The 70690-nt window shown below is 50.0% G+C and overlaps 2 protein-coding genes and 1 long non-coding RNA gene across 3 annotated transcripts; 2 read left to right on the top strand and 1 right to left on the bottom strand.

Annotated features, from left to right (window-relative positions):
• The first annotated feature begins 20868 nt into the window (after positions 1-20868).
• Positions 20869-22391, top strand: LOC135972583 (uncharacterized). Its single transcript, XR_010589071.1, has 2 exons — positions 20869-21240; positions 21302-22391. It is a non-coding gene; the product is annotated as an uncharacterized LOC135972583 (long non-coding RNA).
• Positions 22392-48943: 26552 nt separating this feature from the next.
• LOC101950098 (solute carrier family 22 member 6-A-like) lies at positions 48944-70515 on the bottom strand. The gene is made up of 10 exons (XM_065551118.1): positions 70114-70515; positions 68368-68471; positions 66956-67108; positions 64552-64761; positions 61839-61964; positions 61079-61192; positions 55239-55453; positions 54300-54408; positions 52879-53082; positions 48944-49679 (listed from the first exon to the last, which is right to left on the bottom strand). Exons 1-10 carry the CDS (start codon positions 70513-70515, stop codon positions 49595-49597), a joined length of 1722 nt encoding a protein of 573 aa, XP_065407190.1. The 3' UTR covers positions 48944-49594.
• LOC135972585 (SRRM2 protein homolog rsr-2-like) lies at positions 56931-59103 on the top strand. Its single transcript, XM_065551119.1, has 2 exons — positions 56931-57477; positions 58547-59103. The coding sequence occupies exons 1-2, from the start codon at positions 56931-56933 to the stop codon at positions 59101-59103; spliced, it is 1104 nt and encodes a 367-aa protein (XP_065407191.1).
• Positions 70516-70690: the final 175 nt, after the last annotated feature.

Here is a 70690-nt window from a genome sequence, read left to right as displayed (position 1 = left end):
CCCTCTTATGACAGGCAGGTGCAGAGCAGCCTCAGAGCAGCAGGGAGCATTTGCAGAAAACCCTGGTCTCTGGGCTGTAGTACCCCACTGGAGTCTGCATCTCCTGTTCTATGCCTCCTGCCTCTGCTATCTGCAGCCCCCCAGTAGTGGTCAGGTGTCCTGCACCATCAGGGCATGCCCCAGTGGCAGCAGGCAGTGCTGCTGTACATCAGCCACATAACACAGTAACAATACCCATGTTGGTGCTGAATTACATTGGCCCCTGGTCCCAGTCCCTGAGCAGCAGCTGTGTGGGTATTGGGCATCAAGAAGTGTATGATTCAGAGTTTGTCCCTGACTCCTTTCAAAGCGGGGGGAAAGGTTGCATTACAGAAAGCTGAGGCCACCTAGGAGGTAAGGGGCATCATTGTACTCCTTGGCATACTCAGAGCTTTGGTTAGCCCTGGGGGTGGCGGGTTCCTGCCTGTTCCTGAGAGCTTTGAATCAGCCCACACATTCCTTTCCCAGTAGGTTTCTCTCTTGCAACCCTTCCCCCAAGCTGCGGTGCAGATTTAACCCCCTTCCCCGTGAATGCTTGTGTGCAAAAACCCACCCTGTGTGTGGGTCTTAAAGGACAAGGTGTTAACTGTGAGAGTATGTGTATTTGGATGGAGGAATATTTGAAACGGAGCTGCTGCCACCCCCCTATTGGATCCAGAAGGCATCTGAGTCCGAGTGCCATCAGCAAGTCTCCTTGAGCAGAACTTTCTCCTGGTTCTGAAGGGGAATCTTCTCTTTGGTGTCTTCACCCCTCTTCATTCGGGACTTTTAATGAAATGGGGGTAGAGAGAGAAATACTAATGAAGCAGCGAGGCAGAACACGCATAAGTGATTTTCCAGCCAGCTTGAATACTAAAACGAGGCTCTGACATTATTCCCCAGGGCTGAACTTCCCTAGAGGAACAATACAAGGGTAGTGCACCACTGAAGAGCCCCATAGGCTAGTGGTTGATGCTCTGGGTGGGGACTCAAGAGACTGAGTTCTAATCCCAACTCAGCTGTTGACCCGCTGTGACACTGGGCAAGTCCTGTCTCGCCTCTGTTCCCCCCACTCATTGTCCATTTAGACCAGCGAGTCCCTGGGAGCTCGCCCAGGCCCCGCCGTGCCCTCTGAACATTCCCCCACATTTTGGGGACCTCTGATTTAGACGGTCAGATCTTCAGGATGAATCTGTCTTACTGTGCGTTTATGGGCACAACAGGGGCCCCAATCTTGGATGGAGACTGTGCAGCGCCTGGATAGCTACTTATCTTTCAACATACATGCCTAGTCTCTTTCCACTCACTGGAATCAGTCAGTGGATGGAGGATGATCAGGAAACTGTTTGTACAGCACCTAGCACAGCAGGGTACACGGCCATGACTGGACACCTGGGTGCTACAGTCGTACAAATAATAACAACTCTCTGCACAATTTGCCTTGTGGCTGGGTGGGGACAGGGCTGATCCCAAGCACCAGCTGAGTGTTTTGGCCTTTGGAGTCCAAGCCCTGTCTTGACCGCAGGTGTCAGACAGACAGGAAGAGAGGGGAGACCCCCCCACCAGACCAACCTCCTCCACAGTGTCTAGCAGTGTTTGGTTGTGAGTCTCCGGGAGGAAGGTGGCCACAATGCCTGAGATGATTGGGGCAGCACCGTAGACGACTGGCGATAGGAAGGAGAAGTATTCATCCAACATCTTGGCCAAGGGAGCCACAATACCTCCTACCCGGGCCATGGTGCTGCCAAAGCCCAGTCCGGTCTGCTTGGCGTTGCAGGGAAATAACCACCCAGAACAGGGAAGGATTAGCTCATTACTAGGTGGGAAGAGCTGCTGGGAATGCTAAATAGTGACCCAGCAGGATGTGCTGCTCACTCTTCACAGCCAGTGCTGACCCCAAAGCCCCAGCATGGCACTAGGGGGCATTGTGCTGCAGGGAGCAGGGTGGGGGCTCAGTAGGAGATGCTCTCTTCTCACAGTCAGTGCTGACTCCAATGCTGCAGTGCCATTCTAGGGGGCGCTGTGCTGCAAGGAATTGGGTGCAGGGTTCAGTAGGGGTCAGTTGGAAATGCTGCATCTTACCTGATCGGAGTGGAGTAGAGCTCCGTTGTGAATAGAAATTCGCAATTGAAGGCAGCTGAGAGACATCCCTTCCCAATCACAGCCAGCGATGTGCAGACTATCTGCAGCTGTGCAAAGAGGGGACAAGGAGAATCCAGGGCTAGAACCCTATTTCAAACTCTGAGCTCTCCCGTGCCTATCTTCCATTCTGCATCCCAGCACTGTAACCTTGGCAGCCTCTCTCCTCTGCCCTGCTTCGCCTGGCATATCCCCAACCCTGCTCTTTCTTCCTACGTCACTTCTCCAAGACCTGGCCTTTCCCCTCTCTCCAATGGGTAAGAATCTCCTCCATCTCTCATCTTGATTGTTTTATCCTCTTCCCATCTGACCTCACCCATGCCTAACTCAGGTCTATTCAGATAGATGGCTGTGTATGGAGATGGATAGGTGGTTATGTATATGGATGGATGGATAAATAGGCAGTTACGTATGTAGATGGATAGATAGAGAAAGAGAGAGAGAGAGAAAGAGAGAGATGCATACTGAGGGAGTCAATTACTCTTTGAGTTACTTTAGACTCATTGACATGTCTTTGGAGGTTATGCGCTAAGCACTGCCGTATGTGGATTGGACCAAACCCACCTCTAGGCACAAAGATTTTTGTGATGATGACAAGCCCAGCCAGGAGGAGGAAGGCTGAGAGCGTGACCCTGCACCCAATGTAGGACATGGAGATGGTGACCACCACTTTGGCTGGGAAGTCGACCGCTCCAAAAATCAACTGGAGCAGGTAGATACTGACGCCAAAGTTCTGCAGGTCCATGGCCCACCTGTAATAGGAGAAATTGGTAGAGAATCTGCCATTCACCATAGAGAGAGAGAGGCAAAGGGATGAGTGAGCGTCCTGTTGTGTGTGCAGCCTGGTGAGATTTAGCTCCAGGCCTAGTCAAAACTTAAACCCAATCTAGATGGGACTTGAGCGCTATCTAGGCCCTTGTGCCAGCTCTGTGAACAGGGTAGAGTTGGCCAGGGGAACTTTTAGTGTAATTCTTGTGGGTGCTCTGGTTGGTGTGTGCAGTGATGTAACAGAGTGCGGGGGCATTATTCAAAGCAGAGATGCCCAGGACTGAACGGACACACAAAGGGACCTAATGTGCACCAACTTTAGAGAGAAAACCCACAGACCTGAGAAGAACCTGACAGACAAGAGCCACATAGACACATAAGATAGACAGACAGATCTGTGTATGTCTAGGGATGGATTAAAGCATGGATGAATAACCCTTAGGGAGACAGATGTCCAAAATCTGTGGATTATCTATGCTCAGAAATGGACTAAGGTTATCGATACTGGATCTGCCAATCCTAATTTGAACCCAGATTTAGGATCAGTGCCGAAGGGAAGAAGTGCTCTTACCACACAATTGAGAGGCAGCAGAATATCCGGCGTATGGCGGGCATTCGTACCAGGTCCGATATCGTGTAGGAGGACTTCACCGTTGACAGTTCCTTCTGCATTTGGGATTTTAGAATCTAGTAGGAAACAAAAGGGTCAGTCGGGAAGCACATGACAGCCCCATGGATTCATCTATGACAACACAAGACCTGCCAATGGCTCCTTGCTCTGGCAAACGGTAGCTAGTCATTCCTTACTGAGGCAAACTTCCATGGACCTCAGGTTTCAGTTCAACAAGACCTACTTGTGATGGGATATAGAGTCCACATGCATTGACCATACAGGCCTGGTATTATTGGTACTATTAATTAGTAGTATTACGATAGCACCAAGAGGACACAACTAAGATCAGAGCTCAGTCACACAGCTCTCCCCCTCCCCCCGTTATTTGAACCCCCCCCTCACTCTGCCAGTGCCCCTCAATCCTGAGCCACAGCCGCAGCTGCTATCCCAGCCCTGGGCCTCCTCTGAGCCCAGACTGGCAGTTGTGTGACAGGATGTGCTGGTTTTATACCATGGACAAATATCCACAGGGGACTAAGTTAATGTCACTTTGGAGCAAGGGAGGAAGCCAGGGCTGTGCCAGCTCTCTGTTGATATCAGGGTTTCTTCAATCGCCTTTGCCCTGTGCTAGAAATCTGGTGGGACAGGCCCTAGTTCTATGTCCTCTGATAGATTAAAAAGTTAAATGGCCTGATCCTCAGCTGGTGTAAATGAATGACTCCAGTGGAGTTGTGTCTGTTTAGACCACCTGAGGATCAAGCCCTTCATTAAAGACTCCATTGGGTCTCTTTACCTCTGTGGTAATCTTCTCCCCTTCTTCCCGTTTCCCATTCACTCTGGGGACCCTTTGGAGCACCTTCACTGCTCTGTCAGCTTTACCTGCCAGAACCAGCCAGCGGGCAGATTCTGCGAACCACCTGTTGAAAAAGGATAGTCAAATGTTTCTCCTGCAGAGCCAAGATCAGTGATGTGACCCACAACTTCGATGGGGTCATGAGGCTGGTTGGCCGGGCTCGTCCCCCCTCCGGGGCGGCGGAGAGCCGGATTGCCTCGCTACTTTCGTCAGGTGTGCTGGGGAATTAGCTTGGCTGTGCAGCAAACAATCACTAGCTCAGGCCCTCAGGCAGGGGCTGAGCAAACAGGTTCAGTATTGGCAAGCCCAGGCCCTGGGTCAGGGCGGGGCAAGAAACTGTCACTAGCTTAGGCCCTCAAGCAGGGGCTGAGCAAACAGGTTCAACAACAAACCCCAGGCTCCTGGCTCTTAGCAGCCAGGGAGAGGGGGAGACTGCCACCCACTCCACTGCATCCCAGTCCGGGGCCCCAGCAGCGGCAGAAGACTCACTGCTGTGTCAGTGGGGATCCTGACCGCAACACACTGACATTGGCTCTGGCAGTGTTGCAGCCAGACTCGGGTCGGCTGCCCCCGGGCTACTTCCTATCTCCCGCTCTAGAGGTACATGGGTCCGGACGGCATCCTCCACAGGGTCACACACCATGGGCTCCTCAGGATAGCTGGCGAGCGGTAGGCTTGGCAGCTCCTCAGGGTAACTGGCACGGTAGGCCTGGCAGTTCCTCAGGTTAATGGGCGAGCGGTAGGCTTGGCAGCGTCTCTGGGCTCGGGCTAGCATCAGGTGTTGCCTGGTCTGGCCAGTCCTCGGGTCGGCCACCGATCGCCGTGGTCTCCCCACCGGGAGCTATGCCACAAGCGTCTGGTCGCTCCAGTGCCTGAGACCCAAGTGAGCCTTGGGGTTGGACTTTTATACTTCCTGTCCTGCCTCTGACCTCTGAGGGGCGGGCGCAAGGATTGCTGGGTCCGCCCACTTTGGTGTCCAGAGAGGCTCGTCCCCCTCCGGGGCAGCGGGGAGCCAGACCGCCTCGCTACACACACACACCCTTAAGTCTGGCTCCCACTCGTCGGGGCCAGACTCTTCCATACCCCCCAGGCAGGACTGGAAGTCAGCATTAGCGTGGTCCTTGCCTGCCCTATGGGGAACCGTAAAGGCATAGGGCTGGAGCACCAGGTTCCAATGCTGTATTCTCATATTAATGTCTTTCATTTTGTTCATCCACCGAAACAGGGCGTGGTCGATGACTAAGGTGAACGGGGCTCCAAGAAGGTAGTAACGTAGGGCATCACAGGCCCATTACACTGCAAGGGCCTCCTTCTCCACCACCGCGTAGTTCTTCTCGCGCGGAAACAATTTCCGGCTGTTTTGAGACCGGATGGTCTTCCCCATCGATTTCTTGGGACAGGACGGCACCCAGACCTACATCCGAGGCATCCATTTGGAAGATGAAGACTCAGTTGAAATTTGGGCTGTAGAGGACCGGTTCCCGGCAGAGACTCTTTTTGAGTTCCTGAAAGGCGTCTTCACATTCCGGGGTCCAAACCACACGTCGAGGGCTGTCCTTGGTTAAAAGGCCGGTCAAAGAGGCGGCAATAGATGCAAAATGGGGAATGAAATGCTGATAATAGCCAGCGAGGCCCAAGAACTGTCGCACCCGATGCTTTGTGGTGGGAGGCGGGCAGGCCGCCAGGGCCTGGACTTTTCCCACGAGGGGCTTCACTTGTCCGTTCCCTATGGTGTAGCCCAGATAAGTAGTCTCTTGCCATCCAATGCGGCATTTTTTTGGGGTGGGCTGTCAGCCCGGCGGCCCACAGGGATCTCTGGACAGGAGCTACCCGTACCAAATCATGCTCCCAGTGGCGGCTGTAGATGACCACATCGTCCAGGTAGGCAGCTGCATAGTCTCGATGGGGTTGGAGGACACGGTCCATCAGCCACTGAAACGTGGCTGTGGCCCCATGGAGGCCGAAGGGCATCCGGGTGAATTGGTACAGACCTGTTGGGGTGGCAAATGCGGTCTCTTCCCTCGAAGTGGGGTCAAGGGGATCTGCCAGTAGCCCTTGCCAAGGTCAAGTGTGGTGAGGAAACGAGCCTCCCCTAACCGGCCAAGCAGCTCATCTACAAGCGGCATAGGATACGTGTCAAATTTGGATATGGTGTTGACACGTCAGAAGTCGATGCAGAAGTGCCGTGTGCCGTCAGACTTGGGTACTAGCACTATCGGACTACACCATTCACTCTGTCAGGGTTTAATTATGCCGAGTTCTAGCATGGCTTGTACCTCTTCCTCGACGATCTGCCGCATGCGGTGCGGCAAGGGCCTGGTCGTGTCTCGGATCACTACCCCAGGTTCTGTCTGAATGGTATGATAAACCAGGGTTGTGTAACCCAGCTGGCTGGTGAAGGTTTGCGGGAACGCCTGCAGGAGGCACCGGACTTGCTTGTGTTGTTCATCTGTGAGGGTCTCTGCGAGCTGGGGCCCCTCGGTGTCTTGGGTTAGGGCAGCATGGGGGCCCAGTTCTGGCTCCAGCGGGTAAGGGTTAATTAATAAGCCCTCGCGCTCCCGCCAGGGCTTCAGGAAGTGGACATGGTACCACTGGGTTTTCTTACGTCGGTCCAGTTGGTTGACCTCGTAGGGGCCCTGCCAGTGGGCCAGTAGCTTGGACTCACTTGAGGGCAGGAGAAGCAGGACCCGGTCCCCAGGTTTAAAGTCGCGGCTCTGCGTGTCTCGGTTATAGGTTCGTGCTTGAGCCACCTGGGCAGCCCTTAAGTTTTCCCGGGCGAGCGCCCCGGCCTGAGTGAGACATTCCTGGAGCTGAAGGACATACTTCAAGAGTCCCTGGGTTGGTGATGGAGCTTGTTCCCAGTTTTCGCACATCAGGTCGAGGAACACCTGTGGGCGGCAGCCACACAACAACTCAAAAGGGGAAAACTTTGTAGAGGTCTGGGGCACTTCCTGGATCGCCAGAAGCAAAAGCAGGAGTAGCTGGTCCCATTGGCGTAGTTCCTCTGGGGGGAATTTGCGCAACATGTCTTTTAGAGCACGGTTAAACCGTTCAACCAAACCGTCGGTTTGTGGATGGTAGATAGAGGTGTGCAACTGCTTGATTCCCAGGAGCCTACACATGTGCCGCAGAAGTTGGAAGGTAAAGTTGGTGCCCTGGTCCGTGAGAATCTCCTGGGGCAGGCCTACCCGAGCAAAGACTTTTACAAGCTCACCCGCAATGGTTTGGGCGGTAATGCTCTGCAGTGGTACCACCTCAGGGAAATGGGTAGCATAATCTACTAGGACCAACACATACTGAAATCCTGCGGTGCTTTTCGGGAGGGGCCCCACCAGCTCCATGGCCACGCATTCGAAGGGCGTTTCTACCATGGGCATGGGGACCAACGGGGCCTTGGGTGTCCACGGGGGCGCGGCTAGCTGGCACTCTGGGCAGGAGTTACAATAGTTCCTTACTTCCTGATGCATGCCGGGCCAGAAGAAGCGTGTCAGTGTCCGGGTGAGAGTCTTCTCGGCAGCAGGGATGTCATGAGCAAGTTTCATTACTGCCCACCGGTAACATCGAGGCACGAGTAGTTGGCTCTGCGGTTCTCCAGTGCGCGGGTCCCGTTCGACCCGATAGAGCCGATCCTGTCGTAGTTCCAAGTGTGGCCACTGCTTCACCCGGTGCAGGTCAATTACAGCCCCATCGACCATGGCTAGTTGCTTGTAAGCGTGACTGAAGGTGGGATCAGCCCTTTGGTCATGACAAAAGTCTCTGTGAAGCAGAGGTTCAGCAACAGCTTCTGGAGGGGAGTCCTCGGGCTCTTCTTCCAGTCAGTTGGGGTCTGGTGCCTGCTCCCAATCTGACTGGGTCTCAGGGACGCTCCCTTTCAGTACTGGGATAGTTGCGGGCCTCTCGTCGGCATTGGAGCGGAGGACTCCCGGGAAGTCTGGCCAGTCCCAACCCAGGATCATCGGGTAGGCGAGACGAGGAGCCAGGCCTATCACCATCGATCACATGACCCCATCCATGGTCAGTCAGACTGGCGTAGGGTTGTACGTCCCGATTTTTGGGTCTTTTTCTTATATAGGCTCCTATTACCCCCCACCCCCATCCCGATTTTTCACACTTGCTGTCTGGTCACCCTACCTGTATCAGTGAGTTCCACAGTCTAACACCATCATGTCAGAAAGGATATTTCCTTTGTTCAGTTTTGAAAACAGGGAAGGGAATCCAGAAGTCCTGATTCTCAGCTTCCCCTGCCCTAGCCCACTACATTTCACTTCCCTCAGAGTTAGGAGTGTGACTCCCAACCGCCCCCCGCAAACACAAACACACTCTATCCTGCCCTCCCAGTCCAGAGCTGGGAATGGAAGCCGGGAGTCCTGACTCCGAGACCCATTTTCTCTAACCATTGAACCCTATTCTCCAGCCAGAGCTGGGAACAGAACTCAGAAGTCCTGACCCTCATTCCTGCTGCTCTGGAAGGAATGGAGTCTAGTGTGTCAGAACTGGTAATCAAACCCAGGAGTCCTGATTCTCAGCCCCTACAGCTCTAACCACTAGACCCTACTCCCCTCACAGAACTGGGAATGGAACCCAAGAATCCTGATGCCTAGTTTGAACCACCAGACCACTCAATTACACCAGTATAAATCACGACTGAAGGGGTGACTACAGCTTGAGCAGTCATACCTGAGCTAGCTTTACTCTCACTAGCTCAGGTACCAGAGCAATACTTCAGCACAGGCCGTACAAGCCTGTCTGGACCCCTGGGTCATTAGTCACAGGACTAGCCCATGCTGAAGCATGGGCTGCTGCAGGGTCACTGTTCTGGAAGCCAAGCTAGCGAGATGAAAACGAGCTGGGGTATGTCTGCTCCAGTTGCAATTGCAGCCTCTGACTGCAGCATAGACAGACCCTAACTCAGCTGCCTTGGTTGGATTTGAGAATCTGTCTCCTTGTCCCCATGCTTTGTGTTAATAAAATGCACATTTTCAAGTTTAAAAAAAATCCAGTTAACAGGATCAAAATGTGGCTTATCCGGATCCATGTAGGGTTTAAACTCCACCTAGACCTGGGGCAAAAGCATCTATTTACTGTACAAAGAAAATTCCTAAGTGAAATGCTGATGCAAATAAACTGTTTCCGTTGCACTTGGCAGTGTTCTTCTTGAAGGCAGGTTCTGCATTCTTTGGAAGCTAGGCTCAGGGTTCAAGTACAGACCCTGGTTCTGGTTACATCCTCAGTCTCTGGGGTGCTGTGGGGGAACACAGCCATCCCATACAATCATACTCTGCTCTTCTCTGTGCTCTCAAAGGGCTTTTTGCATATTGCTTAACCAAGCCTCACACCCTCATGGTAGTTAGGTGAGTATTATTGTACCCATGTTACAGAATAACAAAGTAAGGAACAGAGCAACATGACCGAGGTTATGAATGGAAAGTCAGTGGCAGAGCTAAGGATAGATCCCAAGAGTCCTGACTCACAGCGTCCCCTCTCCCTCACCACTAGACCGCACTCCCCTCCCAGAGTTGGGAACAGAACCCAAGACTCCCAGCTATCTATACTCTACTACTACTCTAACCACAAGATAACACTCCATCTGGTGTTTGGAACAAAACCCAAGCATCTCAATTTCCAATCCCCTGCTCTGATCACTAGACCAGGGGTAGGCAACCTATGGCACGTGTGCCGAAGGTGGAACGCGAGCTGACTTTCAGTGGCACTCACATTGCCTGGGTCCTGGCCACTGGTCCGGGAGGCTCTGCATTTTAATTTAATTTTAAATGAAGCTTCTTAAACATTTTAAAAACCTTATTTACTTTACATACAACAATAATTTAGTATTATCTTAGAGACTTATAGAAAGAGACCTTCTAAAAACATTAGAATGTATTACTGGCACACGAAACCTTACATTAGAGTGAATAAATGAAGACTCGGCCCACCACTTCTGAAAGGTTGCTGACCCCTGCACTAGGCTATACTACTTCCTCCCCAAATAGGCAATAGAGCCCAGAAATCCAGACTCTCAGTCCCTCCCATTTCCACTGCTAGATTATAAACCCCTTGTAGAGATGGGAACAGAACCCAAGAGCCTTGTCGCCAAGTCCCTGCTGTGCGTCGCTAACCCCCCAGGCTCCATTTCACTCTATTCCCAGAGCTGGCAATAAAACCCAAGAATCCTGACTCCCAGTCGCCCCCGCTCTACCCATTAGACCCTCCTCCCCAGCCACATCTGGGAATAAAACCCAGTAGCCCTGACTCCCAGGCCCCGTGCTTTAGCCACTAGACCCCTACTCACCTCCTAGAGCCAGGAATAGAACCCAAGAATCCAGACTCCCAGCCCTACCTGCTCTCCCCACTAGACGCCACTTCCCTCCCAGAGCCAGGAATCCCAACTTGCACTCCCCCTTGCCCCACAGCCCAGTGGAGCACAGAAATGGATGGATGACTGCTCTCCCAGAAATGGAGTTGAGGGGTGTGTGACTGCTAATTAGGGTGACCACATCGCAAAAGTGAAATATCAGGACACATTCGGAAATGGGGCGGGGGGGCGGGGAGAGAGAAAGACGACGACGAAAGGCACAGGTGCACAGCTCTGACCAGAGCCATGACAGGGGGCCCTAGGAAGCTGCAAGAGGGGTTGTACGTCCCCTGCTGCAGCCCGCACCACAAGCCACAGGGCAAGGACTCATGGCCCAGCTCCAGCCGCCAGTAGAAGCCACAGGGCCAGGGGCACAGGATTCTGGTTTCAAAGTCAGATCCAGTTGCAGGGCAGGGGAGTGAAGGGTCCCAGTTCTAGCTCTGGCTCCAGCTGCAGTCACAGACGGGAGGCCCCCAGTCCTGCCTTCTGCCCCAGCCACTGACAGCTGAAGCAAACTACATCACAGAGGTCTGGAATCAGTGAGTCTAAATTATAGACTTAGTCGTAATGCATATTTAAACATACAGATTTATTTGTACACTAAACAAACAGGGGTAAAGGGCCGGGTTTTTTATTCAGTCAATAAATCAACTTCCCAATTTGCATCTCTCTCAGATATGCCAGGAGTCTAGCACTTTTTGGCTGACTTTGCCATAGCCATAACTTGCTTCTGGGCAATCACAAAGCTGTAGAAGTCCTTGCAACTCATCTGGAAATTCATTTTGACCAGGGTTTCACTCCGCACTAAGTCTATGCTGCTTCGATTCTGGACATCAGTCCATGCACCTTTCATGATTGAAAATACATGTTCTGAGTATGCATTGCTTACGGGTATACTGAGCACGTATGACACCAGCTTTGCCATGTTCAGGAATTCAGTGCTACTGTCCTTGTTTCTCAGCACTTGCGACCAGAGTTCCCCAAATTAATAGTTTCCAGGCTCCAACTTGGAGTTGATGTCTGATGATACAGTACTCATCATAGAGCTGATCAAGATCCACTGTTTTCTGAAGGTTTACAGCTGTCACAGCTGCAGACAGATCGTTGAATTCAAATACCCTATTAACTTTGATGTTCAAGCACTGGGTATTGAACAAGTAGCCAGCTGTTGGGAAAAAAAAATAAAAACCAAACCATTTCTCCAAATATAGGACTGACACGTCGTAAAATTTCATGAAGTCCTTCTGGAGACATGCAGCAGTGACAGGCAGCATCTCAGTTAATGCACTTTCAACTTTGGAGCCACAGAATATGTCATTTTTCTGTTGCTGAAGTTTAATTCTCAGATTATTCATTATGGCATACAGTTCACATGCTGTCATACTCTCATTTTCCAAACAGAGCACAGTATCATTGAAGATTTTCAGGACATTCTGGAGGAAAAACAGATGAACCTCAACTTTGCTAGGCCCCCTCACCTTGTTCACCATTTTCCCTGTCCGAGAACAGCATCCACAGAAATTTTGGACACTTCTCACTGCCCAGAGAAACAGAGTAGCACTTAACAGCCTGCCACATATTTACAAGCCTGTTTACAGCTGGGAAAAGACTCAACCAGCGCGTCGGAACATGGCGCAGTAAAGTGGCATACTCCATAGCCACGAAGTCAAACATATCCTTCAATGCTGCTACTCTCTTAGCAGAGCTGCTGAAATGATTGAACATCTTAATCACTAGAGTCTCAAGGTCAACTTGTAGGATATTGCTACCATGTTTCACGGCGTTGTGCACAACATGGGCAGGGCAGTTTGCTGGCAAGATATTTTCATTTTGTTTTTTTAAATTCTGGTACACTGATTGTCCCTTTCCATAATTCATGTTTGCATTATCAGCAGAGTAGGCAGACACTTTGTTTAGGTCTAGTTTGCGTGTCGCAAGTTTTTCAAGTAATGTATTGCTTATTGCCTCTGCAGTCTCTTAGCTTTGTTCATAGAAGTCTAACAGTTTATCTTAGACCCCATGTTCAGGTGTCCAGTATCTCAGTGATAAGGGGAAAATTTTCACATTGACCTTGTTAGATGCATCTGTGGCAACTGAGAGATAGGGACCACCTGGCTTGCTGAGGTCTTTTAAAAATTCTGTTGATAGTGGGGACAGCACATTTTTGACCAATGCCTCCGCTTTAGTCCGGCCACAGCTAACGTGCTTTGCAATCGTTGAATCTGGATACAAGGTAGGTACCAGTTTAAGTTCACAGTCACACAAGCGATAGGAGTGTTGATGGTCTACGGTATGGTAAACTTGAGTTAGCTCAGTAGCGATAACCTTGTTATCTTGAAGGATTCATTTGGCTTGCTGAAAAAATGTGAGACCAGGGTATTGCTCTTGTGAGTCTGGGTGTTTTGTCCATGATTTTTTGATTCAGCATGATGCTAAACATCAGACTCACCGCCATGGCAAATGGTAAATTCCTTCCTGCATGCTTTACAAAAGGCTTTTGACTTTTGACTTTATGACTCACACTCATAGGATTTCCGAATCCAGGTGTAAGTGGCTTCCCATTCTGTCCTTTATCTGCACTGTCTTTTGTGTTTTTTGGTAGTTGGCTCCTCCCTTGCCATTTCAGGTGGGGTTTTCGGCTGAAGACCGTTAGCTAGATAGCTAGCCACTGAAAAGAACTGCGCAGTCTCTGTGCTTCTTACGTGTTATTACGTGCCCACTTTAGTTTGTCCTACGGTATGCACTGTGGTTCAGAATGTAAACTACTGTGAATTTGCATTACACCAGAAAACAACCTGAAAAATCAAAAATGCCCGATCACTAACCCTAACCCTCTCTAACCATACAGTTTAATTGACATTCTCACTTTATTTTGCCTGTCAGTTTTGATCAAGCCCATCTAAAGAGGGGATGCATGTTTAAAATATCACAGCATAAATAATTTGAATCAAATACAGGTTTGCAGTAAAGCTTTGGTGTGTTATTTGTTGTGGCTAAAGTTATTTTAAACGTTCAAAATTTGCCATCATGAAGTGGGATGCCATATCCTGGTCAGAATAATCACTGACTCTGAATGCAAATCATCCTTTCCATACCAATGTTCGTCTCACCTGTGTGTGTGTGCGCGCGTTTGTGTGGATGGTTTTTCCAAGACTTTATGACCTGTATCATTTGTACATTTCAGTACATACAATACAGTTCATTGTATTCTCATCTGACCTAGTTTCAGCAAAATCTGGGCCAGACCGTGACCCTCTTACTCACTTTGGTAAGCAGTTACTCAGAGAGTAGTCCTAATGACAGGCAGCCCAGCGCCCCACACACACCTCCCAGACACTCACCATCACACCCTGCCTGCCCCCTTCCCTGGCCGCACTCACCAGCCCTGGCAGCACGCAGAGCGAGGCCCCCCAAGCCAGACTCTGAGTCTAGTCAGGAGAGGGACCCCCCCCCCCGTGCCTCCCGGTGTTTGGAACAAAACCCAAGCATCTCAGTTTCCAATCCCCTGCTGTGATCACTAGACCAGGTGTAGGCAACCTATGGCACGCGGCAAGCTGATTTTCAGTGGCACTCACACTGCCCAGGTCCTGGCCACCGGACCGAGGGGCTCTGCATTGTAATTTAATTTTAAATGAAGCTGCTTAAACGTTTTAAAAACCTTATTTACTTTACATACAACAATAATTTAGTATTACACTGGTCTACAATTTTTGAGAAGTCGTCTGCTTCAGAGATAAAATGTGCTATTTAGTATGTATTTTGATGTGCTGAATTCAAATATGACAATTAAAACAACTGATTGGCTACTGTTTCTAAGATATTTAAGTTTTTACATTTTATGTCTATGTATATTGTGTAGATAGTAGAGTTTTAATCATAAATTGTAAACCTAGTCTTTTCTTGTGTTTATGGTCGCTTTACATGATAATATTTCACCTGTCCCGTTTATGTAACACTTTAAAAATCAGCAAAAGGGTTATACAAATAAAATTTATTATGAAACAAAAGGCAAAAAACTATTATGTACATAGTTTAGTCCTATTCAGTGTCTACTCGGCGCTTCTTAACTTGTCTCTTGTATTCATTAAATCTCTTGTCACTGTCCAGCAATAGTCTGCAAGCATTGATGGGCTCCATTTGCCCTGATAGCGTTTCTCCATTGTTGCAATGTCCTGGTGAAATCGCTCGCCGTGCTCTTCGCTCACTGCTCCGCAGTTCGGTGGAAAAAAATCTAGATGAGACTGAAAAAATGTATCTTTAGTGACATCTTGCAACCAAGGCTTTTGTATGCCTTGAGGAGGTTTTCCACCAACAACCTGTAGTTGTCTGCCTTGTTGTTTCCGAGAAAATTTATTGCCACTAACTGGAAGGCTTTCCATGCTGTCTTTTCCTTGCCACGCAGTGCATGGTCAAATGCATCACCTCGAAGTTCACGAATCTGAGGACCAACAAAGACACCTTCCTTTATCTTAGCTTCACTTAACCTTGGAAATTTTCCACGGAGGTACTTGAAAGCTGCTTGTGTTTTGTCAATGGCCTTGACAAAGTTCTTCATCAGACCCAGCTTGATGTGTAAGGGTGGTAACAAAATCTTCCTTGATTCAACAAGTGGTGGATGCTGAACACTTTTCCTCCCAGGCTCCAATAACTGTTGGAGTGGCCAATCTTTCCTGATGTAGTGGGAATCTCTTGCACGTCTATCCCATTCGCAGAGAAAACAGCAGTACTTTGTGTATCCAGTCTGCAGACCAAGCAAGAGAGCAACAACCTTCAAATCACCACAAAGCTGCCACTGATGTTGGTCATAGTTTATTCACCTCAAAAGTTGTTTCATGTTGTCATAGGTTTCCTTCATATGGACTGCATGACCAACTGGAATTGATGGCAAAACATTGCCATTATGTAGAAAAACAGCTTTAAGACTTGTCTTCGATGAATCAATGAACAGTCTCCACTCATCTGGATCGTGAAAGATGTTGAGGGCTGCCATCACACCATCGATGTTGCAGGCTACAAGATCACCTTCCATGAAGAAGAATGGGACAAGATCCTTTTGACGGTCACGGAACATGGAAACCCTAACATCACCTGCCAGGAGATTCCACTGCTGTAGTCTGGAGCCCAACAGCTCTGCCTTACTCTTGGGTAGTTCCAAATCCCTGAGAAGGTCATTCAGTTCACCTTGTGTTATGAGGTGTGGTTCAGAGGAGGAGGATGGGAGAAAATGTGGGTCCTGTGACATTGATGGTTCAGGACCAGAAGTTTCATCCTCTTCCTCGTCTGACTCAAGTGAGAATGATTCTGGTGCATCAGGAACCGGCAGTCCTTCTCCGTGGGGTACTGGTCGTATAGCTGATGGAATGTTTGGATAATGCACAGTCCACTTTTTCTTCTTTGACACACCTTTCCCAACTGGAGGCACCATGCAGAAGTAACAATTGCTGGTATGATCTGTTGGCTCTCTCCAAATCATTGGCACTGCAAAAGGCATAGATTTCCTTTTCCTGTTCAACCACTGGCGAAGATTTGTTGCACAAGTGTTGCAGCATATGTGTGGGGCCCACCTCTTGTTCTGATCTCCAATTTTGCAGCCAAAATAAAGGTGATAGGCTTTCTTAACTATAGTGGTTATACTGCGCTTTTGTGATGCAAAAGTTACTTCACCACAAACATAGCAGAAGTTATCTGCACTGTTCACACAAGTACAAGGCATCTCTGCTCACTTTGGCTAAACAGAAATGTGTCCCTTTGCAAAATCAAACACACAAATAAGAGAGCACGACACTGTATGATTTCTAGAGCTGATATAGGGCAATTTGTTCAGCAGAGTGATGTAAGCTTCGCGATTATTGCATCATCCATGACTTCTAGGAATAACATGATGCAATTCATATCATGTATGACGCAATACCAGCTTCAGATTGCATCATTCATTGTTTTGCCTAAAAAGCAAGTACTGTCCAAACCCAATCAGATTTATTCATAGATCCAGTCAAAGATGTATTTTAGTCATTTCTGGTTTAAATTGAGATCCCTTCCCTTTATAACTCACTTATCCTCCGCCATTCCCAAGTCAAGGGTCGTATATACTGACCCAATAGCATATCTTGAAAACTAGAGCCAATCAACAATTTTAAGCATCATTTTCGTTCTCAGTGACCCAGAATTGGTAAAGTTTGACTACATTTATTTCGGAAGCAGTTTGGCTGTAGAGCAGTGTTCTTGATCTGATGTGGCAATTTCTAGTTCCTAGAAGGGCAATTTTGGGTGGCTAGACTGATACGCCTCAGAGGGCCCTCACTTTTCAGATGGCACATCCCCAGCAATTGCAGAGAATCAGGCCCAGTTGCAGTGTCCTAACGTGGGCATCCCCTGAGGTGCCCAAAATCACTAATAGAGTTGGTCGGGAAATTGTTTTCCTGTCCCATGATACATTTTGAGATTTCAAACATTTTTCCCATTCCGAATCAGGACGAACCACTGAAATTTCAAAAAAATGTGTGAATTCAACAGTATAAAAAAATCTTGGTTTGGTCCATCACATCATTTCATTTCGATTTCGACCATTATGAATTTGTACAAAAAAGGGTTGTTGTTTTTTAATACACATTCCAAAACACAAAGTTGTTTCCAACCAGAAAAAACTGAAATTTCGTTTTGGAAATGTAATTTCCAACACCCCCTCCCTCCCATTTTTTCTAACCAAGCCTTTCCAGTGAAAAGCTTTGGCTTTGATGACATAGCTTTTTTTCATCAGAAAAATAAATGTTGATGAAAAATTCCCAACGAATTCTAATCACTAGTCACTTGGCTCTGGTCTTTTGCTGTTCCACTGGGCTGCATGTGAAGTTTGAGCTGCACCCTCTGAGTTTTTTCTACATACCTAATCACGGTGGGGTACAGCTCACTCGTGTAGAGGTAGACACAGTTAAAGGAGGCCGCAAGAGAGCCTTTTCCAACGACAGCCAGAACAGTGCGCAGGGTCTTCAGATCTTGGGAGAAGCACACAGCGGAGGAGGGTTAAGCATGTGGAAAAAGGCTGAAATGCTCAAGAAGGGTCAGGAGTCAATGGGATGTATCCCCAGCCACTGGTGCCGATGGGGCCAGATCCCCAGGTGGTGTAAATCAGAATAGCTGCACTGGAATCAATGGGGCCAGATCCCCAGCTGGTACAAATTGGCTGTAACTCCATTAGAGTCAATGGAGCCAAATCCCCAGCTGCTCCTTTAAAGCCAAAAGGGGCAAGAAATCAATGGATCTGGGCTAATTGACACCAGCTGAGGATCTGTGCCTCTGTTTGCCATCTAGAAATAAGAGTGATAGTCCTTTCTGTGTTGTGTCTATTTAGATTGTGAGCTCTTTGGGGCAGGGCCTGTCTCTCCCTTTAGGTCTGTGCAGTACTCGGCACAATGGAGCCCTGATGTCATCTGGGGCCTGTGCAGCACCTCGCCCAATGATCAAATACTAATAACTATTGATACCAGTGTAGTGAGTCGGTGTGGCTCCCCTCCTGCCCAGAAGAGGGAGCCCACGTGCAGGCACCAGAGTGGGTGGAGCCACCGCCGCCTGTCCCCGCCCCCCAGAAGTCAAGGGGCGGGACAGGAAGTATAAAGGCTAGCCGCCAGAGCTCAGTCGGTGGCCAGCCACCACAGGCAGCAGACGTGCGGCCGGGAGCTCCCGACCAGGAGACCTCCGAGGCCCGAGGCCTGGGCCCTAACTGGCCTGAGCTACCCCGGGCACGCTACGAGGAGGAGCCGCCGGAGCCCGTCCGCTCCCGTCGCTGGGAGGATCCCGGGGAGCCCCTCCCCACTAACACCGAGGGCGAGACTGCACCAGAACCCCTCCGCCCCTGCTGCTACCCGGAGGAGCCGCCCGAGTGCTGTTGGCCGGACTTCCCGGCAGAACTACCGGACCTGCCACCAAGCCCTGGCCACGAGGAGCCCATGCAGATGGACTGGCCCGAGCCCGGTGTGACGAACGAGGTAGGCTCTGAGGGGGATCTCGGAAGTAGCCCGGGGGTAGCCAACCCCGGTCCGGCTGCGAACGAGTGTGAGCCAATGTCAGTGTGTTGCGGTCTGGATACCCCACTGACCAGCAGCGGCAGCAACCGCTGCTAGGGCCCCGGGCTGGAACGCAGTGGAGTGGGTGGGCCTGCGTTCCCCCCTGCCACCCCCGCTCACGGGTGGCAGGTTTCCCCCTCCCCCAACGCTCGGCTACAGAAGCCTAGGCGTGCCTCACCTGAACTGTTTATCCGCTCAGCCCCTGCAACTAAGGGCCTGAGCTTGAACTGTGTTTGCCCCACCCTGATCCAGGGCCTGGGTTCTTTAACTGTTTGCCCACCCAGCCCCCGCACCTACGGGCCTGGGCTAGAACGATGTGGGCCCCGCCCTGATCTAGGGTCTGGGCTCCCTAGCTAGCTGTCGGTTTTGCTCCGTCCCTGCACCGGAGGGACGGAGCTGCTGAAATAACTGTCTATCTACCCCAACTGTAGTGAGTCGGTGTGGCTCCCCTCCCGCCGGAAGGGTCGAGCCCTGGCAAGGACCTATTACAACCAGATACCTCTGTGTTCTTGGGGAACCAGGGTGCGGTATCCAACCTGACTCATGAAAGACACCCTCCTCCCCCCAGCCTCTGCTTAAACCAAAACCCATCAGAGGTAGGGTTACCATTCCTCTGGATTCCCCCGGACATGTCCGGCTTTTTAAGCTAAAAATAGCGTCCGGGGGGAATTTGTAAATGTCCGGACTTCCCCCCCATGTAGAGCACGCGCGGCTAACAGTGCTGCCGGCCGGATGGTGTCACTTACATGGGGCTCCGACAGTCAGCCAGAGAGGGATCCTCCTCCTCCTCCCTCCCTCCCTGCATTGCAGATCGGCTCATGCAGTTTGGAGTTCCTCCCCCGCTGCTGCCCAGCAGCTCAGGCAGTTTCTGAGCAAGTTCACCAGACATTAGGTGAAGAAAGGCCAACAACAAGGGGGGCAGGGGGTCGGAGAAGGGGCAGGGAGGTTCTGGAGGGGGCAGTCAAGAGATGGGGGGGTCAGGAGTTCGGGGGGGGCTTTCTGGGGGTGGGGGTGTGGATAAGGTTTTGGGCAGTCAGGGTACATGTAGGGGTAGGGTCCTGGGGGGCATTTGGGGGGGGTCTTAGGAGGGGGCAGTTAGGGGACAAGGAACAGGGAGGCTTAGGTAGGGGGTGGGGTTCTGGAGGGCAGTTAGGAGCAGGGGTCCCAGGATAGGGCAGTCGGGGACAAGGGGGGGGGTTGGGAGTTCTGGGGGGGGCTGTCAGGGGGCAGGAGTGGGGAGAGGGATCGGAGCAGTCAATGGGACAGGGAGCAGAGGGGTTTAGATGGGTCGGGAGTTCTGTGGGGGGCTGTCAGGGGGTGGGGAGTGGTGGGATGGGGCATGGGAGTCCCAGGGGTCTGTCTGGGGGTGGGGTTGTGGATAAGGGTTGGGGCAATCAGGGTACAGGTAGGGGGTAGAGTCCTAGGGGGCCAGTTAGGATGGGGGGAGGGTCTCAGGAGGGGGCAGTCAGGGGACAAGGAGTGGGGGGAGGGTTGGGGATTCTGAGGGGGGGTAGTGGGAGGGGCAGGGGCGGGGCTAGGGCAGGATGGGGCGGGGCTAGGGCAGGACAGGGGTGGGGCTCCTCCCGTCCTCTTTTTTGATTGCTGGATTATGGTAACCCTACCCATGCAGAGCGAGCCGGCCGGATGGTGCCACATACATGGGGCTCCGACAGCCAGAGAGACCCCTTCTCCACTTCTCCCTCCTCCTCTCTGCAGCAGAGATCATTCACAGATCGTCTCCGGCAGTTTGGAGCTCCTCCCCCACTGCTCCCCAGCCTGACGGGATGAACGGCTCACAGAGACATTAGGCGAAGAAAGGCCAACAACAAGGGGGCCAGGGGGTCGGAGAAGGGGCAGGGAGGTTCTGGAGGGGGCAGTCAAGAGACGGGGGGGTGTCGGGAGTTCGGGGGGGCTCTCTGGGAGGTGTGTGGATAATGTTTTGGGCAGTCAGGGTACAGGGAGGGGGTAGGGTTCTGGGGAGCATTTGGGGGGGGGTCTTAGGAGGAGGCAGTTAAGGGACAAGGAACAGGGAGGCTTAATGGCTCTCTTAATGGCTCTCCATGCGTCTCTGGACCCTCTCAGCTGTCGGGCTTGGACGGAAACATTGCCTGAGGGTAGTGAGAGAATGGGTTATCGGTGAGGTGGGGGTGGGCGTGAGCCCGGTCAATAGGGGCAACCCCTACCAAGATCTGAGCCTTTTCTCACACGCCCGTTAGAGCTCGACATTATGCTGTTTGGGACCCCTCTTTGAGGAAAGCCTCTGGATTGCAAGTCCAACCGCTACCTCCTCGTGGTGAGAGTCGGTAACTGGCTTGGATAGCCAGGCGGATTGCGGAGGACGAACCCACATCCCACATTCAGTGGGGTGTGGGACGGGGTTGGGCAGCCCCATATGGTGCCACATGGATGCCCCCCTGGTAAGGGTAGCCTCCCCCAGGTACGGGTTGACTCCCCCTGGTAAGGGTTAGATTCCCCCTGGTAAGGGTAGCCTCCCCCAGGCACGGGTTAGTTTCCCCCTGGAAAGGGTAAGTTTCCCCCAGGTACGGGTTAGTTTCCCCCTGGAAAGGGTTAGTTTCCCCCTGAGAAGGGTAAATCTTTTAGCTATGGAAAAAAGTAATTTATATTTTTATACCGGATTGGCGCTGGACCGGGTTAATAACACCCCCGTTGTTGGCTTTGATGCCCCGGCCGACAGTGTTAAATATATTAGGGGTGTGATCAGGGTCGCTGGACCAATGGATAAAATGGTGTGGACTATAATGAAGTCTCATGAGAATGAGAGTGAGAATCAAGTCCTCCCAGTGGAGCATGGAGAGGAGGTAGAGGAGAATGTTTGTGATGATCGTGGTGAGGAGATTTTATCTATCTTACCGATGGTTTTTACAAGGGACACTTTTAATGATTTAACTATGGACAGTTTTAATCCAGATTTTAAGTATTTAAGTACATTTGATGATCCATATGTTAGGGAATCGGGATATCTTAATGCTCATTTAGTGAATGGGTCTAGTTTATTAAATAGTTTTAGACCAAGTACTGATTTTAATAGGGATCGTAATAAGGATCTTAACAGTACTGGTAGTAATATAAATATATTAGAAAGTAGTTCGTGGAAGGATGGGGTTTTTTATTTAGAGTATCTCGTTGATAGTTTTAATTGTCCAATATGTCCCCAGATATTACCAACATTTGGTAAATGGGCCAAACACATTAATGTGGTTCATAAAAGTAAAGCCATACGAGTTGTATGTAGTAAATGTGGAAAATCTTCTCAATATCGTAATATAGCTTGCCACTACCCCAAGTGCATACCCAAGAAGGTGGATACCCCAATGAAGAGCCATACGTGCTCGGTCTGTGGGCTTGGTTTTCATACTAGATCTGGATTGAGCCAACACTGTAGACATAGACACCCTGCTGTGAGGAATGAGCAAAGAAAAGAAGATATGGCTGCTAAAAGTAAGATCAAAGAGGGATCGATTAGATCTCGTATATGGACCAAAGATGAGGTTGCGCAGCTTATACAGTTGGAAAGGAAATATATTGGGAAAAGGAATATAAATAAATGTATTGAGAGCGAGATGAGGACCAAAACGAATAAACAAATATCAGATAAAAGACGAGAATTAGCAAAGAAGAAGTTAGTGGTAACAGGAGATAGGGAGGAAGTGACTGAGGTAGAGGACATTAGAGTAAATATATTAGAAATTCCGTCCCCAAGAGAGAGGATTTTCCCACTAAAAGGACATCCAGAAAGTGGATTTAGTGGAGAAAATATGTAAACGGGGAAAACAAAGTAGGGAGGGAAGAGAAATAATAAATAGTTTAGGGGAAATTGAAGGATTATTAAAGGAGGATTTAACGAAAGCTCTCGGATGGGCAATGTTGGAAAAATTATGTTATTCATTAGTAGAGGGAAAGGACCCTAGAAATGAAAGTCAAATAGAGTTGAGGAATAAAGGAAAAGGGAAGATGAGAAAGGAGGGGAGAAGGAAGCAATTTAATGCAAGTAGGAGATATGCTACAAAGAAAGCTAAGTATAAATTCTATCAACAATTATTTGATAAGGATAGAAGAAGATTGACTCGCATTATAATAGGAGAGCCAGATAAGGCTAAGTGTGCTATCCCTATGAAAGAAATTGAGGAATACTATGTAAATATTTTGGGAACAATTGGACATGGTAATATGATAGGGTGGCCATCATCCACAGAGAATGCGGATAATGATATATTAATGAGTCCGATCTCTGTGGATGAGATTAGAATAGCTTTAAGAGAAATAAGAAAAGATAGTGCTCCTGGCCCAGATAAAGTAAAAGTGAGCAATTTGTGGGATATTTTTAATTTAGACTCCTTAATACTTACAAAATTTTTTAATATATGGTTTCTAAATAGACAGGTACCAGATGAATTTAAGAAAAATAGAATGATTTTAATACCAAAGACACAAGATGAGGAGGAAATGAAGAAGTTAACATCTTGGAGACCATTGACAATTGGGTCAGTTTGGATTAGAATCTATACCAAAATATTAGCAAAAAGACTGGTGGAAACAGTTAAGATATGTAGTAGACAAAAAGGGTTTATATCCGCCCCTGGGTGTGAGGAAAATATTGCTATATTAGATAATTTGATTAAAGGGGCTAAATGAAATGGGAATGAAATTGCAATAGTGTTTGTAGATCTGGCTAAAGCATTTGATTCTGTGGGACACGGACATATAATAGCCGGGTTGAGAAGATTTGGTATAGATGAACATTTTATAGATATTATTAGGGACCTTTATGATAATTGCACAACTAGGGTATGGGTGGGTGATGAAGCTACTGAGTCTATTTTAATTAGGAGGGGGGTCAAGCAGGGTGACCCGTTGTCCCCAATTTTGTTTAATATTGCTATGGATCCCCTTTTAACTAGATTAGAAGTAGAAGGAAGTGGTTTTTATGTTAAGGGTAATAGTGTCACGTCATTGGCTTTTGCCGATGATGTGGCAATTTTAAGTAGCTCATATAAAGGAATGATCAAAAATTTGGGTATCTTAGAGGAGTTTTGTAAAAATACTAATCTCTCTGTTAATGTGAAGAAAACGAAAGGCTTTCATATTTTAACTAAACATAAAACCTATGTAGTTAATCCTAAAGATAATTGGCAGATAGGGTCAGAGGAGATTGAATATGTTCAACCAGGGGATTTTGAAAAATATTTAGGAGCTAGAATAGATCCCTGGATAGGTGTAGGGGGACCGGTACTTAAAGAAAAATTGAAAGATTGGAGTGAGAATTTAATTAAGGCCCCATTAAAACCGGCCCAAAAATATTAATTTTACAGACATACATCTTACCGAAGCTATTTTATAATCTTCTTTTAATAGAACCCCCTTTTAATCTTTTAGATGATCTTGATGTGTTAGTTAGAAAAATAGTTAAAGAGATTTTACATTTACCTCAGTGTACCACAGATGGGATATTTTATTCTAGAGGTCGGGATGGTGGTTTAGCTCTCACTAAGTTTAGTGTGCAAATCCCAAATATGTTAATTCGTAAATGGAGGAGACATATTGTCTCGAGAGATGATTGGATGGACCTATCTTATCTATATGCAGGAGAAAATCTTGTGGATAAAATATTGTTATTTAGTGCAGTAACATCTCATCCCAAGAAATGGAGGGAAGAGGAATTTTTAAGATGGTCGGAACTGAGATGTCAGGAAATAGGGATAAAATATTTTAAAAATGATTTAATTAGTAATTCGATTTTTAGAAACTCTAGTAAAGTTAAATCGTCAGCGTATATCGCAGCATTGCAGCTTAGGGCAAATATTTATCCTACTAGGGAGACATTAGCAAGAGGAAGAGGAGGTGTGAATGCTCTTTGTAGATGGTGCGGTAAAGTGCGGGAGACTGTTCCCCATATCTCAGGACAATGTTATAAGACTAAGAATGCTAGGATAAAAAGGCATAATAGAGTAGTGTCTGCAGTTGTAGATAAGGTTGGTAAATTAGGGTGGAAGGCAATAATAGAGCCCCATTTGAGAAATAGTAAGGGTGAGTTAAGAAAGCCGGATATTATATTTATAAAAGGAGATACAGCAGTGGTGGTTGATGTTACAGTGCGATGGGAGGATAATGCCGGAAGTTTGGAACAAGCCCACAGTGAGAAGGTGGCTTATTATCTTGAGTTAGAGGAAGAAATTAAAAACTTAACGGGAGGTAAAAATATCCACTTCTTTGGTTTTGTGCTTGGGGCGCGTGGCAAGTGGAGTGAAGGGAATAATGATTTGTTACAATTATTGGGAATGGACAGAAGTAAAAATTTTAAGGAGAGTATATGTAGACTTGTTTTATATTCCACTATTGATATGATGGCTATATTCAGTGACAGGTAAAGATCCCGGAGTTTCCATTCCGTGTATCTTGCCAAAACTAAATTTTAGCTATTTTGGTTTCCATGCTCTAAATTTTCAAATTTTTAATATTGTTTTGAACATTAACATATTTAGTGTTATTTAATATCTGTCCTTCAATAGAATGGTTTTAATTATATAATAAATACTTATTAATGGATGAAATTCCAATTTAAATTATTAGTTTTTTTTTTTTTTAACTACTGGATGTGGATGCGGACTGGCCGCGTATAGTAACCAGGAAAGGGCAGGTAGTCACGCCTGTACATAAATAGGGGATGGGGTTCTGGAGGGCAGTTAGGAGCAGGGGTCCCAGGAGGGGCAGTCAGGGGACAAGGAGCGGGGGGGGTTGGGAGTTTTGCGGGGGGCTGTCAGGGGGCAGGGGTGGGGAGAGGGATCGGAGCAGTCAGGGGACAGGGAGCAGAGGGGTTTAGATGGGTTGGGAGTTCTGGGGGGGCTGTCAGGGGGTGGAGAGTGGTTGGATGGGGCGTGGGAGTCCCAGGGGTCTGTCTGGGGGTGGGGGTGTGGATAAGGGTTGGGGCAGTCAGGGTACAGGTAGGGGGTACGGTCCTGGGCGGCATTTGTGGGGGGTGTATTAGGAGGGGGCAGTCAGCGGACAAGAGGCAGGGAGGCTTAGGTAGGGGATGGAGTCCTGGGGGGCAGTTAGGGGCAGGGGTCCCAGGAGGAGGCAGTCAGGGGACAAGGAGCAGGGGGAGGGTTGGGGGTTCTGAGGGGGGGAAGTGGGAGGGGCAGGGGTGGGGCTAGGGCAGGATGGGGCGGGGCCAGGGCAGGATGGGGGTGGGGCTCCTCCCGTCCTCTTTTTTGCTTGCTGAAATATGGTAACCCTAATCAGAGGGAAAAAAACTTGCAGAGAGCAGTGAAGGGCATTGGGGGACACACCTAGACCCCTCCTGACAAGGGTGACAAAATTAAGACATCTCCATTAGCATACAGAATGGAGAGCAGAGACAACTCCCCTAGCCTCATCTGCATGAAAGATGGGACAGGAAGACATCTCAATTTACATACAGAATGGAGAATAGAGAACCACACTGAATTCTGGGACCAGAAAAAGCAGGGAAGCACTGCATCATGGGAATCTCTGCTCCAGATGCTAATGAACCTACCCCTGCACACACCCAGCTCAGCAATTATCAGACCAATTCTAGTAATGAATCCTTAATTGATATCCAAATACTGAAGCAGCCTAGTTGCATTGTGAGCTCCCTGGAAAAAAACACCACCCATAGCCAAGAGTGATCAGCTCCTATTGTCTAGCCTAAAGAAAACCCTTGAGTCATCAGCTTAACTATAAACAAATCTAGTGTTCTCCCTTGAACAATTGTATTTTCTCTACAAAAATCCCTACTCACCCTCTAGTCAGGGTTTTGATGTGCTTAGATCCAAACTAGGCATCAGTTCCACTGGAACTCCATCTTCTCCTAACTGATCATGCTGGGGACTCTGCCTGTCTCCAGCACTCAGGACCCTCCACTACCACCATCACCTGGAACCCCGACCAGTTCAAGCCTCATGGAATGGGTGAGATCCCCCCTCTTTCTCTCTCTCTGTTTTCCTTTCTACTTTAGGTATTAACCTTTAATAATGTATGTTATGTTGGTTTAGCTCTCTTTGGGTATGTCTACACTACGGGATTAATCCGAATTTATATAATTCGAATTTGGAAAACAGGTTGTATAAAGTCGAAATGTATGCGGCCACACTAAGCACATTAATTCGGCGGTGTGCGTCCAAGTACCAGGGCTAGCGTCGATTTCTGCAGCGTTGCACTGTGGGTAGCTATCCCATAGCTATCCCATAGTTCCCGCAGTCTCCCGCGCCCATTGGAATTCTGGGTTGAGATCCCAGTGCCTGATGGGACAAAAAACATCGTCGCAGGTGGTTCTGGGTACAGCCTCACCTCCTCCCTCCCTCCCTCCCTGCATGAACGCAACGGACGGCAGACAACCATTTCGCGCCTTTTTTCCTGGGTGGGTGAACACTGCAGACTCCATACCACGGCAACCATGGAGCCCGCTCAGCTCAAAACAGCAGTCATGAACATTGTAAACACCTTGCGCGTTCTCGTGGAGTTTATGCTGAGCCAGGACCAGAAAAACGAGGCGAGGAGGCAGCGGCGGCGGCAGCGCAGCGACAAGCATGATGAGGACATGGACATGGACACGGACACGGATACAGAATTCTGTGAAACCACGGGCCCCGGTGCTTTGGAGATCATGTTGTTAATGGGGCAGATTCTATCCATGGAACGCCGATTCTGGGCAAGGGAAAAAAGCACAGACTGGTGGGACCGCATAGTGTTGCAGGTGTGGGATAATTCCCAGTGGCTGCGGAACTTTCGCATGAGTAAGGGCACTTTCATGGAACTTTGTGACTTGCTGTCCCCTGCCCTGAAACGCCAGAATACCAAGATGAGAGCAGCCCTCACAGTTGAGAAGCGCGTGGCGATAACCCTGTGGAAGCTTGCAACGCGAGACAGCAACCGGTCAGTCGGGAATCAATTTGGAGTGGGCAAATCTACTGTGGGGGCTGCTGTGATGCAAGTAGCCAAAGCAATCACTCAGGTGCTGCTACGAAAGTTAGTGACTCTGGGAAATGTGCAGGCCATAGTGGATGGCTTTGCTGCAATGGGATTCCCTAATTGTGGTGGGGCGATAGATGGAACCCATATCCCTATATTGGCACCGGAGCACCAAGCCACCGAGTACATAAACCACAAGGGGTACTTTTCAATGGTGCTGCAAGCACTTGTGGATCACAAGGGACGTTTCACCAACATCAACGTGGGCTAGCCGGGAAGGGTTCATGACGCTCGCGTCTTCAGGAACACTACTCTGTTTAAAGGGCTGCAGCAAGGGACTTACTTCCCGGACCAGAAAATAACCGTTGGGGATGTTGAAATGCCAATAGTAATTCTTGGGGACCCAGCTTACTCCTTAATGCCATGGCTCATGAAGCCATACACAGGCAGCCTGGACAGGAGTCAGGAGCTGTTTAACTACAGGCTAAGCAAGTGCAGAATGGTGGTAGAATGTGCATTTGGCCGTTTAAAAAGTCGCTGGCGATCATTATTGACTCGCTCTGACCTCAGCCAAAGAAATCTCCCCATTGTTATTTCTGCTTGCTGTGTGCTCCACAATCTCTGTGAAAGTAAGGGGGAGACCTTTATGGCGGGGTGGGAGGCTGAGGCAAATCGCCTGGCTGCTGATTACACGCAGCCAGACACCAGGGCGATTAGAAGAGCACACCAGGAAGCGCTGTGCATCAGAGAAGCTTTGAAAACTAGTTTCATGACTGGCCAGGCTACAGTGTGAAATATCTGTTTGTTTCTCCTTCATGAAAACCCGCCCCCTTTATTGACTGATTTTCTGTAAGGAACCCACCCTCCCCCTTCCCCCAGTTTTCTTTCAAACCAAATAAAGTCACTATCATTTAAAAATCATTTATTCTTTATTAATAGATTAGAAAAAGAGGGAGGGAACCCGGGTGGGATTTGGGAGGAGGATTGGTGGGAAGGAAAAGGCCACTAAAAAAAGGTTAAAAAAATGACAGCCTTTTGCTTGGCCTGTCTACTGCGGTGGAATGGGAAGGTGTACGGAGCCTCCCCCCCCCCCCCCCCGTTCTTACACATCTGGGTGAGGAGGATACGGAACATGGGGAGGGGGGTACAGGGGCTGTAGCGGCAGTCTGTTTTCCTGCAGCCGTTGCTGAAGCTCCACCAGACGCCGAAGCATGTCTGTTTGCTCACGCAGCAGCCCCAGCGTTGCATCCTGCCTCCTCTGATCTTCCTGCTGCCACCTCTCATCTCGAGCGTCTCTCCTCTCCTCACGTTGGTCCCTCATGTCCTCACGTTCACTGGGTTCTTTCCTATACTTTGATACCGTTTCCTTCCACTCATTCAGATGAGCTCTGTCACTGCGGCTGGATTCCATAATTTCTGAAAACATCTCGTCTCGCATCTTCTTTTTACGACGCCTTATCTGTGATAGCCTTCGGGATGGAGGAGGGAGGCTTGAGGAATTTGCAGCTGCTGTAGGGAGGGGAAAAGAGAGAATTGTTTAAAAAGATACATTTTGCAGAACAATGCTTATACTCTTTCACGGTGACCAACACTATTCACATTACATAGCACATGTGATTTCTGTGCAAGGTCGCATTTTGCCTCTTAATGCTGAGTGCCTGTGGCTTTGCTGCTAGAGATCACAGGTCCGGGCAACAGAATTCGGCTTGCATGCAGCCATGGTAAGCCATTGTCTTACAGCTTCTGCGCCCTCCTTTCCCACATACCAAGCATAGCCTGTAGAGTGCTGCGGTTTTTCTGTTAACATTCAGCAGCAGCAGAAAACAAACTAACCACCCCCCCCCCCGCCATGAATTCTCTGGGATGATCGCTGTACCCCTCCCCCCACCGCGTGGCTGGTATCAGGGAAGATCCCTGCAGGAACCAAACTAAACCCCCCCCCCCCCCGCAGCCCTCCTCCCGCCATAAATTATCTGGGATGATCACGGTACCCTTCCCCCCACCGCGTGGCTGGTAACAGGGAAGATCCCTGCTAGCCAAAAGCTCAGGGCCAATTTCCCATCTGCGCTTGGCTAACTGCAGGGAAGGATTTATTTTCTGCAACAGGCAAACTAGCCCAGTAGGAACGGCCACCTCTGTCCCCTTAATTAAGTTCCCGTATTTCAACCAGGTTACCAGGAGTGATATCACTCTCCTGAGGATTACACAACAAGATAAAGAACGGATGTTGCTTGAATGCCAGCAAACACCGGGACCATACACTGCCAGGCTTTGTCAGGCAATGATACCAGATTACTTGCTGCAAGCATGGCGTGGTCAAGTGTCCTACCATGGAGGACGGAATAAGGATGCACTGCCCAGAAACCTTGTGGCAAGGCTTTTGGAGTACCTCCAGGAGAGCTTCATGGAGATGTCCCTGGAGGATTTCCGCTCCATCCCCAGACACGTTAACAGACTTTTCCAGTAGCTGAACTGACCGCGAATGCATCCCAAGTCCTCAGGGCAAAGTAATCATTAAAAACCGTTTGCTTTTAAAACAAGTTTTATATTTTAAAAGGTAAACTCACCTGAGGTCCCTTCCATGGGGTCAGGGTCTTGGGTACTGGCTTGGGAGGGTTGGGAGGGTACTTCAGTCAGGGTGAGAAAAAGATCCTGGCTGTTGGGGAGAACGGAGTGCTGTGTGCTCTCTGCAAGCTCATCCTCCTCCTCCTCCTCCTCCTCCTCTCCCCCATCGGCAGAATCCTCAGGCGTCGCTGATGAGACTATCCCCGACCCAGAATCCACGCTCACAGGTGGGGTAGTGGTGGCGGCCCCCCCTAGAATTGCATGCAGCTCGGCGTAGAAGCGGCATGTCCGCGGCTCTGACCCGGAGCGACCGTTTGCCTCCTTTGTTTTTTGATAGGCTTGTCTGAGCTCCTTGACTTTCACGCGGCACTGATCTGAGTCCCTATTGTGGCCTCTCTCCATCATTCCCTTGGAGATTTTTTCAAAAGTTTTGGCATTTCGTCTTTTAGAACGAAGTTCTGCAAGCACTGAATCCTCTCCCCATACAGCGATCAGATCCAGTACCTCCCGTACGGTCCATGCTGGTGCTCTTTTTCGATTATCGGACTGCATGGTTACCTGTGCTGATGAGCTGAGCTATCTGTGGTCACCTGTGCTCTCCACGCTGGGCAAACAGGAAATGAAATTCAAATATTCCCGGGGCTTTTCCTGTCTACCTGGCCAGTGCATCCGAGTTTAGATTGCTGTCCAGAGCGGTCACAATGATGCACTGTGGGATAGCTCCCGGAGGCCAATACCATCGAATTGCGGCCACACTATCCCTAATTCAAAATGTTAAAATCAATTTTGGCGCTACTCCGCTCGTCGGGGTGGAGTACAGAAATCGATTTAAAGGGCCCTTTACATCGAAATAAATAGCGTCGTTGTGTGGACGGTTGCAGGGTAAATTCAAATTAAAGCTGATAAATCCGAATTAAAGTCATAGTGTAGACCAGGCCTAAGAGATCTCTATTTACAAATCAGCTTCAAGTTTAGTTTCATAGTGCATTAAAACCAAAGACATGGGGTTCTCAAACTGTGGGTTGTGATCTGTCTGTATCATCAATTTCTCCTGCTAATGGAAAGAACTCTACAAGACCCTGAATATTGGCAAACCAGTGGGGCCAAAGGGACAGCACTACAGAGAAAGCTTCACCTCACAGCTTCTCCATCTATGGAGCTTTCTCACCACAGAGCCTCCCAATAAGGAAAGTATTTGCAATTTACAGTAATGGGGATTGAGCATTATGGATGTCTAGAGGCAGGAGAATAGGGCAGATATGGAGGATGGAGCTGTAAGCAGCCAGTCGACCCACTGATGCCCAGTGCCATGTGGCCTAAAGGACTGAGTGTTGCCTTGTGACATAGAAGACCTGGCTCTGCTGCTGGGTGATCCTGAGTAAGTCATTTTCCCCTCTCCATGCCTCAGTTTCCCCACCTTTATACAGGGATAATGATACTTCCCTCTTTTGTAAAGCACTTTGAGATCTGCTAATAAAAAGCACTATCTAAGTAGGGGTAGGTAACCTATGGCATGCGTGCCGAAGGTGGCACACAAGTTGATTTTCAGTGGCACTCACCCTGCCCGGGTCCTGGCCACTGGTCCAGGGGGCTCTGCACTTTAATTTAATTTTAAATGAAGTTTCTTAAACATTTTAAAAACCTTATTTACTTTACATTCTATAATATACAACTAAACTATTGTTGTATATTATAGACTTTAGGAAGAAACCACCTAAAAACATTAAAATGTATTACGGGCACGCGAAACCTTAAATTAGAGTGAATAAAGGAAGACTCGGCGCACCACTTCTGAAAGGTTGCTGACCCCTCATCTAAGTGCTACACGTCATTATTATTACTACTGTTTGAGCTAGAAGAGCAGCTTAGCCAGCTGTTGTAGTTGCAAGACTAGGGGGCGGACAGGCACACATGGACTGTTGCATGTATTTCCCCCCAACCTGTTGCATCTCACTGGACCAGCCCTGGGCTGTGTGTTTATTATAGGGCCATGTTTGCTCCCCAGTGTACAAACGCTTGTTTTCTCCAGTGCATAGGCTGAAACATAAGTTTTGGGACAGATTTTTCCCGTGTGTATTTCCAGTGGGGTTTGTAATCTTTATTCTCCTCTTGTGACAGGCAGGTGCAGAGCAGCCTCAGAGCAGCAGGGAGCATTTGCAGAAAACCCTGGTCTCTGGGCTGTAGTACCCCACTGGAGTCTGCATCTCCTGTTCTATGCCTCCTGCCTCTGCTATCTGCAGCCCCCCACTAGTGGTCAGGTGTCCTGCACCATCAGGGCATGCCCCAGTGGCAGCAGGCAGTGCTGCTGTACATCAGCCACATAACACAGTAACGATACCAGTGTCAGTTCTGAGTTTCATTGGCCCCTGGTCCTGTTGTGTGGGTGTTGGACGTCAAGAAGTGTATGGTTCAGAGTTTGTCCCTGACTCCTTTCAAAGCCGGGGGAAAGGTTACATTACAGAAAGCTGATGCCACCTAGCAGATAAGGGGCATCGTTGTACTCCTTGGCATACCTAGAGCTTTGGTTAGACCTGGGGGTGAGAGTTCCTGCGAGCTTTGAATCAGCCCACACATTCCTTTCCCAGTAGGTTTCTCTATTGCAACCCTTGCCACAAGCTGCAGTGCAGATTTAACTCCCTTCCCCCTGAATGCTTGTGTGCAAAAACTGGCCCTGTGTGTGGGTCTCAAGGGACAAGGTGTTAACTGTGAGAGTATGTGTAATTGGATGGAGGAATATATGAAACTGAGCTGCTGCCACGCCCCATTGGATCCAGAAGGCATTTGAGGACGAGTGCCATCAGCAAGTTGCCTTGAGCAGAACTTTCTCTTGGTTCTGAAGGGGAATCTTCTCTTTGGTGTCTTCACCCCTCTTCATTTGGGACCTTTGATGAAATGGGGATAGAGAGAGAAATACTAATGAAGCAGTGATGCAGAACACACATAAGTGATTTTCCAGCCAGCTTGAATACTAAAACGAGGCTCTGACATTATTCACCAGGGCTGAACTTCCCTAGAGGAACAATACAAGGGCAGTACACCACTGAAGAGCCCCATAGGCTAGTGGTTGATGCTCTGGGTGGGGACTCAAGAGACTGAATTCTAATCCCAACTCAGCTGTTGACCCGCTGTGACACTGGGCAACTCCTGTCTCACCTCTGTTCCCCCCACTCATTGTCCATTTAGACCAGCGAGTCCCTGGGAGCTCGCCCAGGCCCCGCCGTGCCCGCTGAACATTCCCCCACATTTTGGGTACCTCTGATTTAGACGGTCAGATCTTCAGGATGAATCTGTCTTACTGTGCGTTTATGGGCACAACAGGAGCCCCAATCTTGGATGGAGTCTGTGCAGCGCCTGGATATCTACCTATCTTTCAACATACATGCCCAGTCTCTTTCCACTCACTGGAAGCCAGACCGCCTTGCTACTTTGGTCAACTGTGTCAAGGAGTTAGCTTCGCTGTGTGGCAAACAGTCAGCAGCTCCGGCCCTCAGGCAGGGGCTAAGGAAACATGTTCAACGGCAAATCCCCAGGCTCCTGCCTCTGAGCAGCCAGGGAGAGGGGGAGACTGTCACCGGCGAGGTGGGTGGCAGGGGGTACGCAGGCCCACACTCCACTGCATTCCAGCCCGGGGCCCTAGCAGTGGCAGAAGACCCGCTGCTGTGTCAGTGGGGATCCTGACCGCAACACACTGACATGGGCTCTGGCAGTGTTGCAGCCAGACTCAGGTTGGCTGCCCCCAGGCTACTTCCTATCTCCCCCTCTAGACGTACCTGGGTCCAGACGGCATCCTCCACGGGGTCACACACCATGGGCTCCTCAGGATAGCTGGCAAGCAGTCGGCCTGGCAGTTCCTCGGGGTAATGGGTGAGCGGTAGGCTTAGCAGCGTCTCTCGGCTCGGACTAGCATCAGGCATTGCCTGGTCTGGCCAGTCCTCGGGTCGGCCGCCAATCGCCGTCATCTCCCCACTGGGAGCTATGCCACAAGTGTCTGGTCGCTCCTGTGGCTAAGAGCCAAGTGAGCTCTGGGGTCGGGCTTTTATACTTCCTGTCCTGCGCCCTGAACTCTGAGGGGCAGGGGCAGGGTTTGCTGGCTCCGCCCACTTTGGTGTCCAGAGAGGCTCGTTCCCCGCCGCCCCACAAGACGGACATGACTGAGGGGTCCTGTTTTCCATACCTACAAGCTCTGCTTTGACTGTGTTCCTGTTGTCTAATAAACCTTCTGTTTTACTGGCTGGCTGAGAGTCACGGTGAATCGCAGGAAGTGGGGGGGTGCAGGACCCTGACTCCCCCACACTCCGTTACATCCAGCAGCAGCAGGACAGGTTCTCTTCCAGCCCTCTTGGGTGGGTGTTGGGAGTGGGAGGAGCAGAGGGTAATGTGGTTACTCTTATAACCGGACTTTTAGTTTCCAGTCAGCACTGCTAACCGGACTCCTAGGTCCCATTTTCTACTGGAGTTTCCAGTCTAAAACTGGATACCTGGCAACAGGGGTGCCAGAAAAGCCTGAGTGGGGGAGGAGAGGCAAGCAATCATTTTTAAAAGTGAGAGGGCTAAGCCTTAAGCGGTGGGAAGCAAGGGGTGGGTGGGCTAGGGAGTGGAGAGGAGCTAATGAGCAGGGCCATGTCTGCTGTACTACCCAGGTATGTTGGAGACTGCGGGGTGGCGGGGGAAGAAATCAGCTGACACAGTATCCCCAGCCCAGGTGACGTGACAGCCAGTGATGGATTTAGAGTTAGAGGGGCCCCCAGGCCCTGTGCTCATCTTCATTTTGGGAGCCCCTCCTTTGGACCCAGCCAAGAAAAAGAACATTCTCTTATCTCTCCCGACCCCCATTTTTCACTTTCCCCCCCTTCATCCTCCTATAACTAATAGCAAGTAAATGAAAATGAAGTGAGGTACCTTGATTGTTCTTGTAGTCTAACTTCTTTTTCCACAGCCCACTTGAAAAATCACGGAGGGTCTCGACGGACCACTTAATGATCCTTCCAAATATTGTAAAAAAACATTGGGTTGTGGGGTCTGGCCAGGAGCTAGGGTGAGGAAGGGGGCTCATGGTTGGGGCAGGAGATTGGGGTGTGGGGTGCTTACCTGGGGCAGCTCCTGTTTGGTGCGAGGGGTTCAGGTGGGAATGTGGGGGGTGCAGGAGGTCCTGTTTGGTGCTCAGGATGGGGGTGGGGATGTGGGGGTGTTCAGGAGTCAGGGCATGGGGTGCGGAGGGGCTGGGTATGTGTGGGGGGTGCAGGAGTCAGGGCAGGGGGTTGGAGTGTGTGAGTGGAGTGCAGGGGGCTGGGTAGGTGTGGGGGGTGCAGGGGTCAGGGCAGGGTGCTGGAATGTGTGAGGGGGTGCAGAGGTCAGGGGGCTCGTGGTGTGTGGGGTTTGCAGAAGCCAGGGCAGGGGGCATCTGAGGGGGTGCAGGAGTCAGAGGGGGCTGGGGGAGTGTGGGGCTGCAGGAGTCAGGGTGGGCAGTGGGCTGGGGGTGATGGCAGAGAAGAGCGGGCTAGGCCAGGGCCCCTTTGGACCGTGGGCCCGGCGCCATGGGAAATCCGGTAGTGGTACCTATTGGGTTCTGGGAAGTGGGCGCCCACTGCTAAAGGATCCCACCCCCCCAGCCTAAGGGGAGGATCTACAGGACCTGAAACCCAACTGATTACGGGGGACAACTAATCAAATAACAGGGACAACCAGGTTTGCGTAGAAGGTCCTGGCCCTCTCGCACATCTCCGCCGGATCCGTGAGGGGGGTGCGGTCATCTGCCAGGAGGCAGGTGATGTGGTTCTTGGCCCCCCTCTTTTTCTCCAGGACGTAGAAGCGGGAGCCGCGATCCATCTCCTGAAGGAGGCGGATGCAGGACCCAACAAAAACACCCCAGGCCCGATAATCTTCGGGGGCCCGGAGCTCCTCCCCGCACGCTCCGCAAAGGGATGGATCCTCAGGGCTGGCGGCCAGACGCCTCTCTAGCTCTAAGACCTCCTGTTCTAACTGCTCTATCACCGCATCTCTCGGTCGGCTAGCGCACCGGGTTTAGTCATGGGAGAAGAGCCAGGCAGGCACCTTTCCTAGATCCCACCACCGCCGCGCCGAGGGAAAGGCACACTGCTGCCCTCGCCAGACCAGCCAGAACTCCCGGAAGGATGCCACGAAGCCCACATCTTCCAGCAATCTGTTGTTAAAATGGCAATAGGCCGGCCCCGGCCTGTCCGCATAGAGAGAGGCCGTCACGGTGTCTAGATGGTGATTTGAAAAAGGGGCCAGCCAGATATTGGAGGAGTGGGCCCGTGAAAGGTGGAAGCGTGACAAGTAGATGCGGTCCAACTAGGAGTGGCACGACCGATGGGCTTCCACCAAGACATAGGTAAACGTTGAGACATCATCAGGGTGGTGGTCACGCCAGACGTCCACCAGGGAGTGAGGTTCGACAATCTCCCAGAGCTCTGCTTGGTCCCCGAGCGGTCCCACTCCTCGAGGGTGGCGTTCACGTCCCCGCCCAGGACCAGGCACTCACAAGGATCCAGAGCCGAGGAAGGCGGACGCCTGCTGATAAAAACGCAGCTGCTCCGGGCCCGATGTCGGGGCAGAGACGTTAACAAGGTTGACCACGAGCCCCTCCATACGGACCCGGAGGTGCAGCAGGCGGCCCAGCACAGCCTCGGCGACCCCAAGCACCTCGGGCCGTAGGTCGGGGGAGAACAGGGTCGCCACTCCAGCCGTACGAACTGTGAGATGGCTAAAGTAGACCCTGTCCCCCTACTCCAGCCGCCAGCTGTCTTCGGCGGCCGGATCCGTATGGGTCTCCTGCAGGAAAACCACAGAGTACCCCCCCTCCTGAAGGAAGTAGAGCACCTGGCTCCTGCGGAGTCCCACCCTACAGCGCCGGGTGTTCAATGTTGCGAAGATGATAGCTGCCATGAGGAGGGCTGGGGGGGATCCTCGCCGGCAGGGTTGCTCACGGTCCCCATTGGGCCACACAGCAAACCGTGACCCACCCCGAAGGTGAGCAAGGAATCAGGGAAGAGGCAGACCCACTGGTAGGCTGCTGCACCCTGCTTCCTGGTCCTTTTACCCTCCCCGAGGAGGGCCCTCACTGCCCAGAGGATTTAATGAAAATCCCTCCATCGCTTGAGGGGGAGCAGCACCTTATTGCGGGAGCCACAGACGTCTTCTAAAAACTCCTGCAGCTCTTCTCGCAGTGTATGGGGGAGGTGGGGCCTCCTTGCCCAGCATGGGGCAGGAGCGATGACTGCAGGCAGGGGGCGGGGAGGGGGCCCTGTGCTACTGGAGGGTCTCATTGAAAAATGAGAGGGTCTGAGGGGGAAGGGCAGGCTCAAGAGTCAGTCTGCCCTGGCAGTGAGATGGGAGGGCACTAGTACCCCGCTGCAGCAGTTGCTGCAGGGAGGCAGCATGGAATTGCTCTGCTCCGGGTCCAGGAAGCGGGGGGGAAAGCAAGTCAGGGCCAGGGGACACTCGGGGGAGGTGGCAGGTGGGGTCGGGGGGAGATTACCCTGGTTATAAATCTCTGTGCCAGTGGCTTTTTTTTCCCTCCACCACTTCTTGCGCCCGAGGCAAGTGCCTCACTCACCTTGCCCTTGTTACAGCACTGGAAGGGAGGGACGGAGGTTAGGACCACACGGACACCCAAGTCCTCCAGCGCCTCCAGGGGGACGAACACGCCCCCTACCGCCAAGCCCTTCTCCACCACCTCCTGGGCGGCGGCCTCCAATGCTAGGAAGAAGACAACCTTGCCATACATTTTGGAGGCCACCACTATGGCCGTTGGCCCCCCACCCTCGCCAATGCCGCAAATAGGTCTCCACGTCAGGCGAGGCGGGCACCAGGAGGCAACGGAGACCGTGCTTCCTGGTCAAGGTGGGGAAGGGGCCCCGGCCGCTATAGATGATAGCGGAGGCGGTGGTCGGGAGAGATGACGTAGCGGCAGGTGGGGGGCCGCCGCCAGCTGGGCGTACACCCTGGGGGCCAGGGGAGGGGCACCCACAGAGCTGGTGGAGGGAGCAGCAGGGAAGGACACTGCGGCCGGTGGCGGGGCTGCGGCAGTGGGGGTAGCCCCTGCCATGGAGGGCCTAGTCTTCTTGGCGGGGCTCTTTCCTTTCTTTTTGCCCAGGCCTTTTCTGCCGGCTGGGGGGGGCTCCCCCAGAATCAGAGGGGGCGAGGGACTTGGCAGCAGCGGAGGTCACTCCATAGCCTGCCGCTGCCAGCGCCTCAGCGGGGGCAGTGTCAGGTGGTTCGGCAGCGGCGGTTGAGATAGAGGCTGAGGGGGATGTCGGGGGACAGACAGGGGAGGGGAGGCGGGGCCTGCCCCAGGGATCCCACCTGTCGTGTCTCCCACCGTGATGAGCGGAGAGGGAGGGGAAAAAACACCAGAGAAAGGGTGGGGGGGAAAGGGGAAGCAGGTTAACCACTCCTCCCCGCTAGGCTGCAGGTAGGGGAGGAGGGTGCCGAAATAGGGGGGGCAGATAAGGTGTGTGTGGTCAGTCACCAACACAGGATTGGCATCCGGCTCCTCTAGCTGCACTAGCGGAGGGGAGGGGTACAATAGCAATGAGGGGTGCAGTGTAATAGGGGCAAACTCAAACAGCTGAGGGGCACAAGCGCATGGAAGGGGGCATGGGTGCACGAGGGGAGGGGCCAATCAAAGCAAAGGGGGGGCCCACAGGGAGAGGGGGAACAACCAGGCTGTGAGTGAGACAGAGGAACCAAGGGGCTAGCTTCAGAGCTAGGGTGGGACAAACAAACAAAGCTGCAGAGGGAGATGGGCAGGGCAGACAAACAAACTGAAGCTGGGGAAGGGCAAAAGGCTGCAAGGGGCAAATGGGGCAGGCAGCAAGAGGCAAAGCTGCGGGGCCTGTTGCAGAGGGGAAGGGGTCAGTCCGGGGTGGGTACATGCGCCCACGAGTGCTTGCACAAAGTCAATGCATGGGCTAGCTGCTGCTGCTGCTTACCCAAATGGTGGAAATGGGCATGGCAGGCCAGGCAAGCAGCTGAGTCCTAGAGGCAGGAGCTGAGGCTGATGGTAAGTGGACACGGGGGGGGGAATACAGATGGACCAGGCTCCACGCTACACCCCCTGTGTCCCCACAAACACAGTCTAAGCCCCCATCACAAGAGCACAGTTCAAGAGTTACTCAGTCAATGGCCCCCTCCACAGTGGTCTCCAGAGTCCTGTGTGCTCCCCTAGCTGCCAATGGTCCTGTTAATCCTCTTTCTTCTCCAGGCTCCAGCAGCTCCAGGACCCTTGGTGGCCAGGCAGAAAGGACCCCTCACAGGTGGTAGTGGGGACCTGGCTTCTCCCTCCAGAGATGGGGGGAGGAGAGGTTGGGCAGCAAGGACCCCCCCATCCCTCACTCAGCAGTGGCAGTAGCAGTCCGGGAAAGGAGCACTCCAGCCAGCAGTAATAGCCAAGGAAGAGAGAGAGAGGGAAGAAGAGCTCCAACCAGCAGGGCAGCCTAAAGATACTGAGCACTCCCTGAAGGGTTAAAAACAGCCCTGGAGAGGACAGTGGCTGGGGAAAGGCTGATTGGGGAAGCAGCCTCAGCTGGGGCTATGCCACACTCAGGCCGCAGCTGGCCCTATAAAAGGGCTGCTAGCCGGTGATCAAGAGTTTCTCTCTAGCTGTTGAGGGAGATGGGTCTGGCTGATGGAGGCTGAGCAGGGTATCTAAAGTGGAGCAGGGCTGGGGAGCCCTAGTCTGGAAACCCCCCCCCCCCCCGGCTACAGGCTATGTTAAAGGCCAAGAAGGTACAGGGGTTGCAGAGAGGACAGCCCAAGGGTAGGCAGAGGCAGCAGGTTCAAGCTCTCCTTGCTGATGCTGAGTAGCAATTATACTGCAGTCTGCCCCAGTGAGCGGGGGCTAGATGGTGACTGGCAGTAGCCCAAGACTGAGGTGAGGTTGGGATAGGGGGTTGGGGATTCCCTGGGGAGGGGAGACCCAGTGAGAGTGTGAGATACTGTAGGGGGCAGAACCCCAAGCGAAGGGGCACTGGGGTCTGGGAGGGACATGGGGGCCAGTAGCAAGTGAGACACCGGTTTGCAGAGGGTGATCTGGAGGCTGATGAGCTAATTCCCTGGACAACCAGCAGGAGGTGCTGTGGCGATGAGTCATCGCCCCGCTATAAGCCCCCATTCATCTCAGCAATGGGTTATCTCAGATGCTCCATGGAGGATAATTTTAAAAGTCTTTCAGGCTCAAAGCAAGGCACAATCAAGCCCCTTTATATGGTAAAAATGGCTGCAGGCAATGGGACTTCCACCTAAGACACTAAGCCATGTGGCTAGGCCAATGTTAACCCAGACAGATGAATAGGGCTCTCCCTGGTTGCAAAGGAGGTAGCTAGGCTGTGTATTTTGGAGGCAGGACGCCAGGAGAAGCAGTTCTGAGTGTGACCCAGGGGAGGGCTTTTTGGGCACAGAGCTTGCAGGGCGGGTGCGGAGCAGGGGCGGATGTGGGGATTCAGGAGCAAGGAAACTGCCTCCTGCTGTTAGTGTTCAGGGAAATGGTACCCTGTAAATGAACAAGGTTTCACCAAATAATTGACCTGACTTGTATCATCCATTCCTCATGCTAACAGAAACAACCCTGCAAGGCACTGAATATTGGACTAATGCTTGGGCCAAAAGAGCAACAATAGAGAAGGGAAGAGCAGGACTCCTGGCTCCTGTAATCATTCAAACAAACTGCATTTTACTGCAGCTGAATGCAAAGTGACACATCTAGCAGCAAGGAAGGAAGACCACCCCTACAGAATGAGGGCCTGTGTCCAGGAAAGCAGTGGCGACTCTGAAAAGGAGCTAGGGGTGGACAAACAACTCAACATGAGCTCGCAGTTGAATGCGGGTACAAAAATGGCTCTTGTGTTCCTTGGCTGTAGAAACGGGAGCAGTGAGGAAGAGCAAGGGGAGGATTTTACCTCTGTGTCTAGCATTGGTGAGACTAATACTGGAATGCTACGTCCAATTCTGGGGAGTGCTTCTTAAAAAGGACGCTGAAAAATTGGAGAGGGTGCAGAAAAGAGCAAGAGAAATTATTCAAGGGCTCAAGAAAATGCCTGAATACTCAGGCTGTTTAGATCAAGAGGTGAGTCTGACAGTGTAAAGCACCTTCATGGGAGGAAAATACCAGGTACTAAAGGGATGCTGAGGATGCTTTCAGCCCAGTTCCAGGTGGAGTTTAAACCTAGCAGAGAGAGGCAGAACAAGAACCAAAGGCTGGAAGCTGAAGCCAGACCAACTCCAGTTAGAAATAAGACCCCTTTATTTCACAGTGAGAGTGATTCACTATTGGATCAAACTCTCAAGGGAAGGGGTGGATTTTTCCATCTCCTGATGTCTTCAAACCAAGGCTGGATGCCTTCCTGTAAGGGCTTTAGCCAAACCCAAGTCATTGGGCTCAGTGCAGGGGTATCTGGGTGACATTCTCTGACCTGTAAGCCTTTCACAGCCCAAGGCCTGGTCTACACTATGACTTTAATTCGGATTTAGCAGCGTTAAATCGAATTAACCCTTCACCCATCAACACAACAAAGCCATTTATTGCGAAATAAAGGGCTCTTAAAATCGATTTCTGTACTCCACCCCGACGAGCGGAGTAGCGCCAAAATCGATATTGTCATTTCGAATTACGGTTAGTGTGGCCGCAATTCAATGGTATTGGCCTCCGGGAGCTGTCCCACAGTGCACCATTGTGACCGCTCTGGACAGCAATCTGAGCTGGGATGCACTGGCCAGGTAGACAGGAAAAGCCCCGCGAACATTTGAATTTAATTTCCTGTTTGCCCAGCGTGGAGAGCACAGGTGACCACAGATAGCTCAGCTCATCAGCACAGGTAACCATACAGGCCGATAATCGAAAAAGAGCACCAGCATGGACTGTATGGGAGGTACTGGATCTGATCGTTATATGGGGAGAGGATTCAGTGCTAGCAGAACTTCATTCGAAAAGACGAAATGCCAAAACTTTTTTGAAAAAATCTCCAAGGGCATGATGGAGAGACGCCACAATAGGGACTCAGATCAGTGCCGCGTGAAAGTCAAGGAGGTCAGACAAGCCTATCAAAAAACAAAGGAGGCAAACGGTCGCTCCAGGTCAGAGCCACGTACATGCCGCTTCTACGCCGAGCTGCATGCAGTTCTAAGGGGGGCCACCCCCACTACCCCACCTCTGACCGTGGATTCCGAGGCGGGGATAATATCATCAGCTACACCTGAGGATTCTGCGGACGGGGAAGAGGAGGAGGAGGAGGAGGACGAGCTTGCGGAGAGCACCCAGGACTCTGTTCTCCCCAAAAGCCAGAATCTTTTTCTCAGCCTGACTGAAGTACCCTCCCAAACCAGTATCCAAGACCATGACCCCATGGAAGGGACCTCAGGTGAGTTTACCTTTTAAAATATAAAACTTGTTTTAAAAGCAAGCGTTTTTTAATGATTACTTTGCCCTGAGGACTTGGGATGCATTCGCGGCCAGTACAGCTACTGGAAAAGTCTGTTAACGTGTCTGGGGATGGAGCGGAAATCCTCCAGGGACATCTCCATGAAGCTCTCATGGAGGTACTCCAAAAGCCCTGCCACAAGGTTTCTGGGCAGTGCAGCCTTACTCAGTCTTCCATGGTAGGACACTTGACCACGCCATGCTTGCAGCAAGTAATCTGGTATCATTGCATGACAAAGCCGGGCAGCGTATGGTCCCGGTGTTTGCTGGCATTCAAGCAACATCCGCTCTTTATCTCGTTGTGTAATTCTCAGGAGAGTGATGTTGCTCATGGTAACCTGGTTGAAATATGGGAATTTAATTAAGGGGACAGAGGTGGCTGTTCCTACTGGGCTGTTTGCCTGTGGCTGAAAAGAAATCCTTCCCTGCAGTTAGCCAAGCGTGAGGGGTGTGGGGGGGAATTGGCCCTGAGCTTTTTGCGTTTGCCTAGCAGGGATCTTCCCTGTTACCAGCCACGCGGTGGGTGGAGGGGTACAGCGATCATACCAGAGAATTTGATGGGGGTGAGGATTAGTTTGTTTTCTGCTGCTGAAGGTTAACAGGAAAACCGCAGCAGTCAACGGGCTTTGCTTGGTATGTGGGAAAGGAGGGTGCAGAAGCTGAAAGACAATGGCTTACCATGGCCGCATGCAAGCTGAATTCTGTTGCCCGGACCTGTGTCTGTGATCTCTAACACCAAAGCCACAGGCACTCAATATTAAGATTGAAAATGCGAACTTGTACTGAAATCACATGTGCTATGTAATGTGAATAGTGTTGTTCATCGTGAAAGAGTATAAGCATTGTTCTGTAAAATGTATCATTTTAAAAACTTCTCCTTTTTTTTTCAACCCTCACTCCAGCAGCTGCAAATTTTTCAAGACTCCCTCCTCCGTACCGAAGGCTATCTCAGATAAAGTGGTGGAGAAAGAGGACGCGAGACGAGATGTTCATGGAAATAATGGAATGCACCCGCAATGAAAGAGCTCATTTGAATGAGTGGAAGGACACGGTATCTAAATTTAGGAAAGATGCCAGTGAATGTGAGGTCATGAGGGACGCTCGAGATGAGAGGTGGCAAGCTGCAATGCTGGGGCTGCTGCGTGATCAAACGGACATGCTCCGGCATCTGGTGGAGCTTCAGGAATGGCAGCAGGATAACAGACTGCCGCTGCAGCTGCTGTATAACCTTCCTCCCCACTGATCATGTTCCATATCCTCCTCACCCAGACGTGTAAGAACGTGGGGGGGGGGGGAAGGCTCCGGACACCCTCCCACTCCACCCCAGTGGACAGCCCAACCAAAAGGCTGTCATTATGTTGAATTTTTTCAGTGGCCTTTTACTTCCCTCCTATCCTCCTCCCAAACTTCACCCAGATTACCTTGTCAGTTCTTTCCCTATGTTTATAATCAATTAATAAAGAATACATGATTTTTAAACCATAGTGACTTTCTTTCCTTTGTAAGCAAGCTGGGGAAAGGAGGAGGGTGGGTTCCTTACAGAGAATGAGTCAATAAAGGGGGCGGGTTTTCATGAAGGAGAAACAAACAGATATTTCACACTGTAGCCTGGCCTGTCATGAAACTGGTTTTCAAAGCTTCTCTGATGCACAGCGCTTCCTGGTGTGCTCTTCTAATCGCCCTGGTGTCTTGCTGTGCGTAATCAGCAGCCAGGCGATTTGCCTCAGCCTCCCACCCCGCCATAAAGGTCTCCCCATTACTTTCACAGAGATTGTGGAACACACAGCAAGCAGAAATAACAATGGGGATATTATTTTGGCTGAGGTCTGAGCGAATCAGTAACTATCGCCACTGACCTTTTAAATGGCCAAATGCATATTCTACCACCATTCTGCACTTGCTCAGCCTGTAGTTGAACAGCTCCTGACTCCTGTCCAGGTTGCCTGTGTATGGCTTCATGAGCCATGGCATTAAGGGGTAGGCTGGGTCCCAAAGAATAACTATTGGCATTTCAACATCCCCAACGGTTATTTTCTGGTCCGGGAAGTAAGTCCCTTGCTGCAGCCGTTTAAAGAGATTAGTGTTCTTGAAGACGTGAGCGTCATGAACCCTTCCCGGCCAACCCACGTTGATGTTGGTGAAACGTCCCTTGTGATCCACAAATGCTTGCAGCACCATTGAAAAGTACCCCTTGCGGTTTATGTACTGGGTACCCTGGTGCCAAGATAGGGATATGGGTTCCATCTATCGCCCCACCACAGTTAGGGAATCCCATTGCAGCAAAGCCATCCACTATGACCTGCACATTTCCCAGAGTCACTACCTTTCGTAGCAGCACCTCAGTGATTGCTTTGGCTACTTGCATCACAGCAGTCCCCACAGTAGATTTCCCCACTCCAAATTGATTCCCGACTGACGGGTAGCTGTCTGGCGTTGCAAGCTTCCAGAGGGCTATCGCCACTCGCTTGTCAACTGTGAGGGCCGCTCTCATCTTGGTATTCTGGCGCTTCAGGGCAGGGGAAAGCAAGTCACAAAGTTCCAAGAAACTGCCCTTACGCATGTGAAAGTTTCGCAGCCACTGGGAATCGTCCCACACCTGAAACACTATGCGGTCCCACCAGTCTGTGCTTGTTTCCCAAGCCCAGAATCGGCGTTCCACGGCTATAACCTGCCCCATTAACAGCATGATCTCCAAAGCATCGGGTCCCGCGGTTTGATAGAATTCCATGTCCATATCCTCATCACTCTCGCCGCTGTGCTGCCGTAGCCTACTCCTCGCCACCTGGTTTTGCAGGTTCTGGTTTAGCATAAACTGCACGATAACGCGCAAGGTGTTTACAATGTTCATGACTGCTGTCTTGAGCTGAGTGGGCTCCATGCTTGCTGTGGTATGGCGTCTGCACTGTTCACCCAGGAAAAAGGCGTGAAACAGTTGTCTGCCGTTGCTTCCCTGGAGAGGGGGGAGGATATACCCAGAACCACCCGTGACAATGTTTTTGGCCCCATCAGGCAGTGGGATCTCAACCCAGAATTCCAGTGGGTGGAGGAGACTGCAGGAACTATGGGATAGCTATGGGATAGCTACCCACAGTGCAATGCTCCAGAAATCGATGCTAGCCCCGGTACATGGACGCACACCACCGAATTAATGTCCTTAGTGTGGCCGCATACATTCGACTTTATACAATCTGTTTCCAAAATTCGAATTAATCCTGTAGTGTAGACATACCCCAAGTCACAAGGCGTTGTTAATTCAAGGGCTCATACTAGCAGTCACAGACCTCTCAACCCTATTTCTGGGAGAGCAGTCATCCATTCATGTGGAATGACATGGGGTTATTTTCTGTGCTCCACTGGGCTGTGTGGGGTAAGGGGGACTGCAAGTTGAGATTCCTGGCTCTGGGAGGGGAGTGGGGTCTAGTGGGTGAGAGCAGGGGAGAGGGGGCAGGGAGTCAGGACTCCCGGCTTCTATTCCTAGCTCTGGGAGGGTTGTGGGGTCTAGTGGGGAGAGCAGGTGGGGTGGGAGTCTGGACTCCTGAGTTCTATTCCTGGCTCTCGGAGGTGAGTAGGGGTCTAGTGACTAAAGCATGGGGCCTGGGAGTCACGGTTACTGGGTTTTATTCCCAGATGTGGCTGGGGAGGAGGGTCTCATGGGTAGAGCAGGGGAACTGGGAGTCAGGACTCTTGGGTTCTATTGCCAGCTCTGGGAATAGAGTGAAATGGAGTCTGGTGGCTTAGCGATGCATAGCGGGGACTTGGCGTCAAGGCTCTTGGGTTCTGTTCCCATCTCTACAAGGGGTTTATGATCTAGCAGTGGAAATGGGAGGGTCTGAGAGTCTGGATTTCTGGGTTCTATTGCCTATTTGGGGAGGAAATAGTATAGTCTAGTGCAGAGGTCAGCAACCTTTCAGGAGTGGTGTGCCAAGTCTTCATTTATTCACTCTAATTTCATGTGCCAGTAATACATTTGATTTTTTTAAAAGGTCTATAAGTCTATAATACTAAACTATTGTATGTAATGTAAATAAGGTTTTTAAAATGTTTTAGAAGCTTCATTTAAAATTAAATTAAAATGCAGAGCCCCCCGGACCGGTGGCCAGGACTGGGCAGTGAGAGTGCCACTGAAAATCAGCTTGCGTGCCACGTTCGGCACACGTGCCATAGGTTGCCTACCCCTGGTCTAGTGATCAGAGCAGGGGATTGGAAACTGAGATGCTTGGGTTTTGTTCCAAACACCGGAAGGAGTGTTAGCTTGTGGTTAGAATAGTAGTAGAGTATTGATAGCTGGGAGTCTTGGGTTCTGTTCCCAACTCTGGGAGGGGAGTGCGGTCTAGTGGTAGTGGTGGTAGTGGGGGGGGGGGCGGTGCTGTGAGTTAGGACTCTGGGGCTCTATCCTTAGCTCTGTCACTGACTTTCCATCCATAACCTCGGTCATGTTGCTCTGTGCTTTATTTTGTTATTCTGTCATACGGGTACAATAATATTCACCTAACTTCAATGAAGGTGTGAGGCTTGGTTAAGCAATACGCAAAAAGCCCTTTGAGAGCACAGAGAAGAGCAGAGTATGATTTTATGGGATGGCTATGTTTCCTCCAGCACCCCAGAGACTGAGGATGTAACCAGAACCAGCGTCTGTACTTGAACCCTGAGCCTAGCTTCCAAAGAATGCAGAACCTGCCTTCAAGAAGAACACTGCCAAGTGCAACAGAAACTGTTTATTTGCTACAGCATTTCACATAGGTATTTTCTTTGTACAGTAAATAGTTGCTTTTGCCCCAGGTCTAGGTGGAGTTTAAACCCTACATGGATCGGGATGAGCCACATTTTGATCCTGTTAACTGGATTTTTTTTTAACATAAAAATGTGCATTTTATTGACACAAAACATGGGGACAAGGAGACAGATTCTCAAATCCAACCAAGGCAGCTGAGTTAGGGTCTGTCTATGCTGCAGTCAGAGGCTGCAATTGCAACTGGAGCAGACATACCCCAGCTCGTTTTCATCTCGCTAGCTTGGCTCCCAAAACAGTGAAGCTGCAGCAGCACATGCTTCAAGATGGGCTAATCCTATGACTAATGACCCAGGGGTCCAGACAGGCTTGTACAGCCTGTGCTGACGTATTGCTCTGGTACCTGAGCTAGTGAGAGTCAAGCTCGCTCAGGTATGACTGCTCAAGCTGTAGTCAACCCTTCAGTTTTGATTTTTACTGGTGTAATTCAGTGGTCTGGTGGTTAAAACTAGGCATCAGGATTCTTGGGTTCCATTGTGAGGAATGTGAGGGAAGTAGGGTCTAGTGGTTGGAGCTGTATGGGCTGAGATTTACGACTCCTGGGTTTGGTTACCAGTTCTGGAAGGAATGGAGTTTAGTGTGTCTGAGCAGCAGGAATGAGGGTCGGGACTCCTGGGTTCCGTTCCCAGCTCTGGAATGGGAGGGGAGATTAGAGTGTGTTTGTGTTGCGGGGGTTGGGAGTCAGGATTCCCGACTCTGAGGAAAGTAAAATGTAGTGGGCTAGGGCAGGGGAAGTTGAGAATCAGGACTCCTGGGTTCCCTTCCCTGTTTTCAAAACTGAACAAAGGAAATATCCTTTCTGGCATGATGGTGTTAGATGGTGGAACTCACTGATACAGGGTGACATTGAGGCCACAACTTAGCAAGATTCAAAGGGGAACTGGACAGCTCTATAGGTAACAGGAATATCAGTAATACAACAAAGAGTTTTAAAAGGCATATAAACCTCATGCTTCGGGCCTTAAGCCAATCTGTGACTAGCGGAGCTGTGTGGAATTTGTCAGCCGAAACTGTTTTGGGATAGAAATGCAGATTTGGTGACACTGCAATGGTTCATGATTTCATGCTGGTTTTGCTGAATTGTTCGTTTCAGGGAGGGAAATCCCAAAGAAGTCTAAATGTTTTGATTTTTCGATTTGAAACAACTTTGTTTAGAAATTTCCTTGAATTGTTTTTTTATACTAAAAAGTTTAAATGCAATTTGCAATCAAAGCAAAATGTTTAGTTTGAAACCAATTTTTTACTCTTTTTGATTTGCTGAAAATTTTGAACAATTTCATTTTCAGCCAAAACGTGGTTTTCCCTTGATTTTTCGAAATTGCTAGTGAGCTGAAAAATCAATTCCCCGCCCCCAACTTTAATGACTGTTCGAGATCAGGATGAAACTTAATGGTGGGGTGATTATTTCATATCTGCCCACTGCAGATTTCTTACACCTTCCTCTAAGGCATCTGTTGTTGACCACTGTCAGAGAGACTACATGGACCTTGGCTGTGATCAGTCCAGCAGTTCCTATATTCTGACACTATTTGCTGAGCTCTTGGGTATCATATGTTGGATCCCAGCAGAGTGCAACACCGGGTTTAGAACTACATGGAGGATCTAAATAGAGTAATTGATTCATGTCTCCCACCTTGCACAGCAGCAGGTCCCATGGTATAAATTCCTGCTGTGATTTAGAGGTCAACATGCTGTTTGAAGAGGTTGATTCCCTGCATTAAGTGCAAAATTCAACCCCTATGGAGTTGTCACTGATGCTTGCATATTACTTCTGGCATGATTAAAACAGTAAAAGAGATAGGGCGGAGTCTTCAAAAGTGCCTAAGCCCCCACTTTCAAAAGTGATTGGGAGCCACATTTTCCAAGGTGTTTAGGTGCCAAGAGATTCCGATAAGTGCCCAGTGGGATTTTCAGAAGTGCTCAGGTAGATGAGGCACTTTACTCTCATGGGAGTGGCTATGTCACGGGTGAAAATGGAACATAGGATCGTAAGGCACTTTGGCATTTTGAAAATTGTACCCATAGCCCCTACAACAGTTGCTCATTTTTCTTTCCTTAACTGGCTTCCTCGGCTGGGTCTGGCATGGTGGGTTTCAGAAGGATCTTCATTTGTTGTTCTTCATCTCTCAGATGCCTGGGCCTCAATGAAAAAGAATATCAGTAAATATTAACATTTATACAAGTGTAAGCGGGGGAATGGTCCCGCTATTGTGGGGAACTTTCCTAGCTTCTGCACTACCCCGGTGAAGTGGGCTAGCGAAAGGATCCGAGTCCTTGCTCCCACTTCCTTTACCCAGAGGCCTCCCTGCCCTTGAGGACTCCCCTTCCACTCTCCTGTCTGGCAGTGTCCTCGTAAACCCCGACAAGGCTGGGCCCAGGATTCCTGGGGGGCTCGACCCCCAACCCTGCTGTGGTCACCCAGGACAGGGGCTAGGGTGTCCCCACTCCGGGGTACTCTCTCTGCACTGGGCACCTTCCTGATCCACGGATCATTTCATACAATTTCAAGCAAATACAAGTTGTTTAATTAACAATTAATTTTAAAAAAGAATAAGGAAAAATGGGAAAGGTTAAAGGAAAACACATCACCCTGCTCTGTGGCAGGGAACATTACAAACAGTGTCTCTGGAACGTCAGGGCAGTTCAGTCTGTTCCTTGTAGATCCCAGGCTCCTTCTCAGGCCCTGGCCGTGCTGCAGAGACGCTGTGGGTTGGACACTTGCTCTGGTGGTGGCCACACGCTCTCAGGCTCTAGGTGGCAGGACCCTTCTTCCCAGCGTCGCCCCCGCCCGGTCGGGGTTATGATCCCCCTGCAAGTCTGGCCTGCAAGGCCTCTTGGCTGAGGCGTCTCCCTGTGCTGGGCCCACTGCCCAGGGTCCCCCTCACTCTCCCCAGCTGCTCACCACACTCGGACTGCACACGGCTCCGGACTGCCCCAGCCCCAGCTCCGGACTGCTCCAGCCCCGGCTCCAGCTCCACTCTGCCTCAGCCCGGCTGCTGCTGCTGCTCTGCCTCCAGCTCCCTGGGCTGCTTCTCTGGCCCCTCTGGCTCTGGTTGCTGCAGCTCTGCCCCCAGGACAGCTCTGCTCTGCAGGCTGCTTCTGTGACTCTGCTCCCAGCTCTGACCTGCTTCCTGGCTGCTTGTCTGGCCCCTCTGGCTCTGGTGGCTGCAGCTCTGCTCCCAGGGCAGGTCTGCTCTCTCTGGGCTGTGCTCTGGCTTTGGGGCTGCAGCTCTGCTTCCAGCTTAGCTCGGGCCCCTGCTCTCTCCTTAGCTCGGCCCCACTCTGTCTGACTCAGGCCATTCCAGTTCACACGGAGGACGGGACCCCCCCGGCCTCCTGACTCTCTGATTAGCCTGCCCGCCCTGTCAATCAGGCTGATCTGGAGCATTGGCCTCTCCCCATTGCCCCGGGGACTGTCAGTCTCAGACTCCTGATTTACCATCGACCCTTCCCCTTTTAGTGCTGGGAGCTAGCCAACCAAAACACCCCTACTGAGTGTTAGTAAGGGGGCAACAGTCCCCTTACACAAGCATCAAGAGATGTACTTGGCTTAAAACATGCTTGGAGCTAATGGGGCCAGATCCCACCTGGTGTAAATCAGCCATAGCTACACTGGAGTCAATGGGATCAGATTATCTATCTAATCTATCAAATGACTGGAGGATAGCTAATGTGATGCCAATTTTTAAAAAGGGCTCCAGAGGTGACCCTGGCAACTACAGGCTGATAAGCCTCACTTCAGTTCTGGGCAAATTGCTTGAAACTATCGTAAAGAACAAACTTGTCAGATACATAGCTGAACATAATTTGTTTGGAAATAGTCAACATGTTTTTTGTAAAGGGAAATCATGCCTCACCAATCTACTAGAATTCTTTGAGGGGTCAACAAGCATGCAGACAAAGGAGATCCAGTGGATATAGTGTATTTAGATTTTCAGAAAGCCTTTGACAAGATCCCTCACCACAGGCTCTTAAGCAAAATAAGCAGTCATGGAATAAGAGAGAAGGTTCTCTCATGGATTGGTAACTGCTTATAGATAGGAAACAAAGGGTAGGAATAAATGGTCAGTTCTCAGAATTGAGAGAGGTAAATAGTGGGGTCCCCCAAGGGTCTGTTCTAGGATCAGTCCTATTTAACCTATTCATAAACAATCTGGAAAAAGGGGTAAACAGTGAGGGGGCAAAATTTGCAGATAATACAAAACTACTCAAGATAGTTAAGTCCCAGGCAGACTGCGAAACGCTATAAAAGGATTTCAGAAAACTGGGTGACTGGGCAACAAAATGGAAAATGAAATTTAATGTTGATAAATGCAAAGTAATGCACATTGTAAAACATAATCCTAACTGTACATATACAAAGATAGAGTCTAAATTAGTTGTTACTCAACTAAGTGATTTTGGAGTCCTTGTGGATAGTTCCCTGAAATCATCCACTCAATGTGCAGTGGCATTCAAAAAAGCGAACAGAATGTTGGGAATTATCAAGAAAGGGATAGATAATAAGATAGAAAATATCATATTGCCTCTGTATAAATCCATGGTACGCCCACTCCTTGAATACTGTGTCCAGATGTGGTCGCCCCATCTCAAAAAAGATTGGAATTGGAAAAAGTTCAGAAAAGGGCAACAAAAATGATTAGGAGTATAGAAGGGCTTCCGTATGAGGAGAGATTAATAAGACTGGGACTTTTCAGCTTGGGAAAGAGGTGACTAAGGGGGGATATGATAGAGGTCTATAAAATCATGAGTGGTATAGAGAAAATAAATAAGGAATTGTTATTTACTCCTTCTCATAATACAAGAACAAGGGGCCACCAAATGAAATTAATAGGTAGCAGGTTTAAAACAAACACAAGAAGGTATTTTTTCACAAAACGCACTGTCAACCTCTGGAACTCCTTGCCAGGGGGTGTTGTGAAGGCCAATACTATAACAGGGTTCAAAAGGGAGCTAGATAGATTCATGGAAGATAGGTGCATCAATGGCTATTAGCCAGGATGGGCAAGAATGATGTCCCTAGCCTGTGTTTGCCAGAAGCTGGGATTGGGTGACAGGGCATGGATCACTTGATAACCTGTCTGTTCATTCTCTTTGGGGCACCTGCCATTGGCCACTGTCAGAGGACAGGATACTGGGCTTGATGGACCTTTGCTCTTACCCAGTATGGCCATTCTTATCTATCTATCTATGTAATCATGCATATCATTTCTTGTTTGTGCAATCTCTCTCTCTCTCTCTCTCTCTCTCTCTCTCTCAGTGGACCCATGTCTATATCACATAGCCCCCACAAGGTGTGTCATGGCTACTGTTCTTGCCTCCCAATAGAGTCTACTAACCGTGTCTCCACCTCCTCTATGGTATCAGGCAATGGCACGTTGAGCGTCTCGGGCAGGAAGGTCGCTGCAATGCCGGAGATGATTGGGGCAGCTCCATAAATGATCAGTGGCAGGAAGGGAATGTATTCCTCCAACATCTTCACCAATGGGGCAATGATGCTGCCCAGACGCATCATGGTGTTGCTCAAACCCATGCCAGTCTGCCTGTGAATTTGAAATCAACGCAAACAGAGCTATTAGCATAAGCCACAGTGAAGAGAAAAATCTGGGCTAAGGAGCTCACAGGCAATAAGCCAAGCAGTACCTCTCAGCCAGGCCCAGTGGACTAGTAGAGTGACTAGGGAATCAGGACACCTGGGTTCTTTTGCTTGCTCTGCCTCTGACCCACTGCGTAACCTTGGGCAAGTCCCTTCCTCTCTCCATTCATCTTTTTCTCCTCACACCCTCAGTCTGTCTTGTCTATTAGGATTGTGAAGAGCAGAGACTGCTGTCACTATGTATCTGGGAAGCACCTGACACAATGGGGCCCTAATCTCAATTTGGGTCTGTGCAGTACCTTATACAATGGGGGCCCTGATCTCACTCGGGATCTGTGGAGTGCCTGGTACAATGGGGACCTGATCTCAGTCAGGGTCTGTGCAGCAGTTGGCACCATGGGGCTCTGGGGTGGTCTCTAGGTGCTAACTTAACAAATGGGATCTTTCCTGGGGGTAGGTTACCCCACAAGTGCAGGGTTTCTTGCAGCTGGGACTGGGCTAGCTAGATCTTTGATCTGATGTGGCAATTCCTAGTTCTTAGAAGGGCAATTTTGGGTGGCTAGACTGAGACATCTCAGAGGGCCCTCACTTTTCAGATGGCACATCCGCAGCAATTGCAGAGAATCAGGCCCAGTTGCAGTGTCCTAACGTGAGCATCCCCTGAGGTGCCCAAAATCACTAGTAGAGCTGGTCGGGAAATTGTTATCCTGTCCCATGATACATTTTGAGATTTCAAACATTTTTCCCATTCTGAATCAGGACGAACTATTGAAATTTCAAAAAATTTTGTGAATTCAACAGTATAAAAAAAATCTTGTTTTGGGTCCCTCACATCATTTCAACTCAATTTTGACCATTATAAATTTGTACAAAAAAGGGTTGTTTTTAATACAGATTCCAAAACACAAAGTTGTTTCCAACCAGAAAAAAATGAAATTTTCATTTTGGAAATGTAATTTCCAACCTCCCCCGCATTTTTTCTAATTAACACTTTCCCATGAAAAGCTTGGGCTTTGATTAAATAGCTTTTTCCGTCAGAAAAATACATTTTGATGAAAAATTCCCAACCAACTCTAATCACTAGTCACTTGGCTCTGGTCTTTTGCTGTTCCACGGGGCTGCATGTGAAGTTTGAGCTGCACCCTCTGAGTTTTTTCTACATACCTAATCACTGTGGGGTACAGCTCACTTGTGTAGAGGTAGACACAGTTAAAGGAGGCAGCAAGACAGCCTTTTCCAACGACAGCCAGAACGGTGCGCAGGGTCTTCAGATCTTGGGAGAAGGACACAATGGAGGAGGGTTAAGCATGTGGAAAAAGGCTGAAATGCTCAAGAAGGGTCAGGAGTCAATCGGATGTATCCCAGCCACTGGTGCCGATGGGGCCAGATCCACAGCTGCTGTAAATCAGCATATCTGCGCTGGAATCAATGGGGCCAAATCCCCAGCTGCTCCATTGAAGCCAAAGGGGGCAAGAAATCAATGGAGTTGGGCTAATTGACACCAGCTGAGGATCTGTGCCTCAGTTTGCCATCTAGAAATAAGAGTGATAGTCCTTTCTGTGTTGTGTCTATTTAGATTGTGAGCTCTTTGGGGCAGGGACTGTCTCTCCCTTTAGGTCTGTGCAGTACTTGGCACAATGGGACCCTGATGTCATCTGGGGTCTGTGCAGAACCTCGCCCAATGATCAAATATTAATAACCATCTACCCAGCTTTGTTTGTGAAACTGGGTCAGTCACCGCTCCCAGACAGCAGCTCATCCACTTCCCAACCATCTTTCAACAGGCCAGCCTCGATCAGGCTGAATATGTGTCTCAGGTTGCTTCATGGGGAAGTGTCATGGCAACTGGTGTCATAAACACATGTCAGTTGCTTCAGTCCCTGGCAGCAGCAGGTGGTTCTGTACCCTACAGTACCTCAGCCACAGAACACAGCTGTGACATATCCATGGGCTTGAGCCCCATTAGCCCTTATGGATCAGCTCTCCTGGCTCTTCTCCCTCTCCTGCAGCTGACCATATCAGCCAGGCTTTGGACCTTTGGTAGGACAAAGGCTTGAAAACTTCCGGATCGAACCCTGAAAATCCAGGACACTAAGTAACCACCTTGTGGCACAAAGATGTTGGCTAGGATAGAGAGTCCAGCCAGGATGAGGGTCAAGGTCTGTGTGACCCGGCGCCCGATGAAGCTGATTGTGAGGACTGAGATGAACTTCGCTGGGAAATCAACAGCTCCAAAGACCAGCTGGATCAAGAAGATATTGACAGCGAAATTCTGCAGGTCCATGGCCAATCCATAATAGGCAAAGCTGGTGGAGAACCTGGGATGAAGCAAACAGGTATTGATGCATAGAGAGTCATTATCATTGACTTTATTTGTTACAAGCATATTCCCTTTCAGCAATAGGCCCTGGAAATGTGTTTAGTGGTTGGAGCCAGGACCCCTGGGTTCTCTTCACTGTTTTGGGTGGCAGTGTAGTCTAGTGGGTAGACTGCACTGTGTTCTGCTCATGGCTGTGGGAGGGGATTAGAGTCTAGTGAGTTAGACTGGGGAGCAGCTGGGAGCCAGGACTCCTGGGTTCTATTTCCAGCTTTGGAAGAAGAGTGGGGCCTAGTGGTTAGAGCAAGAGGGGACTTTGCTCTGTTGTTAACTCTCAGAGAGGAATGGGGGCCAATAGCTAGAACAGGACACACTAGGCACCAAGGATTCCTGGGTTCTTTTCCCAGCTCTGCACATGGAATGTGTCCTAGGACTAGGAATAGGTGACTATAGGAGCCAGGACTCCTGAGTCCTATTCCTGCTTCTGGGTAGAATCACTTCCTGATGGTTTTCTCTACATGCTGTCTCCCAGGTGGGATTTACGGAAGTCTAGATATAACATACAGAATTGTGATCTAGTGTGATATTCAATCAAGGTGAAATTGACTGTCACTGACATGCCATGGGATGAAGTGGAGCGTCTGTGGGGCTTAGTAGAGGTGAGCAAAATTTTTCATCTACAACTTTTTTCAGCACAAAGTGCAGACTCAATGACATCAAAATGCTTAGGGAATTCATGTCCCTTTGGCTGAATTGTTTCAGATAAAGAAAAAAGCCCCACAAAACAAAAACAAAACAAACCAAAATCTAAATGTTTTCAGTTTTGGTTCAAAATGAATGTTTGTCTCAAACATTTCTTTAATTTTATTTTAAAAAATCTTAAAATATTTAAAATCAAAACAAAATGTTTCACTTGATTTTTTTTTCAACTTTTTGATTAGTCAAAAATTAAGAAAAAATGGTTTTCTGTTCAACGCAAAATGATTTTTTGTACTGATTTTTTGGAATTGCCTGCGGGTCAGAAAATCCATTATTTGCCCCATTCCTCAACAAATAGTTGTGCCTGGTTTACTTGCTGCAGGCTGCTTCATATCATAGGCCTGGTCTACACTATGACTTTAATTCAGATTTATCAGCTTTAATTCGAATTTACCCTGTAACCGTCCTCACAACGACGCTATTTATTTCGATGTAAAGGGCCCTTTAAATCGATTTCTGTACTCCACCCCGACGAGCGGAGTAGCGCCAAAATCGATTTTAACATTTCGAATTAGGGATAGTGTGGCCGCAATTCGATGGTATTGGCCTCCGGGAGCTATCCCACAGTGCATCATTGTGACCGCTCTGGACAGCAATCTAAACTCGGATGCACTGGCCAGGTAGACAGGAAAAGCCCTGCGAACATTTGAATTTCATTTCCTGTTTGCCCAGCGTGGAGAGCACAGGTAACCACAGATAGCTCATCAGCACAGGTAACCATGCAGGCTGATAATCGAAAAAGAGCACCAGCATGGACCGTGAGGGAGGTACTGGATCTGATCGCTGTATGGGGAGAGGATTCAGTGCTTGCAGAACTTCGTTCTAAAAGACGAAATGCAAAAACTTTTGAAAAAATCTCCAAGGGCATGATGGAGAGAGGCCACAATAGGGACTCTGAGCAGTGCCGCGTGAAAGTCAAGGAGCTCAGACAAGCCTATCAAAAAACAAAGGAGGCAAACGGTCGCTCCGGGTCAGAGCCGCGGACATGCCGCTTCTACGCCGAGCTGCATGCAATTCTAGGGGGGGCTGCCACCACTACCCCACCTGTGATCGTGGATTCTGGGTCAGGGATAGTCTCATCAGCGACGCCTGAGGATTCTGCCGATGGGGGAGAGGAGGAGGAGGAGGATGAGGAGGAGCTTGCAGAGAGCACACAGCACTCCGTTCTCCCCAACAGCCAGGATCTTTTTCTCACCGTGACTGAAGTACACTCCCAAGCCTCCCAAGCCAGTACCCAAGACTCTGACCCCATGGAAGGGACCTCAGGTGAGTTTATCTTTTAAAATATAAAACTTGTTTTAAAAGCAAACGGTTTTTAATGATTACTTTGCCCTGAGGACTTGGGATGCATTCGCGGTCAGTTCAGCTACTGGAAAAGTCTGTTAACGTGTCTGGGGATGGAGCGGAAATCCTCCAGGGACATCTCCATGAAGCTCTCCTGGAGGTACTCCGAAAGCCTTGCCAGAAGGTTTCTGGGCAGTGCATCCTTATTCCCTCCTCCATGGTAGGACACTTGACCACGCCATGCTTGCAGCAAGTAATCTGGTATCATTGCCTGACAAAGCCTGGCAGTGTATGGTCCCGGTGTTTGCTGGCATTCAAGCAACATCCGTTCTTTATCTTGTTGTGTAATCCTCAGGAGAGTGATATCACTCCTGGTAACCTGGTTGAAATACGGGAACTTAATTAAGGGGACAGAGGTGGCCGTTCCTACTGGGCTGTTTGCCTGTGGCGGAAAATAAATCCTTCCCTGCAGTTAGCCAAGCGCAGATGGGAAAGTGGCCCTGAGTTTTTCGCGTTTGGCTAGCAGGGATCTTCCCTGTTACCAGCCACGCGGTGGGGGGAGGGGTACCGTGATCATCCCAGAGAATTCATGGTGGGAGGGGGGCGGCGGGGGGTGTGTGGTTAGTTTGGTGCCTGCAGGGATCTTCCCTGATACCAGCCACGCGGTGGGGGGGAGGGGTACAGCGATCATCCCAGAGAATTCATGGCCGGGGGGTGGGGTGGTTAGTTTGTTTTCTGCTGCTGCTGCTGAATGTTAACAGAAAAACCGCAGCACTCTACAGGCTATGCTTGGTATGTGGGAAAGGAGGGCGCAGAAGCTGTAAAACAATGGCTTACCATGGCCGCATGCAAGCCGAATTCTGTTGCCCAGACCTGTGATCTCTAGCAGCAAAGCCACAGGCACTCAGCATTAAGAGGCAAAATGCGACCTTGCACAGAAATCACATGTGCTATGTAATGTGAATAGTGTTGGTCACCGTGAAAGAGTATAAGCATTGTTCTGCAAAATGTAGCTTTTTAAACAATTCTCTCTTTTTTCCCCTCCCTACAGCAGCTGCAAATTCCTCAAGCCTCCCTCCTCCATCCCGAAGGTTATCACAGATAAGGCGTCGTAAGAAGAGAACGCGAGACGAGATGTTTTCTGAAATTATGGAATCCAGCCGCAGTGACAGAGCTCATCTGAATGAGTGGAAGGAAACAGTTTCAAAGTATAGGAAAGAAGCCAGTGAACGTGAGGACAGGAGGGACCAACGTGAGGACATGAGGGACCAACGTGAGGACAGGAGGGACCAACGTGAGGAGAGGAGGGACCAACATGAGGAGAGGAGAGACGCTCGAGATGAGAGGTGGCGGCAGGAAGACCAGAGGAGCAAGGATGCAACGCTGGGGCTGCTGCGTGAGCAAACAGACATGCTCCGGCGTCTGGTGGAGCTTCAGGAACGGCTGCTGGAAAACAGACTGCCGCTTCAGCCCCTGTTCCACCCTCCCCCCTCCCCATGTTCCGTATCCTCCTCACCCAGACGTGTAAGAACACGGGGGGGGAGGCTCCGTACACCTTCCCATTCCACCCCAGTAGACAGCCCAAGCAAAAGGCTGTCATTTTTTTAACCTTTTCTTTGTGGCTTTTTCCTTCCCAGCAATCCTCCTCCCAAATACCACCCGGGTTCCCTCCCTCTTTTTCTAATCTATTAATAAAGAATAAATGATTTTTAAATGATAGTGACTTTATTTGGTTTGAAATAAAGCTGGGGGAAGGAGGAGGGTGGGTTCCTTACAGAAAATGAGTCAATAAAGGGGGCGGGTTTTCATGAAGGAGAAACAAACAGATATTTCACACTGTAGCCTGGCCAGTCATGAAACTGGTTTTTAAAGCTTCTCTGATGCACAGCGCTTCCTGGTGTGCTCTTCTAATCGCCCTGGTGTCTGGCTGCGCGTAATCAGCAGCCAGGCGATTTGCCTCAGCCTCCCACCCCGCCATAAAGGTCTCCCCCTTACTTTCACAGAGATTGTGGAGCACACAGCAAGCAGAAATAACAATGGGGAGATTTCTTTGGCTGAGGTCAGAGCGAGTCAATAATGATCGCCAGCGACCTTTTAAACGGCCAAATGCACATTCTACCACCATTCTGCACTTGCTTAGCCTGTAGTTAAACAGCTCCTGCCTCCTGTCCAGGCTGCCTGTGTACGGCTTCATGAGCCATGGCATTAAGGGGTAGGCGGGGTCCCCAAGAATAACTATTGGCATTTCAACATCCCCAACAGTTATTTTCTGGTCCGGAAAGTAAGTCCCTTGCTGCAGCCCTTTAAACAGAGTAGTGTTCCTGAAAACGCGAGCGTCATGAACCCTTCCCGCCCAGCCCGCGTTGATGTTAGTGAAACGTCCCTTGTGATCCACAAGTGCTTGCAGCACCATTGAAAAGTACCCCTTGCGGTTTATGTACTCGGTGGCTTGGTGCTCCGGTGCCAAGATAGGGATATGGGTTCCGTCTATCGCCCCACCACAGTTAGGGAATCCCATTGCAGCAAAACCATCCACTATAGCCTGCACATTTCCCAGAGTCACTAACTTTCGTAGCAGCACCTGAGTGATTGCTTTGGCTACTTGCATCACAGCAGCCCCCACAGTAGATTTGCCCACTCCAAATTGATTCCCGACTGACCGGTAGCTGTCTGGCGTTGCAAGCTTCCACAGGGCTATCGCCACGCGCTTCTCAACTGTGAGGGCTGCTCTCATCTTGGTATTCTGGCGTTTCAGGGCAGGGGACAGCAAGTCACAAAGTTCCATGAAAGTGCCCTTACGCATGCGAAAGTTCCGCAGCCACTGGGTGTTGCCACACCTGCAACACTATGCGGTCCCACCAGTCTGTGCTTGTTTCCCTTGCCCAGAATCGGCGTTCCATGGATAGAATCTGCCCCATTAACAACATGATCTCCAAAGCACCGGGGCCCGTGGTTTCACAGAATTCTGTATCCGTGTCCGTGTCCATGTCCTCATCATGCTTGTCGCTGCGCTGCCGCCGCCGCTGCCTCCTCGCCTAGTTTTTCTGGTCCTGGCTGAGCATAAACTCCACGAGAACGCGCGAGGTGTTTACAATGTTCATGACTGCTGTCTTGAGCTCAGCGGGCTCCATGCTTGCCGTGGTATGGAGTCTGCAGTGTTCACCCACCCAGGAAAAAAGGCGCGAAAATGGTTGTCTGCCGTCCGTTGCTTTCATGCAGGGAGGGAGGAGGGAGGGAGGAGGGAGGGAGGAGGTGAGGCTGTACCCAGAACCACCTGCGACAATGTTTTTTGTCCCATCAGGCACTGGGACCTTAACCCACAATCCCAATGGGCGCGGGAGACTGCGGGAACTATGGGATAGCTATGGGATAGCTACCCACAGTGCAACGGTGCAGAAATCGACGCTAGCCCCGGTACTTGGACGCACACCACCGAATTAATGTGCTTAGTGTGGCCGCATACATTTCGACTTTATACAACCTGTTTTTCAAATCCGAATTATATAAATTCGGATTAATCCCGTAGTGTAGACATACCCATAGTCTCAGCTTCCTCTTTGTGCAAGCACAAGAGCCAACTAACCATACAAAGCAGAGGCAGAAGGAGATCCGGCGTAGGACAGGGGTCCGCACCAGGTCGATGAAGGTATAGCTGCTCTTTGCAGAGGCTGTTTCTTTCTGCATGTTGGATCTGCATGTTGGAGAGAGAAGAATTCTGGATAATGGCATGGTGCCTCCATGGTGGGAAAGGCCTGGAAACAGAGCAGGGGAATGGGAGGGAATGAGATTCTGGGTCATCCAATGGTGCCAAAATTCTAGTTTCAGAGGAGGCCTCAGTCTAGACAAAATAATGTGTATGTGTAGGAAGGGATGGATCGATGGATAAAGAGAAGGGTGTGCATAGGGATGGATGGATAGTTGGATGGATAGAAGCATTTGTATGGGGATAGATGGATAGAGAGGTGTCTGGGGGAGATGAAAGATAGATGGAGATGAATAGAGAGATTATGTGTATGAGTATATGTTTATAAAAGATAGGTGTTTATGTCTAGAGATGGATACATAGATGGCTGGATAGGTGGTTATGTATGTAGGACTGTAGGTAGAGAGATTGATAGACGATACCTTGTACGTATGGGAATCCCATTGTACGAGAAAGAAGTCAGACCATGGTGAGAATTCCATTGCTCAGGGAACACTATAGCCAGTTGCGCCACTGGTGTACTTGTGCAGAGTCCCCATGACATGAGTGCAACCACACTGATTTATATCTGCTTGTCTTGCGTGCCTATATCGGCCGCTGGAGTTGGTGGGAGCTCTCAGCCTCTCTGAGATCCAGTCTTACCTCTGTGTTAAGTTTGTCTCCTTCTTCCTTCTTCCGGTTTATCCTGGCCACTCTCTGGAGCTGCTTCACTGCCTCATCAGGTCTGCCGGCTATTACCAGCCAGCGGGCGGACTCCGCGAACCACCTGGGAAGCAGAAGATATGAAAACACACCTGCACGGAACACTCGCATTGCTCTTGTTGAACTGCGATCAGCCCCACTGGAGCACGGTGCTGTTCTTCTACACTAGGGGCAGTGCCCAAAGCCAGTGCAGGGCACAAGCAGTGACAGAGGCAGCAGGGAGCATGTTGTGGAATGGCCTCCGTGGAACCTGCATTCTCTGGTCCCCCCTGCTACCTGCAGCCCCCTGGTGACAGCCAAGTGTTACTGCAACTTGAAGCTCCATTCCCGTCAGGAGACTGCCCAGTGGCAGCAGGTGGTATTGCACCTAGCCATGCACAAGGAAGGAAGGATGGTGATAGGGTGATAGCCGAGACCTGGCTGCAGTTCCCTGCTCCTCTGCAGACTTCTTGTGCGACCGTTGCTAGTCAGTTAGTCTGTCTCTGTGTCTGAATCCCCTCATCTGTACAATAGGGTAATAGCACTGCTCTCCCTCAGAAGGGTGTTGTGGTTATAGCTGGTTGGCACTGTTCTGCTGAAATATTTGTCCATTGAAAAATGGGGGTTTGTTCAAATTGAAACTGTTTGCAGGGAAAGGTCAGTTTCAATGAACCTCTTGATTTAAAAAAAAAAGAACGTTTCAAAATTTGTCCTGTGTCAAAATTAAAAGTTTCAACAATTTTGTTTCAAAATTTTTGATCATTTACACTAGAAAAAGGGTAAAAAATAAACAAGCTCCAGATCAAAAAGAAAAATTTCAAAATTATCAAAAGGAAACATTTCAACTGACCCAACCGGAATATTTTTTCAGATTATCAATTCACAAAAGTTTTCCTGGTTTTGACTTTTGGCCAGATTCAGGATGGGAAAACTTTTCAAAGTCTCAAAGACTCTTATGTTTGTTGCCAGCCAGCTCTAGCTGTGAGGATAAATATATTAAACACTGTGATGTACCTAGATACTATGGTGATGGGTTCTAGATAAATACCCAAGATAGGTCAGTTCCTCATATTACCCAGCAGTGACATTATGGGTGGAGTAGAGCCCTCTTTGCTTTCACTGGAAATTTTTCACAATGTTTTAAATTTTCTTCAACAGAACAAAAGTTTTCATTTTGCTTCCATTTTGGAAGGGGTTTTTTATTTTTTTTTATTTCCTCTCTTTTATTTCCTTTTGCTTTCATTTTTCCACTGGAAAATGGGGGAATGTGGAAAAAATGGCTCCAAATCATAGAAATGAAAATTTTTGTTGTATCAAAAAATTAACCAACTTAGAAAGAAACGTTTATTTTTCAGGAAACCCGCCCCTCCCTCCCAAATCCTGAAAACTAAAATAAAATGTTTGCTTTCGTTGCAAATTTTTGAAGGAATTTTTTGGGGGAAAGCCATTTTTCATAGAAAACAAATTTAAGATATCAAATCTTCAATTCTGTCTATTTATACGTTATCCTCTTAGTCTTGCCATTTCCCTGGTTTGCTGAAGCAATTCTAGGTATGAAATTCCACAGCTTTCATAGTTATTTTTCATTATTTGCATTACCATAATGCCCTGAAGACCCAGGGTACCTCTATACTTACCGGAGGGTCCGGCGGCAGGCAATCGATGTGCTGGGATTGATTTAACGTGTCTGGTTTGATCCCGGATCGATCCCGGAAGTGCTTGCCGTCGACGCCGGTACTCCAGCTCGGCGAGAGGAGTACGCAGCATCGACGGGGGAGCCTCCCTGCAGCGTCTGGACCCGCGGTAAGTTCGGACTAAGGTACTTCGAATTCAGCTACGTTATTAACATAGCTGAATTTGCGTACCTTAGTCCGAAGTGGGGGCTTAGTGGGGACCAGGCCTCAGTCATGGGGCAGAACCCCATTGTCCCAGGCACTGAACAAAAAGACAGTCGCTGCCCCATACACCTTATAATCTAAGGACAAGACAAGCAACAAAAGGTTGATACAGACAGGAGAGCACAAGGAAACAGTGAGACAACATTGGGTAGCATGATAGGCAATGGTCTGTGCAAACCAGCAGCCTAACCGTCATCAAGTTTTTTTGTAAGCCACACAGCAAGGGAGAGTTAGAAGAAGGACAACGAGGTATCTTTGCTGATGTTTACAGGGAAACTCCTCCCAGGTATGAGGGGCAGCATGATAGAATGCACTAAGGTGCTTGTTTGAAAATTTAGCAAGCGGGCAACGGAGGCAGGCATCCTGGGCCAATCGGAATTGGGAGTCAGCATTGTGCTAGTGAATGACAGATGGGATAGGTATGGTGCAGTAGGGCGTGAACGGCTTTGAAAATGAAGATGAGTAGTTTATGTATGATGTGATGAAGAACAGGGAGCCAGTGGAGGGCTGCAAAGAGAGAGGTGACATGGACAAAGTGATGAGACAGGGGAATGATCTTTGCAGTAGTGTTTTGAATGGATGTAAGTGGAGGAAGATTGCATTTGCCAAGGTCGGAGAAGGGGATGTTGCAGTAATCGAGACACAAAATTATGAGAACCAGGATAAGAGATTTGTTTATTCTACTTGCTTAAAGTTTGCCTTATTCCTGCATCCAGTGAGAAAAGCAGGATGGAAGGGGAATGGATCAGAAAGGATAAGGGTGAGCTAACCTACCAGGAATAGATGAAGCAGATGAAATAGGGCAAAGACACCACAAGCTGCAGCCAGCGCCAATTGGGGATGGTGTAAGCCACCCCAGCCAGAATGAACTGCCCGATTGTGTAGCAGTATCCATGCATGGTGCTCACAACGGCCCGTGTGTGGGTGGGTGTCCATTCCACAGCTGGGGAGAGACACACACAAAGGGAAAATAATCTCTCTGTCCTTGGGCTGATATCCTCCAGTGGTGAGAACAAGCACGAGCGGAGGCAGCAGGAACATGTACAAACAGCCTTCCCCTGGCTCTTTGAGGCTGAGATGAAATAGCTCCCCAGAACCTGCATTCCCTGAGCCATGCCTCCTTCCCCTGCTAGTTGCATCCCACCTAGTGGTAGTAGGTAGTACTGCACCCTGTTGGAGGCGCTCCATTCCCCCTCGCCATGGCAACAGCCAGTACTGCGCCCTGCAGCAACTCCACCCCCGGTGGCAGCAAGCAGTACTGTACCCTGCAGGGATACAGCAGCACCAGTCCCCCAGTGGCAGCAAGCAGTACTGCCCTCTGCAGGGTTGCAAACACTCCAGAAGACCCCGCAACGGCAGCAGGCTGTACTGTACCCTGCAGGGTTGCAGCATCTCAAACACCCCACAATGGCACACTTATGCACCCTGAAGTACATCAGCCACAATACACAGCTGTTATGTAATTGAATAGTCTGAGTCCCATTAGCCTCTGATATCCAGCTGCCCCTGGGTCCTCTAGTTCCTAGAGGTCCTGTATACATTGTATAGTACAAGGGACTTTCTAGTAATGAGGAGGGCATTCTGTAGCTCCTGGCTGACGCACATGGCCTGTGCCTGTGCTGTAGAAGATGTATTGTGGAATATCTGTTCTGTTGTGAATCATCGTCATCTGATGACGGCACTCCACTCTAAATAGCTTCCATTCCATTCTTGGGGACTGTAGGGTTTCGGCCGGGGCTCGTCCCCCTCTGGGGCAGCTGGGAACGAGGCCGCCTCACAACAGGGACCTGCATGCTATTGGAAGCTGCCGTGTTTTGTGGCTCTCAGGCAGGGGCTGAGCAGACAAATAGGTTTAGGAAACCCACGTCGTGGCGCCAAAGGACCTGAGAGAGGGGGAGACTGCCACCCACATGTTGGGTGGCAGGGGGGATGCAGGCCCACCCCCTCCACTGTGTCCCAGCCTGGGGCCCTAGCAGCGGCAGAAGACCCGTTGCTGTGTCAGTGGGGATCCTGACCGCAACAAACTGACTTTGGCCCTGGGTGTGCTGCAGCCAGACTAGGGTCGGCTGCCCCCGGGCTACTTCCTACCTCCCCCTCTAGAGGTACTTGCGTCTGGACAGAGTCTTCCCAGGAGTAAAGCACCTCTAGGTAGCCAGCGGGCGGTAGGCTTGGCAGCTCCTCTGGGTAACTTGCCACAGACGAGTTTACCAGCTTCTCCGGGATCTGGTCGGCATCTGCCCAGTCCTCGGGTCGGCCGCAAACTGCAGGAGTCTCCCAACTGGGAGCTAGGCCACAGGCGTCTGGCTTGTCCGGTGGCCGGGCCTCTAGTGAACTCTGGGCAGTGCTTCTATATCGTGATGCCCACTTTTCCAAACCTAGTGCTCAAAATTTCCCAAATCTGGTGGAAAAATTCCCAGGAAAAGCTTTTTACAGTGCTTCTATAACCTGGGAACTTTCCCAAAACTTGGGAATTTGTGAGTAAAATGTTTCAACTTGGGAAATTGGAATTTTCATTCAAAACATTTTACTCAAAAATTCCCAGATTTTGGGAAATTTCCCAAGATATAGAAGCACTGGCTCTGGGGTTGTGCTTTTGTACTTCCTGTCCTGCACCCTGACCTCTGAGGGGGAGAGGGGGTGCAAGCTCCACTGGCTCCGCCCACTTTGGCGCCGGAGGGGCTCGTCTCCCTCCGGGGCGGCTGGGAACCAGGCCGCCTCACCACAGGGACCTGCATGCTATTTTAAGCTGCCCTGTTTTGTGGCATCTCCTGTGCTCTGGCGCTGCAGAAGTACACGGAGGTGGGATTGTTCCAGAGAACTCAGTTCTCCTTTAGGTACCAGATTTTTAGAAGAGGACAGGCCCAGATTTCAAGGTGCAAAATACCTCCTAAATAACGTACTCAGGTCTTTGTCAGCTGTGGCAATCAGTGTCCCAAAGGGAGCTGCTGAGTGCTTTGGTAAATCCAGGTTGGAATGGGACGTAGGACTTTTGGAAAATCTAGCTCCCGATTTTTGGTGCTGAGACCTTGGATATCCCACCCATGCGGTGTGTGCTTCTGGTCTCTCTGTGCTCCCACCACAGAGTAATTTATTAGCAGCGGGAACAAGGCACCTCCCTCTATCCCCAGTAACCAGCTCATCTTGTGTCTGGGATGGCAGGCGCCAGACACACTTACACAGAGAGACACCGTTCATCGCAATTCCCGAGGAGGCCATTCCGGTCAGGAAACGGAAGATGCAGTAGGCAGTGAAGCTGGGCGAGAAGGCAGTGCTGGTGCCTGTGACAGCCATCTGCAAGTAGCACCAGATCAAGGGAGACCTGCGGCCAAACCTGAGCCAAAAAAGACCAAGAGAACAGATGAGGGAAACCCAGGATACTGAGGCAAGTGTGTTCAGAGTAGGAGTTAAATCTTGTGCAAGGAAGTATTGCTGCCATTGGCATGGCTCCCTGGCTTGGGGAATGGGCAAAGAGGCAGGAGGCCCCAGTTCTAAAACCAGCTCTGTGGCATGTGACAAAAGGTTATTGATGAAAATACTTCATGTCAGCCGTGCTGTAGCTGCTAATGATGAGGCCTGCAGGGCTGGATTAAGGCAATCTAGGGCCCTGGCAGTAGGGTTATCCCCTGGCTGGTATTTGACTGTTAGAAAAAATTCAATCTTGATTTAAAATCTCCAGGGCTGGAGAATCCACCACAGCCCTTGGGCCGTTGTTCCAATGGTTAATTCCCTTTGCTGTTAGAAATTTGCACCTTATTTCCAGTTGAATTTGTCTAGCTTCAATTTCCAGCCACTGGCTCTTATAAAATCTTTGTCTGCTAGATGGAAAAGCCTCTTATCCGATTGCTGCTCCCCGTGTAGGTACCTATACAGAGAGCCCCACGTTTTTTGCAAATGTGAAATAATAAATAAAAAAAGCAAAAAACTCACCCTACAGTGGCAGCTCCTGTCCTGTGGAGCTCAGGCTGGCTCCCCACTCTGAACGCCAAACCTGAGCAGCACTGCGACCCCGTGTGCCAGGCCACAACACCCTGAGTCGAGAGCCAGGCCCAGCTGCACCGCACAGGACCCCAGGAGCCACTTCTGTGGTGTGAGTGCAGGGCAGGCTCGGGGGTGCAACACTCACCTCCCCCAGAGCCTCCCAACCCCTGGTGGCAGGACTCAGCCCCCCTCCGGGGCCTCCCAACCCCCAGGGCAAGACCCGATCCCTACATGGTTAACATTAACAAAACAAAAATAACCAGAAATTCCCCCAAAAATAAAATAAACAATTATTAAAAGAATTCAAGGGGCTCCACTTACAGACTGTGATCAAGTCACCCCTTAACCTTTGCTTTATAGATTGAACTCCTGGATTCTCTCACTGTAAGGCACATTTTCCAAACCTTTAACATTCTCCTGGGTCTTCTCTGGCCCCTCTCCAACCTACCAACATCCTTCTGGAATTGTGGACACCGGAACTGAACACAGGATTCCAGTAGCAGTAGCACCAGTGCCAAATACAGAGATACCATAACTTCTCTCCTCCTGCTCGATATTCCTGATTCCCCCAGGAATCAGCCTTGCTCGGCTTCATAAGGACATTGCTCTCACCTGTCTGACAGACCTCCAAAGATGATGCCTCCCGCCAGGATCCCAACCATGTAGATGGACTGAGCCATTTGCTTCAGCTGCCGGGAGTCACACACCAGGTCCCACTGTAAGGGAGAGAGAAAATGAAGCTGGGCTCCAGGAGGAAGACTGGCTTGTGGTTAAGGCCCCAGACTGGGGCTGAGATTTTCAGAGCCATTAATGGCATTTAGACAGCCAGTTCCCATAGCAATCCTTACAATTCATTTTAATTTGTTAATTACAAGTCCACAGCTACCTACGTTTAATGGGAAATGTGATCTGCTGGGCATCACAGCCTGAATCTCTCTGAGCCTCAATGTCCATTATCTGTAAAATGAGGGAGGATCATCCTGGTCTCTAGCTTTCTCCCTGTGTAGCACCCAGCAGAGCTGGGCCCCATCTCAGTTGTTGTCCACAGAGCACCCAGCGCAGTCTCAGTTGGGGTCTGTGCAGTGTCCAGTGCAATGGGTCCCTGATTGGAGCTGGGGTCCATGCAGTATCTGCACAAGGGTTCCCCAGTCTGAGCTGGGCTCTGTGCAGTGCCAGGCACAAAAGGGCTCCACTCTCAGCTTGGGTCTGTGTAGCATCTGGCACAGTGAGTCTCTGAACTCAGCTACGTCTCTGCAGTGCCTGGCAGAATGGGTCCTTTCGATGTTAATGTAGGATCAAACATAATGATCCCATGCGAGGCGGATGGTTTTGAATGGACTGAGTGTTCAAAAGACTGGGATCCCACTCCTAGCTCTGACACTGACTTGCTGTGACCTTGGGCAAGTCATGCTGCCTCGCTGTGCCTCAGTTTCCCTCAGCTGTGAGATGGGATAGTAAGGTTTAGTCACTATTGTAAAGCCCTTTGAGATCTAGGGGAGAGCAGGGCTAGGTCTTAGCATCATTCACATTCCTTTAATGCGGATTAGTGGATTATGTCCAGTTTAATTGAGAGGAAACTGACTGCAAAATGGATGGGGGAATTCCCACCCCAGCCAGTGCAACCAGTACTGGCTGCTGCCATGGTGAGGGGGAATGGAGCGCCTCCAGCAAGGTGCAGTACCACCTACTACCACTAGGTGGGATGCAACTAGCAGGGGAAGGAGGCATGGATCGGGGAATGCAGGTTCTGGGGAGTTATTTCATCTCAGCCTCAAAGAGCCAGGGGAAGGCTGTTTGTACATGTTCCTGCTGCCTCCGCTCGTGCTTGTTCTCACCACTGGAGGTCATCAGCCCAAGGACAGAGAGATTATTTTCCCTTTGTGTGTGTCTCTCCCCAGCTGTGGAATGGACACCCATTTCCTCGTACACTGAAGGAAACAAGGCTCTGTGAAGTACAAAGGCCGTGTCCTGCTTTCCTTTACACCTGTGCAATGGCAGCCACTTGGAGCTGCGTGGATTGAAGTTGCCTGAGGGGCCAGCATGTAACTGAGAACAGCACGTGGCCCTGGATGAAATTCTGCACTGACTTAGGCTGAAATCAAGCCGATGTCAATAGACATGCAGGGGCTGTTGCTTGGTGCAAATTTTAAGATCAGATCTAGGAAGAGGAGGATTGATAGATAGATACTCTGACCCTCTCTGCCCATAGGACAGTGAAACTTACTTGCAAAAATCTATGAAAAGGCATAACTCCAACAAAAATCTTTTCAACTCATCCACCCCAATTTCCACCCCATGGTTTCAGTATCCTTTTCCCAGCCGGTTACCCGCGCTGCAGCAGGTCTTGCTCTCACGTACCTCTGTAATGATGGTGCTGGTGAAAATGCTCTTGTTGTACACCCACCCATCAGCGCAGGGTTCAGTCTCCAGCTCGGTTAGGTTTGTGACTGTGGCATTGGAGTCTAGGAGCTGCCACTGCATGGTGACAAAGCGGTGACACTTCTCTGGCTGCAGGTTGCTGTCCATGGGGACGGAGACCCTGATGAGGTTCTTGGCAGTGAGCTTTCCGGTGAGGTTGGTGTCAGGAGTGTTGTTGATGTTGATATGGACCTGGCAGTGGTGCTCAGAGATGGCAGCAGTGAAGTTCTGCAGGAGGTTATGGCTGGCCAGCATGAAAAATGGGATAGCCAGTAAGTTCACATAGATGATTTGGAAGCGACCCATCCCCCCGACATGGTCTAAGAGCTCGGCAAAACTCATGGTGCCAGATTGGAAGATTCAGCACTAACCTTCTGGGTTAAGCAAAAACAATGGGGCTCGAATAACGGACGTTACCTGAATAGGTCAATTACTTGTAAAAATTAAGCGTTGTGCGATGAAAATATTTACACAGAAAGACGTTAATTTGAATCCAGCTTGTATTCCACTTCACAAC

Source organism: Chrysemys picta, chromosome 7, assembly GCF_011386835.1.
Source record: "Chrysemys picta bellii isolate R12L10 chromosome 7, ASM1138683v2, whole genome shotgun sequence".
Classification (NCBI taxonomy): domain Eukaryota; kingdom Metazoa; phylum Chordata; order Testudines; family Emydidae; genus Chrysemys; species Chrysemys picta.
This window is presented reverse-complemented; position numbering and strand designations above follow the sequence as displayed.

Bases quoted from the DNA above. Each gene is read 5' to 3' on its own strand.
- LOC101950098 (XM_065551118.1), bottom strand. From the start codon at position 70,515: ATGAGTTTTGCCGAGCTCTTAGACCATGTCGGGGGGATGGGTCGCTTC. The intron at 61,965-64,551 runs GTAGGTTAGCTC...TCTGCTTCCCAG, and splicing joins ATCTGCTTCATCTATTCCTG to GTGGTTCGCGGAGTCCGCCC. The intron at 53,083-54,299 runs GTATGTAGAAAA...TCAAATTCACAG, and splicing joins CTGTACCCCACAGTGATTAG to GCAGACTGGCATGGGTTTGA.
- LOC135972585 (XM_065551119.1), top strand. From the start codon at position 56,931: ATGCAGGCTGATAATCGAAAAAGAGCACCAGCATGGACCGTGAGGGAG. The intron at 57,478-58,546 runs GTGAGTTTATCT...CCCTCCCTACAG, and splicing joins CCCCATGGAAGGGACCTCAG to CAGCTGCAAATTCCTCAAGC.